At 43.1% G+C, this 72,089-nt stretch overlaps 1 protein-coding gene across 1 annotated transcript; it reads left to right on the forward strand.

Moving 5' to 3' along the window:
* Positions 1 to 37,463: 37,463 nt before the first annotated feature.
* LOC140078055 (heat shock factor protein 3-like) lies at positions 37,464 to 57,133 on the forward strand. Its single transcript, XM_072125852.1, has 13 exons — positions 37,464 to 37,677; positions 40,857 to 40,965; positions 41,370 to 41,497; positions 42,760 to 42,884; positions 46,165 to 46,240; positions 48,565 to 48,626; positions 48,958 to 49,042; positions 49,625 to 49,782; positions 49,872 to 50,078; positions 53,176 to 53,281; positions 53,659 to 53,724; positions 53,830 to 53,899; positions 54,464 to 57,133. Exons 1-13 carry the CDS (start codon positions 37,567 to 37,569, stop codon positions 54,754 to 54,756), a joined length of 1,596 nt encoding a protein of 531 aa, XP_071981953.1. The 5' UTR covers positions 37,464 to 37,566; the 3' UTR covers positions 54,757 to 57,133.
* The last annotated feature ends 14,956 nt before the right edge of the window (positions 57,134 to 72,089 follow it).

Here is a 72,089-nt window from a genome sequence, read left to right on the forward strand (position 1 = left end):
GGAATAATAAAAGATCGTCTGCAAAAGCTGCATTAAGATGAGTCTCTTTACCTATTTTCAGACCCTCTATGTTTGGGTTTAGTCTAATGGCTTGAAGCAAAGTCTCCATGACCAAAATAAATAAGGTTGGGGATAGGGGGCAGCCTTGTCGCGTTCCATTTGCTATTGCAAAAGGCTTGGATAAAAATCCATTAGTTCTAATGCGCGCACTAGGTCGGTGATATAATGTCATAATCGCGGATATAAATTGGGACGGAATTCCAAAGCCAGACAGGGTGGCTGTCAAAAAGGTCCAGTCCACCCTGTCAAATGCCTTTTCCGCATCCGTACCTAAGAGGACCAGGGGAATTTGTTTAGACTTAGCATAATATATAGCTTGGATTGCTCTAGCCGAATTGTGATTTCCCTCTCTACCTTGTACAAACCCTGTCTGCTCTGGGTTGATCAGTCCCGGAATATGTGGGCTTAATCTCCTCGCCAGTAATTTCGCCCAGATCTTAACATCTACGTTAAGTAGAGATATAGGCCTATAGCTTCCACACCTCTCTAAGTCTTTCCCCGGTTTGGGTAATATGGTAATATTGGCTATTAAAGCTTGTTGGGGTAGTACGCCTCCAGTTAGTAATGCATTGCACCATTCAACCATATGTGGGAGTAAGACTTTCGAGAATGTCTTGTAGTAACCTGATGGCAAGCCATCTGGGCCTGGGCTTTTACCCGCGGGAGGGATTTGATAATGTCTAACAATTCTTTATTGGTTATTGGATTTAGTAATGCCTTCTGTGCTGTGACATCTAAGGTAGGAAGAGACAATTTGTCTAAGAATTGTTGTTCGGTATTAAGTAAAACACCCCGATTGAGTTTTTTAATGTTATAAAGGTCTGAGTAAAATGCTCTGAAAGCTTCTGCTATGTCTGGTGTTTTGGTGACTTTGTTATTCTTGGAGTTAATAATACTTGAAATATGTGCGGATTCCCTCTCTTTTTTCAATAAGTGTGACATAAGCTTATTGCCCTTGTCTCCATGGGCATAGTATTTAAATTTTGAATATTGGTATTGTTTGGCTGACTTAATATTAAGATGATCTAGTACTTCATTCCTCATCCTCTCCAGTTGTTCCTGATGAGCTAACCTTTTTGATTGTTTATTTAGGGTTTCTATATCTGAAATTTTTAATAGTAAGTCATTTAATTTGGCGGTGCTTATCTTTTTAAGTCTGGCTCCGAGCTCTCTTAATTCCCCTCCTATAACACCCTTGTGTGTTTCCCAATTAATGGTATGTGAAGTGTCAGATATATTATTTTCAGTGAAGAAGGTGGTGATTCTCTTGCTGAATCTATCTACTGTTTCTGGCGAGTCTAGGAGTGTTTCATTGAGACGCCATGTATATGAGTTGTAAGATGTTTCTCTTAAAAAGAAAGATGTTGATACTGGGGCATGATCTGATAATGTCTGTGGGCCTATGCTAGCTGATTTGATCGCTTCGATATATGAAGCCGAGCAGAATATATAGTCAAGTCTTTGGTAAGCTCGATGCACTGCTGAAAAGTGAGAGTAATCTCTCGTGTTCGGGTTTAGCGTTCTCCAAGTATCCACTAAATCTTCATTGCTCAGAGCTTTGTGTGCTATACTTAGGGACTTTTGCGAGTGTGAAGATGTGCCTGTAGAACTGTCTAAGGCTGGTTGTAGAGCTAAATTTAAATTGCCTCCTATAATTCTAATGCCTTCAGCTAAATCATGAATTTTGCTTCACAGACCTCTCAGCCAAACAGACTGTCCCTTATTGGGAGCGTACAATGATACCAGCGTTATAGGGGTGGAGCCAATTTTACCTTTGACTAATACGCACCTGCCTTCAGGATCTGCCCATGTAAGAGAATGCGTGAAGGGTATTTTTTTGGAGATAAGAATACTGACTCCTCTTGCTGCCTTAACATACGTGCTATGGTAGCAGTGATTAAAGCTAAATTTAGGAAACTTTGGTGATAATCCATGTTTAAAATGGGTCTCTTGTAGGAAACATATGTCTGACCGTGACTGTTTTAGCAAGGTCAGAATCTGGGCTCTTTTTCTCGGTATATTTATACCCCTAACATTAAACGTGGTCACTTTTATAGTACTCATTAGTCTGACTCAGTTTGTAATGTTAAGCAAAATTCACCTAGTTGTTCTGTGAGTGAGATTACAATTAAAACAAAAAACCAAAACATGGTAACAGTTAGAATATTAACTCTTTGTACTTCCACTGATGTAATTTTGTAAGAGAGTACATAATGAACTAATGTTTGGAGTTTGTTCCATCTGTGTTCATATGATGACTCTTTAACCATATAACACCTCATGTTGCTTCAAGACGTGTGTATATAATGGTAAAGGTGTTTAGCTCAGCCCTTAAGGACTATGAATGTTCGTGTATTAGTGAGGTGTATGTTAGGTCTGGGGGGGGAGGTGTGTGTCCTGATCGGAATTACAGACACATATCCACCTATATGAATGGGGAGTCTACCCAAGAAGTGGGTATTTTGGAGGCTCAAATCAATTTTACTTACTTCTATTGATATGATTTAATGGGGGGGTTGGGTAGTCTATCGGTATTAACCCCTAGGCGCACCAGGACGTTATAGTACGTCCCCGGGGCTAGATGCTTAGCGCACGGGGACGTTCTATAACGTCCTGCTTCTGGCACCGGCTCACGAACGGAGCCGGTACCAGAAGCAGCGGCTGTCAGCTGTCTAGTACAGCTGACAGCCTGCGCTAACACCCGCGATCGGAGCCGGCTCCGATCGCGGGTGTTAACCCCTTACACGCCGCGGTCAAACATGACCGCGGCGTGTAAGGGTGTTTGCGCTGTGGATCGGATCCCCCGTGCCGCTTACCGGGGGATCCGATCCACTTCTGGGCAGCTCCGAGGACTGGTATGTGCCCCGGAGCTGCCCGGTCTCCATGGCAGCCAGACCCCTTCCGGGTCTGGCTGTAAACTGTCTGAGCATGCGCAAGCTTGCTCAGACAGTTTACACTGCTCTACAATAAAATAGTATTGTAGAGCAGTGTATTGAACTTAAACCAGTGATCAGAGCATCACTGGTTTAAGTTCAAGTATGTATAAGTAAAAATATGCAAAAACACTTAACACTACACATTATAATAAATAAAAAATAAATACATAAAAATATAAGCCCCTAAAATGTCACTTTCCCATAAAAACACTTAATAAAGTATAAAAAACACAAAAACACAAAAAACCCCGCATATTTGGTATTGCCGCGTCCGTAACAATCTGTATAATAAAACAGAATCGTTACTGGACCCGCACGGTACACGCTGTAGAAAAAAAAACGCAAAAACGTTCCGAAAAAATTATACCCTATCAAAAAATGCTCTAAAAAGTAATTTAAAAAATGTTATGCACTCCAAAATAAGCCCACTAAAAAGAACAACTCTTCTCGCAAAAAATAAGCCCCTAACCAGATTTGTCAGCCGAAAAATAAAAAAGTTATGCATATGAAAAGATGGTGATGCTAAAATGAACAAGATTTTCTCCAAATTGGTTTTTATTCAGTACAATTGAATAAAATACACAAAACCCCCACATATTTGGTATCCCTGCGTCCGTAACAATCTGCATAATAAAAAATAATCGTTATTAGATCCGCAAAGTGAACCCCGTAAAAAACAAAACAAAAAAAAGCTCCAGAAAAAAGATCATTTTCAATTAATACCCTATAAAAATGCTCTAAAAAGGGATTTAAAAAATGTTATGCACTCTAAAATAAGACCACTAAAAAGAACAATCCTTCTCGCAAAAAATAAGCCCTTAAACAGATTTGTGAGGCAAAAAATAAAAAAGTTATGCATATGAAAGACGGTGATGCTAAAATTAACAACATTTTTGCCAAATTACTTTTTATGCAGTAGAAATGGGAAAAAAATAAAAAATCTATATAAATGAGGTCTTTTTGTAATCGTGGCGACCCATAGAATAAAAATAATATACTATTTTTATGGTATGGTAAACGGGCAAAAAAAAAAACCCCATAAAAATCTTCCTGAAAAGTGATGATTTTCATTTCCTCCACCAACAAAGAGTTAATAAAATCTCACCAATTAGCCTATAGATTCCCCCAAATTACGTACCAGAAAAGTGCATCTCATGTGGCAAAAGAAATAAGCCCCTATAGGTCCACATTAAAAAAAAAGAAAAAAATTATAGCCTGTACAATGTGACATAGAAAATCTGATCTGGATGGCGCCTCCTTCCCTTCTATGCCCGGCCGTGCGCCCATACAGCAGGTTACCACCACATATAGAGTATCGGTGTACTCGGGAGGAATTGGGTATCAAACTATGTGGAGCCTTTTTTCATTTAATCCATTGTAAATGTTTAATTTTCCACCCAAAATGGGTGTATTGTGAAAAAATATTACAATTTGCAGACTGCACCTCCATTTTGTTTTAACCCCTATAAAACACGTAAAGCGTTAACAAACTTCTTAAAAGTGGTTTTTCATACGTTGAGGTGTGTAGTTTCCACAATGGGGTAATTTATGAGTCTCACTATTATTTAGGCCTCTCAGTGTCAATTAGAAGTTGAGCAGGTCCATCTAAATGCGGGTTTTGGTGATTTTACAAAAAATGTGAAAAATGATACCTAAATTCTGAGCCTCATAACATTCTAGTAAAATATGTGGAATCTTAAAAAACCATGCCAACATAAAGCAGACATTTGGGAAATGTAAGTTATGAATTTATTTGGGAGCTATGACTATCTGCATCAAAAGTAGAGAATTTAGAACGTTGAAAATAAAGAATTTTTCCAAATTTTTTCCAAATTTTGTTTTTTTTCATAACTAAACACAAAAGATATCATCCAAATTTTTAAACTAATTTGAAGTACAATGTGTCACGAGAAAACAATCTAAAAATCCCCTGGATATCTCATAGCGTTCCAAAGCTATAACCACTTATAGTGACACAGGTCAGATTTGAAGAATGGGGCCGCGTCCTTAAGGCCAAAATAGGCTGTGTCCCCTAGGGGTTAATTTGTGTAGGAGTTAAAAGCTTCCTTGATGTGAAGTGGCATGCTTTCTGTTAAAATATGAATATGTGATGTTTCTGAAATACTCATAGGATATTGTTACACATCAAAAATCAGTAACATTGCTTTTCTTATTAATGAAAGAGAAAGTCTCGCATGGTTGCAAGGGGATCAGCTCACTTGCCCTTCCTGGACCTGGGAGACTTGTTCTTCGTGACCGTTGACCATGCTTCAATCACTGGCAAGTTAGGGAAGTCCAGATGCAGTTCAGTTACTGGCATCCAGGATGAAATTTCCAATGGTTGTATATCCAGAATGTCCCAGACATTCTGCAGATCCGCTGGAACTTTCACTGTGCATCTTCTTCCTTGCTTGATGAAGCTCAGACCAAATGGAAATAACCATCTAAACATTATTCTTTGGTTCTTCAGATAATCTGTTAAATGTTTCAGCAGCCTCCTCTTGTATAGTGTGGATGGGGCTAAATCCTGGAAGAGAGCTATGCTGGTATCATTGTATTCAATCTCCTTAGCTTCTCTCGCTGCTTTTAGTATTTCTGCCGTGTCTCTATAACTAAGAAGACCGCAAATGACGTCCCTGGGAGGCTCATCTGACTTCGGTGGAGGCTGTAGGGATCTATGGATCCTCTCAATAGTAATGCGTTGGGCCTTTTCTTCAGTTAGCAGTTTTGTGAAGATCATTAACGCTGTTTCTGACAGCTTTTCATGGGGTATAGTCTCTGGCAAGCCTTTAAATCTAATATTCTTGCGCCTGCTTCTGTTCTCCTGATCCTCGATTTGCATCAGGGCCATATTTAAGCCATCTGCTTGTGTCGATATGCCATGCGCTAGCGCCGTACTATGTTCCACAATGGCGGCTTGGTTGTTCTCCAAGGCCTCCACTCTTCTCCCCACTGCTTTTATTTCCTCTCGTATTCCCGCCAGTTCTTTTATTACCGGAGCTAAGGCTTTCTCTAGTACCTTTTGTAGTATCGGCTTGGATAGAGGAGCTGTGTCCTGCGAGGCCGCGACAGATTCTGCATCAGCTCGACTGTCTGCGTCTGAATCTTCCTGGCAGTCAGATTACGGAGGTGGTTCGGGCGCCATTTTGCGTAGCCGCGCTGGCGGTGTTAACATCTTCTTTCTCAGGTATTTGTCCAGGTCTCCCTGGTTTTTCTTGTTTCTAGGGGTTCCCATGTGGTCTCGCCCCTTTTCTTTTTCATTTTCCCCCATTTTGCGAGGACGCGAGCCGCGAAATATCCGTGGATCTCTGTCTGTAAGCGGGAGCTCAGCGCTCAGACGTCCGCCATGCATCACGGTCAGGCTCCGCCCCCTCCTTCCAATTTCCATGGTGTCCCTAACATACGAAGGAAGGGACAGTACAAAGGGTCTTAGTAGGTTGTCCAAATAGCAGCTTGCTACTCCTTTAAGTCAAGCCAATGAGCAAGCTCACCTACGCCACCCACGTTATTATAGTGGCCATTTATGCTGCCCCAATAAACAGGGACATTGCATTATGGATATATTTCCTGTGACCTTTTCTAGCAGGGTATATATATACATATATAAACAATGGGTAATAGCCTAGCGGTCATTACGACCGCCCCAAACTCCTCTGTGGCCAAACAAGAACTAGGAGCCCCGATAAACCTTGGAGCCTGCACTCTGCTACAATACTGGGAGGATATCTGATAACCAAGTGAACGCACTCTGCGATGGGCATCTGGACATAAAAATACCACATACCCTACATGATGTCAGAGACTTAAATACCTGAGCATCACTCACTCCCAAGTACCACCTCTGTTTATAATGTATGCCAGTACTTAGAACGGCACTACGTACCCTGTTCCTCGTCCAGGAAGCTTTCCCTCATAAGCATGAGTAGGAGGCAGGACGAGGTGGCAGTAAGGAACCTCCCTGATACGTTCTGATTGGTCAATAACCTGACAGAGAGGGACCACGCCCCTTGCAAATATGAGCCGGCTGATTGGTTAGAAAAGGAGGCTCGCCAGCGGTGACGAGCGACGGAGCAGCATATAAGCAGGACCGCAACAGCACGCCGCGGCCATAACAATGCCGGTGTGCACCAGCACAGACTTATGTGACACATACCCCTAATAGTAATGCCGCAATGAATGACCCCTGATGAGTTTAGGCGGACGAAACGCGTTGGGTCTTGGGGTGTATACGTTTTAGCAGTAGTAGCTGCATTGTTTCAGCCTGAATTCTGTATCAAGCGAGTAGAGTTCATAGGAGACATAAAAGTGAACTCCCGCTAGCAGTTCAGTTAAGCTGGAGCTGGTAGATATGTTCTGCAACTAGCGTTAGAGGCGGTACTGCTGCTGGCAGACACATATACAGCTCTTTATCTACTAACCTCATAGTGTCAGTAACAGAGTGCCAACAACACTGGCGATCTGACTGTCACTGACTTGGCAGCTTTACAGCATATAAGCTGCTAGTCATCTGCTACAACCTTAGGCAGCATTTAGGCAGAAATCAGGCTGGTTATTGGGATAGGTGTAGGCACAGGCACTACTATATGTTCCATTGACACAGGCACAGTGACAGGTTCCTTTGGAGAACAGGAACGACAGTGCAACAGTGTTCATCTAGTATGCCATCCCATTAGTTAGTACCACGCACACTACATACTGCTCCACAGTATTGAGGTGGCGTAATAAACTCAAATAGCCACACCAATACAGTGTTTTATTGTAATCTCAGGACACACTAGTTACTGGGAAGTTTCCCAAGTATAACTACAGAGGGGGGTTTATACCGCATTGTTTGCGTGCATGAAACTATGAAAGCACCCACCCTATATGTCCAAATAGAGATTCATACTCGTTTCATGTTTGTTTGTCTGTATTTTGGAGTCCTATTTTATTAGTCCTTAATAAAAGTTATATTTTAATCCTTTATCATTAATATCTCCACTTTCAGTGATCTAGATACCCCAGTGGAGTTATTCCATATAATTACACCGCACGTAACCTCAGTGATATAATCCACACTATATCATTGTGCCACTCTGTGGCCTACCATGTTGCCGCCACTTCCACACCTCTGACCTCATGTTGCTGCTGCTGGTGCCACCTTTGGAGTTTTTTTTTTGTCAAATGCCTGATTTTTTCAGGAAAACTGTAATGTATAATGAATGTGGCATCTCCAATCTGCTGCTACTGATGCCACCTCTACACTATATCATTGTGCCATTCTGTGGCATACCATGTTGCCACCACCTCCACACCTCTGACCTCATGCTGCTGCTGCTACCTTTGGAGCTCTTTTTTGTCAAAGGCCTGATTTTTTCAGGAAAACTGTAATGTATAATGGATATGGCGTCTCCAATCTGCTGCTACTGATGCCTCCTCCACATTATAGCATTGTGCCACCCTGTGGCTTTCCCTGTTGCTGCCACCATGTTGCTGACACCTGTGGGCTCCTGCTGCTGCCGCCACCTCCACACTCTTATCATTGTGCCACTTTGTGGCCTCCTTTTGCTGCTGCTGATGCTGCTGCTGCCGCCACCTCCACACTCTGTCATTGGACCACTCTGTGGCTTTCCATGTCGCTGCCACCTGTGGCCTCCTGTTGCCGCTGCTGATGCTGCTGCCGCCACCTCCACACTCTGTCACTGGACCACTCTGTGGCTTTCCATGTTGCTGCCACCATGTTGCTGCCACCTGTGGTCTCCTGTTGCTGCTGCTGATGCTGCTCCCGCCACCTCCACGCTGTTATCATTGTGCCACTACGTGGTCTACCATGTTTCTACCACCTCCATAGTTTGTCATTGTGCCACTCTGCAGCCTACTCATGCTGCTGCCAACTGACCGATGTCTCCCTGGAACACCTTGTGATTTCCATAATGCTGTTTTCACCCTCCACCACTCTATGACGTTGCCAGTGTTTGGTTCCCCTTCATTTCATCTTCCAAAAGGATGAAAAGCTTCAGGATTGATAGCCAAATGCAGGAGTGGATACAGAACACACAGGACATGCATGTATCCCATTTGCTGCTCATCTCTGGATCATATTCTGGATCAACTCCTGTTTGTTTTTGGCTTTAGCAATAATGATGGATTATTGACCAATTGAAAGAGGACACTGACGAGTGAAAAGAAGAACACCCTCTCCACTCTTCAGGAGGGTTTCTACACGTATACGTGTTTAACAGAACAGGTTCTGTTGTAATCTATGGAATCATCTGATGTCCGTGTAAAAAGAGTGCACTCTTTGATGTTATAGTGGGATTTTGGCTCGGTCTGTTCGAGCTGGCACAGACGTAACTTTGTCAGGCTGTGTTCCTGCTTTGCTTACTTGGTGAAGATGGCCTCTGTAAGTGCACATGGATGTGAAGAGTAAATCGATTCTAAGAGTGGCGGCTGTCTTATGGAAGTCATACTAAAACACAGCATTGTTTGAAGACCAAACCATGCTCCCTATGCATATTTAAGCATGGCACAATGTTCTACAATAACCTACAGGCTCTCTGCAGCCAGGAAATACCTGTGTTTTAACGCAATTCGTCATAATTCGATTTTTTTTTACGAAAAATTTGGCAAATCGGGACGAACCGAATTTTAACAAATTCGCCCATTTCTACTGAGGATGGAATGCGGAGGAGAATTCCAACTTGACCTGCAGGTGGTTGCAGAGGGAACGCCAGAATCTGTAAACAAACTGGGCACCACAGTCTGAGACAATGTGCAGAGGGAGGCCATGTAGCCGGAAGATGTGGAGGATGAACATACTGCCCATACGAGGAGCGTACGGCAGACCTGGCCGCGGAACAAAATGAGACATTTTTGAGAACCAGTCAGTTACCACCCAGATGACAGAATTCCCAGAGGAAGATGGCAAATCCGTAATAAAATCCATGGCTATATGAGTCCATGGACACCTGGTTATCGGAAACGGCAGCAGCAGACCTGCTGGCTTGAGACGTGGTGACTTGTTACGGGCACAGGAAGTGCAGGAGCTCACAAAATCTCGAACGTCCTTGACCAGATCTGGCCGCCAGTAGTATTGAGATACGAGAGCGGTAGACCTCTGCTCCCCAGGGTGCCAAGCCACATGAAAGCAATGTCCCAAAGTCAGAATCCTCTTCCAAGGGGAGGTCGAACATAAGGAGGAAGCAGCCGCAGATCCACAGGAACCACCACAACCAGTTGTTCTGGAGGAACAATAAGATAAGGAGCCGATTCTTCCCCAATGACATCAGAGGCACGAGAGCGAGCATCGGCCTTAACATTCTTCTCTGCTGGACGCAAGTGTATCATAAGATTAAAATGGCAGAAGAAGAGGGACCAACGAGCCTATCGAGGATTGAGATGGGTGGTCTGGAGGTATAGGAGGTTATTGTGACCCGTGAAGATACATACCAGATGAAGAGATCCTTCCAGCAGATAATGCCACTATTTTATGGTAAGTTTTATGGCCAGAAGCTCCCAATCACCTATGGAGTAGTTTATCTCCACAGCAGAAAAAGTCTTTGAGAAGAAAGCAAAGGTGAGCATTTGGTCATTGGGCCCTTTCTGGTTGAGGACGGCACCAGCTCCTACAGAGGAAGCATCAACCTCATGCTGGAACGGTCTCTCCGTATCAGGCCGCATGAGAACAGGAGCAGAGGCAAAGGCAGACTTCAATTTAGGAAATGCTTCTTCAGCCACCGGTGGCCAGAGCTAGGGTCAGCATTTTTCTTTGTTAACACCACAATAGGTGACACGAGGGAGGAGAAGTGTGGAATGAACTGTCGGTAGTAGTTCGGTAGTAGTTCGCAAACACTCGGAACTGGCAAGGCCAGTTGTCAGACATGATATACCCAAGGAACAGAAGACTCTTCTGGTGGAACTGGCACGTCTCGAGTTTTGCTTATAAGCGATTGGCCCTTAGATGCCTTAGAACTTGTTGTACGTGGGTCTTATGGGATTCCAGTTCTGTAGAGAACACCAGGATATCATCCAAATAGACAACGACTCAGGTATATAACAAGTCTATGAAAATGTCTCTGACAAATTCTTGAAAGACAGCAGGCGCATTACAGAGTCCAATAGCATGAATAGACACTCAAGTGTTGAAGACAGTCTTCCATTCATCCCCTTCACGGGTGCGGATGAGAATATATGCCCTCCAAAGGTCCAACTTTGTGAAAACCTTAGTTCCACAGAGGCGGTCAAAGAGTGATCAAGGGTAGTCAGTAGCGGTTCTTCATGGTAACTTTATTAAGCCCACGATAGTCTATGCAGGGGGGAAGAGAACAATCTCTCTTGGCCACAAAAAAGAATCCAGCACCGGCAGGAGACGAAGACCTGTGGATGATCCCTGTCTGCAGATTCTCTTTAATATAGGCTGGCACAGCCGCGGTCTCGGGTATGGACAGTGGGTATACCAAACCTCGTGGCAGAGACTTGTAGGAACTCTATAGGGCAGTCATAAGGATGGTGTGGAGTCTCTGCTTGCTTCTCAGAGAAGAAGTCAGCAAAATCTGTATAAACAGCAGGAAGACCCACCAGAGGCTTGATTCGATTGGGACCGAATCAAATTTTACGAAAAATTTGGCAAATCGGGACGAACCGGATTTTAACAAATTCGCCCATTTCTACTGAGGATGGAATGCGGAGGAGAATTCCAACTTGACCTGCAGTTGGTTGCAGAGGGAACGCCAGAATCTGTAAACAAACTGGGCACCACGGTCCGAGACAATGTGCAGAGGGAGGCCATGTAGCCGGAAGATGTGGAGGATGAACATACTGCCCATACGAGGAGCGTACGGCAGACCTGGCCGCGGAACAAAATGAGACATTTTTGAGAACCAGTCAGTTACCACCCAGATGACAGAATTCCCAGAGGAAGATGGCAAATCCGTAATAAAATCCATGGCTATATGAGTCCATGGACACCTGGGTATCGGAAACGGCAGCAGCAGACCTGCTGGCTTGAGACGTGGTGACTTGTTACTGGCACAGGAAGTGCAGGAGCTCACAAAATCTCGAACGTCCTTGACCAGATCTGGCCGCCAGTAGTATTGAGATACGAGAGCGGTAGACCTCTGCTCCCCAGGGTGCCAAGCCACATGAAAGCAATGTCCCAAAGTCAGAATCCTCTTCCAAGGGGAGGTCGAACATAAGGAGGAAGCAGCCGCAGATCCACAGGAACCACCACAACCAGTTGTTCTGGAGGAACAATAAGATAAGGAGCCGATTCTTCCCCAATGACATCAGAGGCACGAGAGCGAGCATCGGCCTTAACATTCTTCTCTGCTGGACGCAAGTGTATCATAAGATTAAAATGGAAGAAGAAGAGGGACCAATGAGCCTATCGAGGATTGAGATGGGTGGTCTGGAGGTATAGGAGGTTATTGTGATCCGTGAAGATACATACCAGATGAAGAGGTCCTTCCAGCAGATAATGCCACTATTTTATGGTAAGTTTTATGGCCAGAAGCTCCCAATCACCTATGGAGTAGTTTATCTCCACAGCAGAAAAAGTCTTTGAGAAGAAAGCAAAGGTGAGCATTTGGTCATTGGGCCCTTTCTGGTTGAGGACGGCACCAGCTCCTACAGAGGAAGCATCAACCTCATGCTGGAACGGTCTCTCCGTATCAGGCCGCGTGAGAACAGGAGCAGAGGCAAAGGCAGACTTCAATTTAGGAAATGCTTCTTCAGCCACCGGTGGCCAGAGCTAGGGTCAGCATTTTTCTTTGTTAACACCACAATAGGTGACACGAGGGAGGAGAAGTGTGGAATGAACTGTCGGTAGTAGTTCGGTAGTAGTTCGCAAACACTCGGAACTGGCAAGGCCAGTTGTCAGACATGATATACCCAAGGAACAGAAGACTCTTTTGGTGGAACTGGCACGTCTCGAGTTTTGCTTATAAGCGATTGGCCCTTAGATGCCTGAGAACTTGTTGTATGTGGGTCTTATGGGCTTCCAGTTCAGTAGAGAACACCAGGATATCATCCAAATAGACAACGACTCAGGTATATAACAAGAGGCGGTCAAAGAGTGATCAAGGGTAGTCAGTAGCGGTTCTTCATGGTAACTTTATTAAGCCCACGATAGTCTATGCAGGGGGGAAGAGAACAATTTCTCTTGGCCACAAAAAAGAATCCAGCACCGGCAGGAGACGAAGACCTGTGGATGATCCCTGTCTGCAGATTCTCTTTAATATAGGCTGACACAGCCGCGGTCTCGGGTATGGACAGTGGGTACACCAAACCTCGTGGCAGAGACTTGTAGGAACTCTATAGGGCAGTCATAAGGATGGTGTGGAGTCTCTGCTTGCTTCTCAGAGAAGATGTCAGCAAAATCTGTATAAACAGCAGGAAGACCCACCAGCGGCTTGGAGGATACCGAAGCAGACATGGTGGACACGGGGCAAAAATCCCGAGAGACAGCAAGAATGGCATACTATACCCCAGCAAAGAATCTCCCCAGTTTGCCAGTGAAGCACTGGAGCATGTTGCTGTTACCACGGGAGACCCAGCAGAATGGCAGACGTACATTGGCGGAGCACATAAAACGTCAGTCTTTCCGTGTGCACAGCCCCAATTTGCAGAGACAGAAGCTTTGTGTGGTACTTTACTAGATCAATAGCACCTGCCCACTGATGGAGGAGTGGAGCAGTGGTTTCTCTAGGTGGACCACAGGGACTGGGAGACCAATGCAGCATCCACGAAATTTCCCGATGAACGAGAATCAAAGAAGGCTGTGGCCTGAAACTGAGTACCTGTTCAGGATCTGAGTAAACAGGCAAGTTCAGTCAAAGTGAAGCCTTGCTCTCAGCTCCTAGGGACGCTCCTCTCAAGAACACTTGAGGACGGATTAGACAAGACTCTAGAAAGTGTTCCTGATTGGCATAATAGAGGAAAATACTCTTTTGTCTTCGGCGAGAGCACTCTTGTGGTGTGAGATGAGCTAAATCCACCTGCATGGGTTCCTCAGAATCAGGCCCCTAGAGAGGCAGAGGCGGACTTTGAAAGACCGGAGCCAAGCGAGGCAGACGGCGGACCTTGGGTTGCACTTGTTCAAGACGCTGCTCCTCAAAGCGCTCAGTAAACCGTGTGTCGATCTGAGTGGCCAGAGAGATGAGATTACTCTCATGCAGACAGTGAGTCTAATTTGTCCTAAAAGCCCCTTTTTAAGGGCTGCGACCAAGGCGACTTCATTCCAGGCTAGCTCAGAAGCCAGGGTACAGAACTGAACTGTTAAGGTAAACCTAGCTGATAGATCAAATCCTGTCATTTCTACTTGTCTTATTTCCCTAAAATATATTGTAATAGAAACAATGAACTCAAGATGGCGCCGGCATCGTGGACCATAACCAAAACAATCAAGGCTAAAGAATTCCAGAAATGCATTATCCTGATGTGAATGTGCAACAGCAGGAAAGCTCTCCAATAAAAACGATGTCTAATAATGTTATGCTTTCTATGCTCCTCCCTGTCTAGCTCTTCTTCCTATTTTTCTATATAGACTGGGAGAACAAATAAAGTTTACACAGTGCTGATTTGTCCTGGGCAATGTTAGCATGAGTGAGACGTGAATCAGCAGTCATCTGCATGTTTCTAATCAATTTTATTAGAAACACGCAGCCAACGCACACTAAAAGAGGAAATCTTTCCCGTATACCTGGTGCAGATTCCCACAAGGGGGGAAAGGGGTAAAACTCCCCAGTACAGCCAGTACTCCACAGCCCTACAGGGAGTAGACTGGCAGACTAGCCCCTTACTTGATGTTCTCCTTTTACAGTATGTGGATGACCTACTGTTTCTGTGCCCCCATCTATTGACCTTATGTGCTTTCTGTTCCAGAAACTTCAGTATTGCCAGGAGAAGGTGGTCTTCCTAGGTCACTGCTTCGCAGCTACAGGCAGACACCTGACATAAGAAAGCAAGCTGGCAGTCCAGAATATGCCCCTGCCCTGAGGCCCTAAGCCTCTTCACATGTTTCTAGGACTGGCCAGCTACTGTATTTGCTCTTATTCAGGAGGCAATTGATGCATTCCACAGCCTTAAAGGAAACCTACCATTTCAAATGGTAGCTTTAAGCTGTAAACACCGAGCACCAACTCAGGGTGAGCTGGTGCCGGTGCTTAGTTTCGTTAGTGTTAAAACCGCGGTATCGCGGTTTTAACACTTTTTAAACTTTATAGCATAAACTGCTTCGGCGCTGCGTGCGCACGATCGTGCGCGCGCCTACATAGGAAATGCCGCAGGCGTTGCGCGCGCACGGTCGCGCGCAGCGCCGAAGCGGCTTCTGCTATAAAGTTTAAAAAGTGTTAAAACCGCGATACCACGGTTTTAACACTAACGAAACTAAGCACCGGCACCAGCTCACCCTGAGCTGGTGCTCGGTGTTTACAGCTTAAACCTACCATTTGAAATGGTAGGTTTCCTTTAAGCTGGCAAATCCTGTCTGCCCATCCCTAGGCACACCCCACTGAACCAGACCTTTTATTTTAGTATCTGGTCCACACCACAAGTGTCCTAGCCCAGGAATGTGATGGCCTCCCCAGTGGCCCACTATTAGTCCCGGTTAGACTCAGTCATGAGGGGAGCCCCTCATGTGTCAGTAGCTGCAGTTAGCAATCTGCTCAGCAAGGCCAGTGAGTTGATCCTAGATTCTAGATCACTCAGTTACTGTGTAAACCCCACATGACTTGCACAGTGTCCTCACCCAAGTACAGCCCAAGCATCTGAGCAAAGGCCAGACAGCTCAGACTGTAGTGTGCACTCCTGATGCCCTAGGACACACTGAAAAAATGCACAGCTCTGAATCCTGCCATTCTGTCACCAGTCTTACATTATTCAGAGGGGGGCGGAGGGTGTTTAACAAAGAGAAGAGTGTTTAACCCAGATGTTGAGTTTTTTCTCATAGATGGCTCCATTTCTGCAGGAGAAGACAGATGGTTCTGCACTAGATATACAGTGGTCAGTGGAGCACATGAGGTAGAACAAGCAGAACCGCTCCCTCCACACAGTTCAGCGCAGGAGGTGCAGTGATGGCACTCACGGAAGTGCTACAGCTGGTGAAAGGTAAAAGGGCAGTCCTGTGGTCTAAACATGACTATGAACACATTTGGAAGGATAGAGATTTCCTCACCTCTGCAGGGAACCCCTTTAAGTATGGCACACTGATTAAAGAGCTCATGGATTCTCTCTTACTTCCACAAGAGGACTTCAAGTCGGCTGACATCTTTGCCTTGATCCATCCCTATGGTACATCTGAGTTTGATATCAGCTTTGTTCGGCCGGAGGGGCTTGAGCTCTTCTGGTCCAACTTTGAGCTCAGATACAACGAGCCCGAGTGGCGGGACTTTGCTGTGCAAGCAGTGTCCAGCCAGAGCGAACTCAAGAAAGTGACCGTTCCTACCCGTAACGAATCACTATCTTGCTTTGACATCATGACCTGGATGAATCGTTATGGAGAGGTACTGGGAGTACCTGAAAAAAATTGAGATGAGTATGATATCTGGTCAGGGGCCTGGACCTTCATGGTGAAGTTGAGGCGTTCAGGTAACTCAGTCACCCACATCCCTTCATCAGCCTTCCTGGGGAGGGATCGGATCCTGATCTTCTACCGGGGCAGCCTATGCTGTGTTACAGGTGCGGTGACCCCACACATTTCAGCGCACACTGAAGGGGGTGTCGGCCATCTCGCTGCATCCTGTACAGGGTAGATTAGGGAGTCTCGGGAGTCTCTAAGAGAGAGTGGGGGGGGAGTCTCGGGCTGCTGGGACAACCTCTGGCGCTATCTTTGAGACCACACCTGTCGCTGAGACCCCGGGGGATGATGTATTGGATGAGGAGGTCAGCAGCATCGAGAGAGAGGAACGTGCCTAGTCCTCAGACCCCTCCCATTATGAGAGTATGGATGAGGATAATAGGGCGTGGCTAGAGGAAAAGCGTAAACGTGGCGCCAAAAAGATGAAAAAAGGTAAAAAGAAGGGAGTTGTGAGATCTTCTCCCACCCTGACTAAGGTACCCAAGGAAGCTGCAACCAACTCCCCACTGGTTGAACCTTCAAATTGATTCCTGGCCCTGGATGGAGCCTCTCCTGCCAATGGAGGGGCTGAGGGTGAAGGGCCAGAGGTGGCGGAGCCTACAGGGGGTGCCAAGTCTCCCCCTGGGGAGTCAGGGTCCTCAAAAGGGGAGGCTGGCCCAGAGTCTGGAGACGAGGATGATGGGGCATGTCCTGGATCTGTCCCTGAAGCATCAGAGATGAGGGAGATGGACACCACAATAGGTCTAAAAAGGGGGTGTTCATTTCCCGAGGGTGGTGGTAAGATGGGTAAAAAGAAAGCCGTCTAACTCAATCACTCATGATGGTGGCACCCACTCCGTTGACGCTGGCGTCGGTGTTTAAAGCTAAGAGGGAATGGAGACACGGGCCTTCCTATTAGTCTCTTGCGGCTGAGCCGTATAGCGGAGTGGCGGTCCTTTTTACCACACCGGAAGAATGCTGACGAGTTATTGAGTTAGAAATGGAAAGATGCCTGATCCTGAATGTCCGCATGAAGGGACAAGAACTTCGCCTAATTAACATCTATGGTCTCCAGTCCAAGTTGGACAGGAAGTATCTCTTTATGAGGATCAAGCCCTACCTTTTTACAAGTCGGCAGGTGGTCTTTGGAGGGGACTTCAATGCTGTCACGAGGTCCCAAAATAGGGGAGGTTCCAGAGACAAGCTGACTTATGATAGCGTCACTCTTAATAGCATAGCTAGTGAGGCTCGTCTGGTGGATGTCCACATCCGGCACACCCCAGGCCACGCGGGGTTCACCTATTATAGGGTAGCTGCAGGTCTAGAATAGACAGGTTTTATTTAAAGGAGGAAGCCATTTCTTCACCAGTTTCTGTTGTTGAGGTGTAGTTCTCCGACCACTTTCTAATTTTGTTTTCTCTGAATGTTACAGAGACCCCAGAAGGGAAGAGGCTACTGGAAGCTCAATTTGTCTCTCCTGGAAGAAGCGGAGATCAGAAAATCCTTTGAGGACTTTCTTCAGAGCCAGGTACCATTGCTGGGCCATTGTAGCAGTAAGTCAGAGTGGTGGGAGATGTTCAAGAAAAGGGTGGCGAGATTCTTCCGCCAGCTCTCGAGCCTCAGGAGCCTGGACAGGTACCGTCTGTATCAGGGCCTGAGGAGGAAACTCGAGAATCTCGTCTCAACTGGAGGTAGTCGTGAGGACATCTCCAGAGTGAAATCCTTGCTGAAGAGTTGTCAGTACGATAGACACGCATCTTTGGTTTTTGAGAGGGATTATGGTAAAGTTGTCACAGGACTGGTTGACAGTACGGGATCCCTGAAAAGGTCCAGATCAGGGATTACGGAGGTTGTCAGATCCTTTTACTCACACCTCTTAGGCAGGAGGGATCTAGATCAGGATGTGATGTCGGCTTTCCTGGCTGAAACTGTTCCTGAGCCAGGAGTAGACCCCTCTCTTGATGTTTTGACAGAGATGATCAGGGAAGAGGAAGTCAGCCTGGCGATTAAAGGGCTCGCCCTCAAGAAATCGCTAGGTCCGGATGGCTTAACATCTGAGTTCTATAAGACCTTTAAGGGTACTTGTCTCAGTTCGGCGCACATAGATAGGTGACATACACAAGATGAATCCAAAAAAAGGGGGTATTTTATTTCGTATCTCTGGAACACAACGCGTTTCGGAGTCTACAATGACTCCTTTATCAAGTGGATAGATACTGCAGCGCGGGTGAAGGACCAATTCCCCGAAGGGTCTAAATATCGATTTTGAGTTGAAGAGCTTCTTAAATTAGGTTGCATCTTTATGAATCAGTGCCTTTCCTTAATAAAAAAAATTTAAAAAAAGTTTTTTTCCCCTTTTAGGCTGTTATATAATTTAGCCTCCCGCTACCCAGAGAAGGACTTACCTTTTCTCCAGTACTCTGATACACACTGAAGACTGACAGTTCCATCTGTGTGTGGGGGGATCGTGGCGATCTGTGTGTATGGGTGCTAATGAGAGATCAGATTTCTGTCTGTGGGAGACTTCCCTCTACGGGTTGGGAAGTGTAGGTACAAGTGGGTGTGTACCTGATCTGAGAACTGATTGATTCCTGTTCATCTTAGTCAGAAGTTGTATGGAAATGGAAGGTGAGTTGGTTTGTGTTTATCTTGTTAGAAGATTTGAGACTGTAAGGATCACATAGGATTACCACACGTTTTTATTGTTTTAGGTCTTATTGTTTTTTAGAAGATAGCGAAGTGTGTTTTTGTATAGATATAGGTTGTGCAGGTGCTTCGTGTACCCAGCCACACAGGATATACTTATAAAAGTTATTTGTAAATTGAATTTTGATGTAAAATGACATTTTTATTTACATAGGCTGTTGAGAGAACTATTTGAAAAGATTTTTTTTTGTGTTTCCAACTATTCATGGGAATATGGTATATAGGGTTAACTTTTCTCTCAGACACACCTGGGAATATAAATTGCCGGAGACTACGGTCAGAGATCAGGCCCCAGATGAAGCTGAAAGGGCAACACCAAGGTCAGGCATGAGGGCCTCTGGCGGTTTGTAACCATTGTGATATAAACATTGCGCTTTTAATATTGTTTGTGAGTATGCTGGAATAAAATTGTTTTTATGCTTATCCTTGGTGCTCTGCACCATCTGTCCACATTTTTCCTGATACAGGACCGGTGCTGTGATCGTGTGCACAAGAGTGTCTTGTGGTCTCCCACAAGATCCAGTGTAGAGAAGTGAACATCGTGACAGGAGGAATTACTGAGGAAATTTCTTCAATCTCCGATCTATAAGGAACTGGGTGAGACCGTTCTGTGGAACTCTCAATTTTAACATTTTATTGTGGAGTTAGAGCACTAACATTGTTTTTTTATATTTATTTGTATTATGTTTTCTTTGTTATGTTTTAAATACTGTATATATTGTATATAGTTGGGTTTGGGATCTAGTGTTAGTTTGGGAGGGGGGTGATGGTGGTGGGATTTACCAACTGACCTTGGGCACTGGTCTGGACTATATAACGCAAATTTTGGACGTTAGACCAGTGTCTGGGGGGGAAGGGGAGGGTGCGGTCGAGGGATTTAGCTTAGTGTATTGTTATGTGTATTATGTATTTATATAATAAAAAAAAAAAACGGGTGTGGGATGTGATCTGTGTGGGGTGGGTTTCTGTATATTCATGGTCATTTATTTGTTGGTGTGGATTGTCGTTGTTTATTGGTTTGGTTTAGGATGTGATAATCGGTTGGGTGGGGGTTGTGATATTTAGTGTTTATTCATTTTGGTGTATTGTAAGTTATTGTTTTTGCTAGGTGTAAATGTGGCTGGTCCAGCAGGTAAGTTACTGTATATATTTTGTATACATTGTATATTATGTTTGGTTTGTGTTATGTTTTTTACGTATATATAAAAAGCAGATAAAGGCCGCAAAAATAGAGACTGAGAGAAATATTGCCAGGGAGAGCAAAAATAATCCCAAATTATTTTTCAAGTATATAAATGATAAGAAACTAAAAACAGAGAGTGTGGGTCCCCTTAGAAATAACATGGGGGTCATGGTGGAAGGAGATGAGGAAAGGGCCAATCTACTGAATGTCGCCTTCTCAACTGTCTTTACCCAGAAAAATCCCCTGGTGGAAGACACAATGAGGAATAATGTTAATTCTTTTTATAATGTCAACAGTTTAACCCAGGAAGAGGTACAGCGCCGCCTCGCAACCACTAAGATAGATAAATCACCTGGGCCAGATGGCATACACCCCCGGGTTCTGCATGAATTATGCGCGGTGATAGACAAACCGTTATTTTTAATATTTGAAGATTCACTGAGGACTGGTTATGTTCCACAGGAATGGCGCATAGCAAATGTGGTACCAATATACAAAAGAGGATCAAATAGCGATCCTGGAAACTACAGACCCGTGAGTCTAACTTCTGTGGTGGGGAAAATATTTGAGGAGTTTGTTAGAGACGCTATCCTGGAGTATCTCACTGTGCACAACCTTATAACCCAGCGTCAGCATGGGTTTATGAGAGATCGGTCCTGTCAGACTAATCTGATTGGTTTCTACGAGGAGGTAAGTTCAAGACTGGATCTGGGGGACGCTGTGGATCTTGTATATCTGGACTTTTCAAAGGCATTTGACATCGTGCCACATAAAAGGTTGGTATATAAAATGAGACTGCTGGGAATAGGAGAAAATCTGTGTATTTGGGTAAGTAATTGGCTTAGTGATAGAAAACAGAGGGTCGTCATTAATGGCACATTCTCAGATTGGGTTGAGGTTACTAGTAGAGTGCCACAGGGGTCAGTATTGGGGCCACTTCTTTTTAATATTTTTATTAATGACCTTGTAGTGGGTTTACACAGTCAAGTTTCAATATTTGCAGATGATACTAAGCTGTGTAAAGTACTAAATACTGAGGTCGATAGTTTAGCATTACAGAGGGATTTGTGGAAGCTTGAGGGATGGGCAGAGAAATGGTTACTGAGGTTTAATGTAGATAAATGTAAAGTTATGCAGTTGGGCCATGGAAACAAAAAGTATAATTATGTTCTAAACGGTCAATTACTTAGTAAAACTGAAGCTGAAAAGGACTTGGGGGTATTGGTGGATGGTAAACTTAATTTTAGTGACCAGAGCCAGGCGGCTGCTGCTAAAGCAAATAAAATAATGGGATGTATAAAGAGAGGAATAGATTCTCATGATAAAGACATAGTTTTGCCCTTATACAAATCGCTGGTCAGACCACACATGGAATATTGTGTACAGTTTTGGGCACCAGTGTACAAAAAGGATATAGTAGAGCTGGAACGGGTGCAGAGGAGACAGCCAGGATTATTAGGGGAATGGGGGAACTAGAATACACTGACAGATTGTATACCAGGTCCAAAAATGTCTTCGACCCCATATTATTGTAATTCTGACCAGGCATATCACTATGCTTAGTATTACTCACCTACCCCCCCTTCTTTCTTTCTTTACTCCATATATTCATCCCCTTGTTTAATTATAACTTTGTTTTTTCATGGTATTAATACTAACCTTTTAGGGGGAGGACTGCCCCTTCTTTCTTTGCCCGGCGCTGTTTCTACGCACTTTGCAGTTAGATATTGTAACCGCATTTATCCTTGGAATCATGTTTTTAATTCATAAGACACTTCTCTGCCTTACCTCGAGGATACCAGCACTAGTCACTTTAAGTCATGGCTGCACCTTTACATCTTGAATTGCATCGTACCATTATGACAACTGTCACTTAGCACAATATAACTATACCAACGCTTTCAGCATGAACTGTGCAGCATGACCTCTGGTGAAAGGCATAGCACTTTAAGATATTTGAATTTTTCAGCACGTATCACTTTATTATATGAGCACTTGTCTTAAAATCTTGTTTTATTTAACATGCACAGTTCTAATAGGTATGTCACAAGCTTCATGAAATTTTGACTTTGTATTTTATTGATCATTTGTATGGCACTTGAGATATGCTAAATTTTATAAACCTTTATTGTGATACCTTAAACGATAACCTCCTCCCATTTCCTTATGCGGTCACAATTTTATAGTTTTTTTTGCGATTCATTTCATCATTATATGACCTTTTGATGGCACCATTTACACTTCAATTCACAGCACGGTCCTTTGTCTACTATTGGCACTATGGGATTTCCACCCACCATGCCACCCATCTATATCATCATGTCTTTGCGCTGGGTATAATATCCAATTATATGAGTGTTTCAGCCGATGTCTTTCTTACGTGCACGACTTTAGCATTGCTAACTATATTAAATATGCATGTTTTACGCGCAACATGCATTGAGTTTATATCCAAGCAATCATAAATTCTTTCCCTTTTCTTTTTTCATCTATATGGTACCCTTGGCAAATTCAATCATGTAAATCGCCTGTGAAATACTCTATTTAATATTTCTTGCTTGCTACTTATAGCATGATAATATCGTACTTTGATATTGCGCCGAACCAATCCCCTTTAATATTGCGCCGAACCAATTCAATTCTTTTTTCTACATCTCTTGTTATGAGCAGCATATTCTTTATTATCTTGTCTATTTATTTATTTATTTATTTCGGCACAATGGAATGACTACTCCGTGATATGATATCTAACGCCGCCGTTTAGGTGGAGTATTGATTATGCAATGCCTGCCCACTTTTGGCACCATATGAATATTGTAGTCACCTACTACAGGGTTGTACCATATCATTGTAGGGACGTGTACTATTCATAGGACCCACACTGTACTCATTTTGCACTATACTGAAATATTGCGCCGATATAACTTACCATCTTCTTGTCTTGTGCTCTACTTACCGTACTTCCCAGGTGCCACGAAGCGCCATTGGCCAGTGGCGCGCATGCGCTGTTCCATCTCTGGTCCGGTGAGACGCAAGTTGCGTTCCACAGACCAGGTGAATCATGCTGGATGACGTATTTCCGGCAGACGAAAAATAATGCATTGCGCATGCGCCATAATTTGGACCGGAACCAAACACTGAGCAGCAACGGGTATAAAGGGCAGTCCTCCCCTAGCAGTCATTCACTCCTGATGAAGCCTACCTGATAGGCGATACGCGTCGGGTCTCTTTTCTCCAGACACAGGTTGGGACTAAAAATTTGTTGGATATTTATTCATTATGTACTCAGATTGTGCCTTATGTAACTGGTGGCAAGTTTGATTCTGGCCACATAGACCTCCTGGAGACCAAGCGGCTAGCACCACTTGATTCTAGACCGTAATTCACATGGTCATTTGCATTCTACTTTATATATTCTGCTGTGGTCTCCATAATAACGCACAGATCTGCTGTTCTACTATTGCTACCTCCGCTTACATGCCCCACACCTCTGCCTGTTCTTGTCATTTATGTATGTCCAAGTTGGGACTGTTTTAATGGTGTTTTAAATTATATGTTTGTCTATACATTGAAAAATAAAAACGAAATTTGTTTGATTTTGTATATATGCATCCGTCTTTCTTTCTCTTTTGTTACAGATGTCTACTATATGGTACCTTTTTTAACCTTTTTTACTACATGATGAAATAAATAGAAGTTTTACTGCAAGATTCACACGCCTGGTTGCTGGATTAACGTTCCTTTTGTAATGAATGAAAGTTACTGAAGTTCATTTACTAAGGCATTTTCGCTGGGTTTCCCGTCAATTTTCGAGTTGCATCACATTTAACAGGGGATTTTGGCGCACCTGATTGGATTTTGGCGCACCTGCTTTCACGCGACACAAATCGGGGGGCGATCCGACGGATTCGGACAACGTGTGGGATTTAACATTGGAAATTGTGTTGCAAGACACGCATTTACAAGCACCAGGAAGAAGAAGGTGAACTCTGGCGGACCTCGTGGGGAAGCAACAAATGCAGGAAATCAGGCACACGGGCTACGTAAATCACGCTGGACTTCATCTTCGTCGGACCGTCCGGATTGGGGATCGTGACAGGACCGGGTAAGTAAATTTATCCCACTATGTTTTAATGGATTGGACATTTTGGGATGCCAAGAAAAAAAATGCCAGGCTCAATAAATGTCTTCTATTGACAGGCTTATCCAAATTTTAACAGAAAATATATTCCAGAATTGGAATGTATAAGACTTCAGTAGGTAATATTCATTGAGAAGAAAAGCAGCAACATTGCCCCCACCGTGCCCAAGGTACGTCTGCAAGTGACCAATGTCTCGGAATAATCCTGTGTGCTCTTCAATATCTATTCTCCAGTCAGAATAATGAAAGCTGGAATCATATGCACTACATTCAGCAGTCATAGTATGGCGATGAGGCTGCCCATTGTGTTGAAATCAAAGAAATGTGTGTAGGAGAACCATTCTATGTAAAACATGATGCTTTCATGTCCGGCACTTATGACTGTAAGAATTCTTCCATTATAATGTAATAGCTTTGTAAGCGCTATCCAACATCTGACACGGTTAGACAAACACTTCCTCCACAGATCACTTCCAAATGCCTAAAATTTCACACGGAGAAAATAATAATAAAATTGAAATTCATATAATATGCCGTTCATATTTCTACAAGAGATCATCACAGAAAATGAAAGACTTTGGACTCTAGTTGTCTCTTTCATACTTTGCCTTGAACACAAGCAATGACACCCAACATTTTGTAATTTTCTGCTCTGTATAATGGCATCTGTGGTTTCACAATAATAGGTTTAGGCAAAAAAAAAATTCCAAATGTTAAAAAATTGGAAAAAAAAACGCATGTGCACTCCAAATAACTGCTCCACTTTATTGTTTGATTGGGTACGATCGCGATGATACCAAATATATACAGGTTTTATTGCGTTTTAATACATTTTCAAAAATTAAACGAATGTATAATAACTTAGCTAAACATAACTCACTCATAAACTGTAAGACAATTAAGAATGCATTACCATTGATTGTAAAGTACAGTACAAAAATATGAAACACTGTTATATGATGCTAATATAACTGCATTTATTTGCCATTTGTAAAATACAAAACCTTCAATAAAAATTGAGTTTAAAAAAAAAAAAAAAATTAAACGAATGTGTACGAAAAAGGGAAAAAAATGTTGCCATTTTCTGACGCAAATAACTTTTTCATACTTTGGTGTACAGAGCTGTGTGAGGGGTCATTTTTTGCAAATGAGTCGACGTTTTCATTGCTACCATTTTGAGGACTGTGCGACATTTTGATCAATGTTAACGCTATATAGGACACCTGAACAGGTGACTATGAAGCTCCTGAGGCTGTAATGGGCTATAAATGAGATGAATGCGGCTGTTGCAAACTGTAAAAGGAGCCGAAGGATCAATGTTAGCATCTTGTAAAAAAGTAAAGTTGCAAAAGCGTAATTCCAATAAATAACAGCAGAGGGAAACCCTATATATGTCCATCCTTCATGGCTGGAGTATTATCTTCTATACTAATTCATTCTAATGAAGTCATTTTAATCTTCACTTCCGTTGTCCTGCTTTATAAATGCTTTTACCTGCCCCAATGGGTCCGACTATATCCACTCTGGTCTGGGAATTTACTCATAAATCTTCAGGTGAAGGCTTCACATTTATAATGTACTTCCCTAGCAGTCTATCTGGATAAGTACTAAATATACATGTAGTAAAACATTCTAAAGGTCAGTGGCGTACCGATCGTGGTCGCAGAGGGTGTGACTGCGACTGGGCCCTGTCATTCATAGGTTAGCGGGGATGATGTGCGTTGCGCAGGTTCTTTAAGTTTAACTTTAAACTGTACTGGAGCTGCGCTACGATACTGCTGAAAGCCGTGACAAGCAGGGAGTGACGCGCACTGACACTTCCTGCTCTGCCACAGTGATCATTGAAGCAGCGCACAGGACGGAAAGTAAGCGTCCCAGCTCTGGCAGCGTGATGACATCATTACGTTGCCAGCGCTGGGCGCATTACTCCGTGTGCAGAAGAGAAGAAGCCAGGAGGAACGCAGAGCTGAGGTAAGTTTATTTCTTTCTTTTTTTTTTTTTTATTCAGTCCACGTCCCCACTGGCAAGGCACCAGCTAGTTGAAAATAAAAAGGGGCATAATAGATCAGCAGGAGGGTTGGTTTCCCGCCCCCGCCTGAACTATGGCCACTCCCAACCCGGCTTGAACTCTGGCCGCTTCTGCTCTCAACCCCCAGGCTTGAACTCCGTTGGCGACCCCTGCACTCCCCGAACTCCAGGTGACGCATCCCACCCCTTCCTTCAGGGGAGGGGGGCCCCATGTTTGCCATGGGGCCTAGCTTCTCCTAGTTACACCACTGCTAAATGTTTTATTTTTACACCAGGAAAAACCTTATTGCTGCTATTTCATTACTATCTAAAAATCTAGCGTGGCTGACATTTTGTTAAGTCAGTAAAGCAATTGCTGTATATTATTTCAATGATCAGAGAATGTTCACATCAATATTGAAATTTACAAAGCTATGACGCATTAAACCCTTAGTAACATAGCAAGTTTTCACTTAAAGGAAATCTGCCATTTGATTTCATGCATTATGAAGCAAACATACCTTGAGAATACTGTACACTGATGCAGAAACATATCCTGTTTAATCCCTGTGCTGAGTGGTTTGGATGAAAAAAACAATTATAAAATTATGATAATGAGGCTCTGTCGCTTCTGTGCTGGGGCTCGGCACTTCTCCTCTTACTCTAATTATGCCCTTCTCCAGAGTCTTGGGTAATCACTGTGTTGTGACTGACAGGCAGAAGTAATCAATCATTGCACCCCCAGCCCCCCCCCCCCCCGCTGCTGTGTATGAGTGATCCAGCTCAGGATGATTAGTCCTGTCTGGACAGTTCAGGGAGCTCCCTGTAATGTATTGGCCAGTATGCAATCCAGATTTTCCAAGGTCCTGAATGTTATAATTGTTTTTTTTTTTTTGCAAAACCACTCAGCTCAGGGATTAAACTAGATATGATCCTGCATCAGTGCAGCTACAGCATTCTTAAGGTATGTTTGCTTCATAATGAATGAAATAAAATGGTAGATTTCCTTTAAAGCATTATTTTTTCAACTAACATAACAGTAGTACAGTGTGTGTACATAAAAATAACACTCTTTCCGACTATTCTATAGGGGGAATTTGGCAAAGCTTGTACATCAGTTTCCTGGTTCTGGCATACTGAATATTTTCCCTTTACTCCACCTCCACCTCCGAAGCCAGAGCTGCACAGGCACGGGCCTGCTGTTCTGCGCATGCGCAGACGGCAGGGTCGTCAAACAAGGGCGCGCAGCCGAAGATTGTGGGTATGAGGAGTAAAGAGGCTACTGGGGTGTGGAGTAGCCGCAGCTGTGGCTACTCCACGCCCCAGTAGCCGCATAACAAAATTTGCATATAAAGCTTATAAAAGTTATCAAAAAGTGCAAAAAGTAAATAGCCCCTTAAAAGGGCTATCCTCACGTCCTATTGATCCACCTACCAACCGATCTTCACCAAACTCCTTCCCAATAGTCTGGCGGCATGGATCACATATATAGACCAAGTTGGCTTTGTATACAAAATGAAGATAGAAGTGGCATTGGCAATAACACTGAGTAAAGTTGTCAAGTAAGGGGTTAAAATGATCTTTATTGTGTTAACATCACTAGGGGATTAAAATGTGAACATTTTCTTTTGTGGGAAAATCCCACGAGTAGAGTATGATCCTGTGAAAAGAGTTTGCCTTGTCATGGCATCTGATTTAAAATATTTTGGTAAAAAAGAAAGTGTATACAATGTTACTGTACGTAGTAATGTGGGAGGCGATGTAGGATGGAGGGATAGCCTTTTTTTTTTGTCTTACTTGTCCTTGGCTTATGCCCAGTAAGGCCACAATAGACAATAGGGTCAGGAAGTAACAGCTCACCTTAAGGAGATTTTCCAAATTAAGGCCTTCTTGCAGACACGTGGAGACTTATAGACATTAATTCTCTACTAGGGGATTTTTGGAAATATGCAAAAATGTATCCTAGATGGGATAAGGAAAACATGCCTTTGTAGCTAACATGTAAGGAACACCCCTTTCAAGCACAACTTTCAGAAAGGCTCATGTAGTTATGCAAATTAAAGCAAAACTAATAAATCTAAACTGTTGGATACACTACCATACCTGCAAACATGTCCTCTCAATAATTTACAAAAAAAAGTGAAAAAGGAAGCACTGCAACACAATGAAATGCAGTGGAAGTACTGGTCATAAAAACAGAGCTATTGAAGGGGTGCTGTGCAGTTTGGGATGCGTTAGCAATCACGTATAGGGGGGGGGGGGATGCCGAAATTGTAAACACAGCAGTACACTGGCTGATCAGTTTTAGCCGGAGCTACAGGAGCAGGAAGAATTTTGCTCTCACCTGTTGATGGCTGTAGGACCTGAACAGCAGATGCAGGCAGCAATACGGGCCGCCCCTCCAGCTCTAGCTGTCCTACCGAGGCTGAGTCCTGACATCACCTACCATCCCCAGCAGGGACCCTCCATCTGCTTCCAAGAAACATCCCTCCGGGCTGGGACCAAGAATCTGAGTCCCTGGCGGAGAACTTGGGACCAGGAGGATAAGACCATCCTGACTGATGAGGAGTCTAGCACTAGGGAAGCTTGGTGCGGCTGGTCGGAGGGACATCGCAGGTCCTGGAGTGCAAGGAGAAAGAAGTGAGGAATCGCTCCCGGCATCCTGCGGTGGGCAGGATCAGTGGCATGTGAGCAGAACACAGGAGGTGAATGCCTGGGAATCACCAGAAGTGGGTCTCCAGTGGCCATCCGGCAGGAGGCAGAGCGTGGGTTCTTCAAAAGTGACAAAAGTCCCACACGGGAACAATGAGTTCAGAAGTGGTCTCCAGTGCGGCTAGATCAGGTGGATTTAATTTTATGGGCTCTGTTGCAGGTTAGGTTGTGACAATGTATGTTTAACTTGCGGCTCTTATTTGGATTCTATCATGGAGGCTCACTGGGTCTATTGGGGTAACACATGGTTGCATTATGACTAAAAGTTGTGCCACTGTAAGGCCATTCGTCAGGCAGTAAAGTGGGACCATAAACACATCAATCTTTGGATGAAATTGATAGTGGCTCCCCGGTCAGTCCTTTCCGGAGTCCCTGGGGCGTTATACCGAATTAATAGAGGTAATGGAGTCACATTCAACGCACTCCTTAATAAATTTGTTAAAAACATTTTATTCTAAATGATAAAAAGAATAAAGTGTAATATAACGCCTTTGGGGTCACGCAGGCCCCTTTTTCAGATAATGGAGATGAATAATAAATACCCTAAAAAAGAGAAACAATGAGGGGAAATTGCAATAAGTAACGTGGATACATGATTTGCAAAGAAACTAGTTTGGTATAATTCATATAGTTAAAAAATAATAATTACATACATATATGCATAGCAAATATTAAATATTGAGTATAATCAAAATGAATTTAAATACATGTTTAACAGAGTGGAAGACCAAGATGGACAGACCAAAAAAATCAAAGTCTAGGTACAAAAGACTTGTACAAAAAAAAACAAATTAAAAAAGGAAAGGATAAAACCTTAATAAAAATAGCGATTGTCATAGTGAAATCACCACAATTAAATACATAGAAGGTGAGAACATTTAGTTAAAATAGAGCAACTATCCAAGACCGCAATTACAGTATAAATTACGGAGCAATGAAATGAAAAGGGAATGGATCATACTTAATTACATTCATATTAAATGGTTAAATGCAGTAACGCAGGGTAAAAAATTTATATGGAAGAATGTACAGGTTTATAAACAATGATTATGAACTAGATATTACTTGATGTGGGATGGTAATGGCAGATAGTTGAAAAACATTCTCCAAACTTTCATTTAAACCAGATGGTACCAGACAATGTAACTTAAAAATCCAGAACCTTTCACGTTGCTGGAGGGTTTTGAAACGTTGTAGCATGGATGGGCCGATACATTCAATGGAGGTGATTGAAAAATCCCTATAATTACAATTGTGGTTTGTTGCGGCATGTCTAGACTATGTGTGTCACAGTGTAACAGTTAACAATTCTTAATTACAAAAAATCCTCTAATTAATAACCACTAAGCCTGTAGCGTAGTGGATCGAGGCTCTGTGTCTCTATGGCACATGGACTGTGCAGGTTCTGGGTTCAAATCTATTACATTTATTTAATATTATTATTATTATTGAGACAATGATTATTATAATATTATGGAAAAAATTTGGGGCGTGGCCAGGGTGTGATTGGGGGTGTGGCTTAAGGGGATCTTGTCCCTAATGCTGGGAGGAATGCAGGAGGTAACTGCATGGGGGACAATACTGGGGGGTAACTGTGTGGGGCACATTAAAGGACATCACATTTAGCACATTAAGAGGTGGTAGACTGTCATGCTCTGGGCCATCTTCTATAATGAAATATGGACTTATAAAATTGATGCAAATGAGGCAGAGGCGCTCACCGCTCAGCTATCTGAGCGCCTCCTGGCAAGGTCAGAATCTAATGTATTCACACCCTTTCTTTACACCCCCCCCCCATGTAGGCCCCCGTACTGCAGACTGCCGGTGATGTCAGCTAGCTGCTCAAGGAAGATAGCTACTGCGCATGCGCAAGATTAGCAGCCGGCCAGGTGACGTCGTCGGCTGTCTGCGGCCGGCCTACATTGGGGGAGGAAAACAAAGGGGGTGTGAATAAATAAGATTCCAACATAGCCAGGAGGTGCTCAGGTAGCTAAACAGTGAGCGCCTCTGGCTCATTTGCATACATTTCATTATTACATTTCATATTTCATTATAGAAGATGGCCCGGAGCATGCCAGCAGGAGTCCCTCATCACCCATAAGGTAGTCTACCACCCCTAAATGTGGTGGTAGATGTCCTTTAACCCCTTCACCCTTCCGCCCCAGAGCTATGAAGGGTGTATGAAGAAAGCTCACGAGCTGAGCCCTCTTCATACAGATATGGGCTTTGCTGCATATTGATAACAAACACCCATCGCTATCACCCACAGTCGGTGCTTGCACCGGTCGCGGGTGTCAACCTCTTCTATGCAGCCGGCAAAGTCGCGGCATGGCATCGCCATGTTTCTTGAGATCGTCGCTCCCCTGAAAGTCATGGGGGGGCGGAGATCGGTTGCCATGACAGCCTCGGGTCTTCGGCAGACCCGAGGCTGCATGGTTTCAGGAGATTCGATACAATGAGCCAGTGCGAAAACGCCATATACTGCAATACGGTAGCATTGCAGTATATGGTAGAAACAATCGGACCATCTAGGGTTAATGTAGAAATAGTGAAAAAAAAAAGAAAAAAAGTTCAAAAAATTTACAAAATTAATAAAATATTAAAAATTCAAATCACTCCCCTTTCCCTAGAACTGATATAAAACATAATAAACAGTAAAAATCACAAACACATTAGGTATTGCTGCATCCCAAAATGCCCGATCTATCAAAATATAAAAACGGTTATTGCTGGCAGTCGCCTCCATAACGGAAAATGGCGCCCAAATGTCCAAAATGCGACTTTTACATCATTTTACATTACATAAAAAGTGTGGTTGCACAGTCCTCAATATGGTAGCAATAAAAACGTTGGCTCATTTAGCAAAATATGACACCTCACACCGGGCACCAAAGTATGAAAAAGTTATTAGCGTCAGAAGATGGCAAATTTTTTTTACATTCTTCGTACACATTTGTTTAATTTTGGAAAATGTATTAAAACGCAATAAAACCTGTACAAATTTGGTATCACCGCGATCATACCGAACTAAAGAATAAAGTAGATATTAGTAGATGTTATTTGGAGCAAAGAGTGAAAGTTGTAAAAACTGAGCCACAAGAACTCCGCAACACCCTCGCCGATGCAAGGCGAAGGAGTGCTTGCGAATAAGCCCCACAGCATGTCACTACATCACACTACATAGTCCTACTAGGACACAGGGGACATTGCAGTAGTAGATCCTGCCTGGTAGGGCAGGAGTTAAGTGTTTTGTATGATGCAAAATCTGTCGTCCAATGTAAGCTGAGATGTAATTGGAGGAGCAGCCACCACCTGACCAGGGAAGTTACAAAACCCCTGGCCAGGAATGTTCTAGAGAGCAGTCTCTCTCAGGAGAGAGAAGAGAACAGCTTAGTCTGAGCTCAGCTCAGATCAGAACAGCTAGAGACTAGTTTTAGCCTAGCTCAGATGAGAAGAAGCAGACTGGGTTACCCCAGTCCAGACTCTATTCAGCTAGCATACCATACCAGAGCAGGAAGAGCCTAACCCCTGCCTCTGAAGAGTGGAGCTAATAGATAAGAGTTAGTGAGGAAAGGGGTATCATCCTACCTTCAAGGGTGATACCTGAAGCACTCCAGGACAAGCTGAAGCTTCCTATTAGGACACAGCTACCTCCCAGCCTGCCCTCTGCATCCAGGCTGGCGATCTACCTCCTGTGGCTTCCTCCAACTACATCTCAGTACTCCACCATTCTGTTAAAGGCACGTTACTGCGGTTCCTGTCGGTTCCAATAAAGAACTGTAAGTTGTTTTTGTTCAACCTCTGCCTCCGTCTGGTCCCTGCTACTACCACTACCATCATCACGGGCACCCTGTCCACCACACAGAGACTCATACTCTATACTCCAAAGGGTTGCCCCAGGGAGATCCGCTATAGCAGCCTCTCCCTCATCATTTCTTGCCAACACCACCCTGCTGGAGACCTGCCAGGCTGTAGGACAGCCCTCCGGTTCCCTATACCAAGCACTGTGACACTAGCGTGCCCTAGGCCGCAACCGCCAGCCACTCAGGTACTGCGGGCCCCGGCTGACTCCAGGCCCCGAGAAAAGGCTAGGCCACGGTGGGGGATGTTGCAAGTGGCGTCACGAACAGGATCATTACTTCTGTGCCTTATTCTGGCACTAGAGACTATACTTTATTGAAAAAGACTGTGCTGCCTAACCCTGCTGCCATTCGGGTTTAGGCCCAAGTGATTGTGGGTTTCTGCATTGAACTGTATTACTGCTGCCACGTGCTGTCGAGCACCGCTCCAGCACTCAAGAGGTTAAATCCCTGCAAAGAACTTTGTCAGCTCTGCTACATCCGGCGCTGCCGGGCCTGAAGCATTTACCTCACGAAACTGTGGCGCAGCAAGTAATTCCAGCCCGCCAAAACGTTCACTGGCGGGAAAACCCAGAGGCATCGCTAAGCTCCGCCCCCTGTGCGTATGGCGCGAATCCTGCCTCAGCGCACTGTGGCGCAGCCACTCAAGCTCCGCCCTCTGGCGCGAAACTCTCCCGCGCTGCAACGCCAGTGAGAGCCCACGAGGTACCTCAGAGTCAGCGCAGCCGCCATCCAGCATCAAAGAGGTTAATCGGCCATCTTGGATTTCTCCACGTGCTGTCTCCTGTCCTGCTGACATGCCGCACAGCCTCCGAGATGAAGAACCAAGTGTCGCATGGCTTGCCCACGAGCCTCGGGCCCCTTCCTCTGCTGCACCGCTTACGGCTGTCTCCCGTACGCAGTGTTCAATGGCGGATTCTCCACAGAGGCTGCCTCCTCCGATGACGGACCTCCTGAGGACCACCGCGGATGTGAGTGGGCCTATATCACAGTGACTGTGACTATATCTCCCTTAGCCCTGGCTGGGGTACAGTCCGGCCTCCCTGCAAAGGGTCAACATCTCCCCATAGGAGGCCCGGCTACAAAAGGGACTCTCTTAAAGGGGCCTGACCCCTTATCTAATGCTGCTGATCGTCCTGCGGAGTATCCAGGACCACCTGCTAAGAGGCCCAGGCTGTCCGGTGAGAACGCCCTGCCAGCTACAGAGGTTACCACCGCCAGCGCAACAGCGCCCCCAAGAGCTGCAGGTCAGTCCAGGAACAACAATCCTTCAGCTGTCAGCAGTGAAGAAGTTACAGCTCCTGCGGTCATCATCATGCGCTCCACAGCGCCCCCAGCTACAGAAGGTCAGCCAGAGAAGTGCCTGTCTCCTTCCTTTGCTGAGATGCCTGCCGTCGCAGGTGCCCTCCCTGCTGTTCCAGCTCCAGCTTCTGGGTGTTCCATGTCAGCAGTTCCAGTGTCTACCACCAGATGTCTTCAGGTGACAGATCCCAACACTGCTTTCTTCACCCAGGCTGATGATGTCCCTGCTGCAGTTCCTGCTCCCATGCCTGCAGCCATTGCTCTTGAGCAGCAAGATTAACCCCTGATGGGCTGAAAGCCTTCTTCAGGTACTGTGTACATATTGTATATTTATTTCCATTATCCCTACAGAGCCAGAAACTGTCCTGAGACTCTCACACTTATTTATCTCAGTCAAGAGATTTTCTACTGTCATGTGCTATGATAGCACCCCTTCCTCTGCCACAGCAGAGATTCCTACCAAAGGACTCTGTCCCTCTACACATAGAGGAGACCCTTTGCTTCTTGTATGGCACTTTTCCCCACATCAAGGGCTGTACCCAGAAGATGGACTTTGTCATTAGAGACCTTCTGTGAGACTTTTGCCAGATACTACCAGGGAAAAGTTGTTATGTCATTGCTATTGTCTTGCACTTAATGCCTTCCTTTTAGGTATGGACATTCTGCTTGCACTCTTTATGCCTTTTTCTTTTCAGGTAAAGAGACATTATATCCTGCTACCCTGAGTAGCCTTCCTATGTAACGTTTGTAACGTTTAAGATGTGTACCCATTGGGCTCCTAAGCCAATGTGAGTTTACAACATGTTTGCACACTGTCAATAGATGTCAGTAGTTTGCACTAACCTTTGATAGGCTTTTCAGATTGTAGTGTGGCTGTGTCGGACCGTCTCTATGTAAAACCCTGACCGCTACCTTATCCCTCAAACCGAGGTTTGCACGTGGGGGTAGTCCGTAAACTGCGGGTCTTTAGGGGACCGGGGGTGTTACAGAGATAGCACCTGGATGCCACTCATACAAGGGTAAGAATGTTAGTCGGCAGGTACTTGTACATTGTATAATGCTTAATTGTGTCACATATGCCAATGTAATGCATATATACACAGACTTTATATTTGTCGCCAGGGAAGAAGTGTTTACATAACAAATATACAGGCCTTGGTGCAAGGAGTGGATTACAGGACATGACACCACACCTTTCCTACTGTACAGTTCGGTTTAATGGCGTTAGCGACCAACTGTCATACTTAGCATTTACATGTCTTTGTCATAGTCCGACACCAACCCAGGTGCCTGTCTCCAGGACCATGGGCGGTTTGTCCCTATATATCATAAAGCCGCACTTCCCAGAAGTGCCCTTATCTACCTCTGCGCCCCAAACCATCTGTAGTCGAGCCGAGGGCGGCTCTTTCAATTGCCCCGTGGGTATGCAACACCCTCGCCGATGCAAGGCGAAGGAGTGCTTGCGACTAAGCCCCACAGCATGTCACTACATCACACTACATAGTCCTACTAGGACACAGGGGACATTGCAGTAGTAGATCCTGCCTGGTAGGGCAGGAGTTAAGTGTTTTGTATGATGCAAGATCTGTCGTCCAATCACTTGTATTGCATTCTATCCAATGTAAGCTGAGATGTAATTGGAGGAGCAGCCACCACCTGACCAGGGAAGTTACAAAACCCTTGGCCAGGAATGTTCTAGAGAGCAGTCTCTCTCAGGAGAGAGAAGAGAACAGCTTAGTCTGAGCTCAGCTCAGATCAGAACAGCTAGAGACTAGTTTTAGCCTAGCTCAGATGAGAAGAAGCAGACTGGGTTACCCCAGTCCAGACTCTATTCAGCTAGCATACCATACCAGAGTTCCAATAAAGAACTGTAAGTTGTTTTCGTTCAACCTCTGCCTCCGTCTGGTCCCTGCTACTACCACTACCATCATCACGGGCACCCTGTCCACCACACAGAGACTCATACTCTATACTCCAAAGGGTTGCCCCAGGGAGATCCGCTATAGCAGCCTCTCCCTCATCATTTCTTGCCAACACCACCCTGCTGGAGACCTGCCAGGCTGTAGGACAGCCCTCCGGTTCCCTATACCAAGCACTGTGACACTAGCGTGCCCTAAGCCGCAACCGCCAGCCACTCAGGTACTGCGGGCCCCGGCTGACTCCAGGCCCCGAGAAAAGGCTAGGCCCCGGTGGGGGATGTTGCACATGGTCAGAGGCAGTGATGTCACCCCTGTTCCCCCTCCCCTCTCCTTCCCCTGCTCATGTCTGTGTAATGTATAGTAAAGCATGGCTAGTGTGTGTGCTGCATCTGCTGACATGCTGCATCCTCCTAATACACAGAGACACAGACATCAGCTGCACATGAATCTGACATGTTCTGCTGTAACATGGCTGCCTGGAGCTGCTGTATCTCTCCTATACACACACATGCACACACAGGCTGCAGGGACCACCAGCACCAGAAAGCACATCATTATACAGCCTCATACCATTATACAGGCTGTCAGTCAAGCACTAGGGGTGTGGCTGTTCCTCCCACTGATGAATAAGCTGGACAGCTTGAATATGCTAATGACTCATTGGACATTTCACAGGTCATCTGCATACAGCTTTAGGTCCTCATTGCTTAGGATTACAGGCATGTAGAGGGACAATGAAGGAATAGAGGCAATGCTCTCTAATGGCAGTTTATGAAAATATATTTAGTTTAGGGGGTTATTTTGCCTGACGGGTTCTCTTTAAGGGGTTAATCAAGGCCCAGGACCCCGCACTACAGGTCGTATATTTAGTAACAGTGTGGGCAGAGTGACTCTCCATGTACAGATGGGACGCTCTTGTCACACTACACTCTCCAACAGTGATGGGACTACAGCGCCACCATCCATGCCAGGAGCCGCATGAGGAGAGTAGTCATTTCTGAATAACTTTCCTACAGTGCGGGCGGTCAGCCTATGGCTCCCACAATGCTCCACGAGAGGAGCCTGAGGGGGGCGGTGCCTGATTTTGTTAGCCAGTCAGCGCCTCAGTCTCGGTGTGGGGGCGGGGCCCGCATTCCGGAAGTGCGCTGGCCTGTGTGTTGGCGTCGTTTCTGTGGCGGCTGTCGACGGGGAGTGTGTCCCGGGGTCAGGATGAAGGAGCCCAACACCTCCGCCGCGTCTCCCCCGGTCCCTGCCTTCCTCATGAAGCTCTGGGCGCTGGTGGAGGACCCGAGTAACAGTGACGTCATCGCGTGGAACTGGGTAATGCCGCGTGTGGTGCCCGTATAGTGGCCGTCATGTCGTATCTGTGCTCTGAGGACACGCCCACCCCGCAGCATAACACTATACAGGGGGGTGTGCCCGGCGTGGTGCACGATGTCCAGCAGACGGGGTAATAGTTATGCATCTGCCCCCTGTGACCACTGACAAGAGCAGGTGGCCGCGGTCCTGCAGGCCTGGGAGGTCTCTTCTTCCATCAGCTATTCATATAATAATCCATATTTAACCCCTTATCTCTGCACCTGGTTTCCACACCAGCTTTATTTTGTCATCAATTCCTTCTACAAGCTTCTACTTTTCTGTCACTATAGTTGTATGGGATCTAGTTTTCATATGCTCTACTGGTGAACTTTTTTTTTTTAACCATTAAGCCTTTCTGTGCAGTATATTAAAAAAAAAATCTACTAAAAATATTTTATTTGTACAGATTTGTGGTTTATAAAGTGTTTTTGCCATTTAATATTTTTTTTTTTGTGCGTGATGGATGATTATTTTTTTTACGTTTTGTAGCCTGGATTATGCACATGGTTTTTTTTTTTTTGTTGTTTTTTTTAATTAAAACTTTTTATTAAAATATTTTTATTACGTTGTCCCACAAGGGGATACTTTCATGAGATTGTTTGATCTCTTATATAATACACTGCACATCTTTACAGGCCTCTGGCCTAATACTTATCACAGGCGGCCCTGGGATCCTTCACTCGACCCCAGGCTGCCGTGCAACACCATCAGCACCCTGCGATTACAGCCACAAGGTGAAAATGGGGTGGCAAAAGGAGTGCTGTGCCTCTGCAGCCACATAGACACCGTGTTGACTGAAGGGTTAAACGCTTGGGATCTGAACTTTTTTGATTCTGGGCTGTGATAACGCAGCTCAGTAACTGCAGGACTCAATGTCCTGCAATTTTCTTCTGATGCGGTGCCATAGAAAGCAGTTTCCTCAGAATAAGTTCTCTTAATGACACATTGGTCAGTAAGGGGTTACAACTTTGATCTGTTAAATAGACTTTTGCAATGTCCCTATAGGATGGATGGGCTTCTGCTGTCTGCAGCCTTCTCTGCCCCAGGGCTGCAGGTATTCACATGGAATGGCTGTGCTGTGGCAGGTTCTAACATGATAGAAACACCTATATCAGGGTCAGAGAGGAATTGCTGTTGTTTTCTCCACTACTTGTATGGTTGGTTACCAAACACGCATTCCGATACAAACATCAAAATAATATGACCCAGTTCATAACAAATATTAATTACAGGCAGTCCCCGGGTTACGTACAAGATAGGGTCTGGAGGTTTGTTCTTAAGTTGAATTTGTATGTAAGTCGGAACTGTATATTTTATAATGGTAGATCCAGACCAAATAAAATTTGGCCCCAGTAACAATTGGATTTTCAAAATTTTTTGCTGTCCTGGGACCAAGGATGATCAATAAAGCTTCATTACAGACACCTTACAGCTGATCATTGCAATCTGGGACTATAGTAACATCCAGAGAGCTTCACCAGAGGTCAGAGGGGTCCGTCTGTAACTATGGGTTGTCTGTAAGTCGGGTGTCCTTAAGTAGGGGACCGCCTGTAATCTTTATTAAGGTTACAGTAGTAAAAACTATTTATAAATCAACTAAATGCATTTGGGTATTGGTAAGTTGGGGCCCATTACTGCTGGGGCCCCCGTGTATCTTAAGACCTGTTCCCATCAGCGTTTTGCAGTTTCCATTACCGTATTTTTCAGACTATAAGGTGCACAAAAAATCCTTTTGATTTTCTCAGAAATCAAAGCTGCGCCTTATAGTCCAGTGCCCCTTATATATGAACCGTACTTACAGACAACAGCTGCCTTGAACTGTGCACAGGTCTGCCACCTGCTGGTCATTCATCCTAATAATCAGGTGCGCCTTATAGTCCGAAAAATACGGTAAATGGATTGTAATTTAAACAGATGTCGGGATACATTAGTAGCAAAGTATTTAGTTAAAGTAGCTGGACATTGCTTGCCATGAGTGCCGCACTGTTGCAGGTGTATTGAAATCAGTGAGGGGAAAAAAACAGATCTGTTATTCATCCGTTTTTTTAAAAGGAAACTGCAGAACAGAATCCTGAGCGCAGATGGGAATCGGTTTTTTAGTATAGCAATTGTAAATAATTCTTTTGTATTATTACAAGTTAGATACATACAAGCCACTACATGACTCTACCAACCTGTAGTGGATTATTAATATAGGCGGTTTCGACAGTAGACAGGGCCCAAGCCTTCTAGGGGGCCCATGGCCACCCAAACAACCCACCAAATTTTATACTGAGAAGAACCTTCACTCATGAAATCCTTGTACATCCATTCCTGCTTTCATTACACGTGTACACAAGTTATTTCAGGACCTTTTGAAGGTCCTCCAAAGGTCCTGAGACTGCAGATTGAAAGCAGACAGAAGGGACACATCCTCTATCCTCCATTCTCCAAGAAGCTGATTCTAGTACCATATGTAGGAAGTGATTCCAGACTTGTAGGGGGAGTTTATCATTAGTCCTATGTAGCTTCTTGGCGTATAATTGTCGCAGATTTTTGCGCAAATATCATTTTTACGGGGTATTTTTAGTGAGAAAAAAACGCACCTCTGAAGTCACGCAATGGCGGAAAAAATACACCACAGAATGTGCAACACATTTACCAACTGAGACTTTTCAAAAGAAAGCAAATTTAATCACAGAACTACTCCACATAGGAGGTGGTGTATGTGGGTCCATTGCAACTGCAGGGGGGAGGAGATTATTCTCAAACTTTAACAATTTTGAAGTTTTTGCTCAATTTTATGTTTGAGGTATCTGAGAATTTGCTGTGCAAAATCATTGCAAAAAGGCAGAAGTTGAGCAAATGTTAAAAGTACATGCGACTGGTGCAGTCTATTCACATAGAGAACACACAGCTGTCCAAGTCCAAGGAGGGGTTCACCTGTGTTGGACTCCAATCGGTGTACGGCAACCCTAAGGCAGGGGTCCTCTTAATATTGGTGTAATGATAATCAGACTTCTTTATTATAGTATCAAAAGACTGTTAAAAACATGAACTTTCTATGTATTTTTTCAGTTCCTGCACCCCTTGTCTTGATCTGGCCTATTATTGGCATACTCCCTTCTTACCCTTAACATCTGCGTCTGGTTCTTTTACAGAATGGCCAGAACTTTTGTATCCTGGATGAGCAGAGGTTCTCCAAAGAGATCCTACCCAAGTACTTCAAGCACAACAACCTGTCCAGCTTCATCCGACAGCTGAATATGTGTATGTATCATGTCGCCAATGATTTTGAAAAATATGAATCTGAATCGGGTCCTGTATTATTGACTATTCACTTCAGTAATGGACAAATTTACTTGCAATTTAACATTTAGCCTGAAGGACACACAACAGAAGTAGGAACACTACTGCTGCAGCAATGATTTAGGTTTAGTTTCTGGCCTATTGCTCTACTGAAAATATGATTGTAATGCAAGGATGTTAATTGACCTGTGACCATGACCCTACAGTGACCTGAAGTTGATCCCTACTAGTTATACATTAAGGAGTTCTGCTGTTACTTGCAACTTCTAAGTTTCTCTTATACCTGAATTGGATGTTTCTCATCCAGGTATTGGCACCCAAAACTTTTACGGTATTTATAACCCACTTTGGATTCTGTCCTGCAGATGGCTTCAGGAAAGTGATGAGTCTGGAGAGTGGACTTGTGAAATCTGAGCGGGGCTCCTGCATTGAGTTCCAGCACCCATTTTTCAAAAAGGGAAAATCGGAACTATTGGAAAATATCAAACGCAAAGTAAGTATGATTGCCTTCTGGTCAGTCTGCGCTCTGCCTTGGCCACACCACAGTCTATTCTGCCATGCTGTGGATTGTGTTTCTGGACTATTTCTGTGACTTCTGTGTATCACACATACTGTTTGTATCTACAGTGTATCACTTATAAACAAAACAGATGACAAAGAGAGAATATAGGACCTGCTCTGAGTTTTGCAGCTCAGGTATTTGGCTCGCACATGGGGCTGTGAAAACCATGGCCCTGTGCATGAGCCCATTGAAATGTAATTGTCTGTCTGCTATCCATTGAATAATGCGTAGCCACCATGTTCGTGTGAATGGGGCACTAAAGGGAACCCGTTACCATGAATGTGATTTTTAGCTGTCGACAGGTTCCAATAGCCTTTGCTATGCTGAGTTTAAAAATGCCTTTGTCAGCATTCTAAATTATGTCAATAGTTTAATTTACATTGCCTGGATCTCTGCCAACTGGGTGTGGGGAGTCCCAGGGGGAAGGATAGCTGTGCAGCCTGTGTGTGCCTATCTATCTTCATGCATGCTTCCTCTCCTCCACACCATCCATCTCCCTCCCCTGGCTGCTCAATGCACATGACAAAGAGGAGGGAGGGATCTGGATGTGTGTGGAGGAGAGAAGACTAAGGGCTCATTCACATGGCCGCTATGATCTGCAACCAGATCAAGGCCCCCACAGACAGCTAAGGGTGACGGTGGGGTGAGCACACTCTGCCACCAAGTCAGAGGCCACACTGCAAAATATAGGGCTTACAGTCCTATATTACAGAAGTTTTGCAGTGTGGCCGCTCGATTGTCTATGGAGGGAGATGTGAAGAGCACTCACCCCTCCTCCTCTTGGCCCTAGATATAGATGCAACCCCCGGACCTACGCCAATAAGATACATATGGTACATCATATATAAATGGTGTAAATAAATTAAAAATCGGTTAAAAAAAATGAAATCCCATAACCAACCAGACTGGCTAAATTGTGGTTGCCCAGTTGTATTTATTTCCATACAATAAGCTAACGCTCTATGGATTATCTGACAAGAAACTCTCTAATCATCGCAAGTAATTGTGGTGGGAGTTTGTTCTCCCATACGGCGAGCCTGTGTCATATAGAAGATTTGTTGCCCATGATGGGTGATACATAGATCCCCATAGACTTGGGTATATAAAGTGTCCCTGAAGGCTGAATCGCATTGCGCGGTCCCTTTTACACCTATGTGATGAGTTACCAGCTCATGACTGATTTTATACTATAGATGTCTTCAGTGAAGTCTGAAGATCCTCATCTCACACAGGAAGATTTACAGAAGGTAGTTACAGAATTGCAAGATCTTAAAGATGTGCAGAATAACATGGACGCAAAGTTGGAAAATATGAGAAGGTAAGTAGAAGGATGTATAAGATGATTTATATCAGGCACTACTGGGTAGACTACTTGGTCTAATGTACTTTCTGTACTCTGGGGGTAGCTGCCGCCTGCTGGATAATTCCATATGCTGCGACAATGGCAGCTCACAATACTTTGTGGAGTGATGGTCTTCTTATAAATATTTAACCTGTTCCTTACTGTTGTATGACTATAAATGTGCTACACCAGTAAGGGGTGTATGAAGAAAACTCCCAGACTGAGCCCTCTCCCTCAGTTTTTAGCTTCTGTTAACTGGTCGATCAATGTCCAAACCAGAGGAAGACTGTAATATAGAAGCAGTATATTCACAATTATAGTATATTGTGTGACTGATCAGACCACCTAGGGTTAAAGTACCTTAGGGGTACTGAAATTCTAGTAAAAATTCTAATCATCCCTAGAACACATATGAAAATAAACAAGTAAAAACATATTAGGTATCCCTGCATCCCAAAATGTCTGATTTATCAAAATATAAATATATCCCTGTAACAGAATAGTGCCCAAATTTCTCAACACACATAAATTCAAAATGTCTCATAGTGACGCCTTACACGGCTCCGTACACCGAAGTATCATAATATTATTGCCATCAGAATATCACAACAAATTTGTACAAAAGATTTTATTTGGTATTGAAACTATAAAACCTATATAAATTTTGGTATCTCTGTGATCGTAATGACCCAATGAATAAAAGGGAGGTGTCATTCTGTGACTGCACAGGAAAATATGTGAAAACAAAGCCCGTAGGAATATAGCGCAAAAGTCTTTTTTTTTTTTTTTTTTTTTCTACAAAGCTTAGAAAGGTTTTTATATACCTTCCCTGTACCACTGAACAATATATAAAATAGAGCCCACTAGGAAGTACAATTTATTCCCCAGATAAGCCCTCATTTGTCACTGTAAACGAAAAAATAAAGGCTTGTGGGGTGTTTTTAAATCAATAATAGCAATGGGCCATTAACAAAGTGATTAAGTAATTGAAAGTACCTGTCCTACAGATAGACAAACAATGACAGAATTGTCCCATACAGACAATTCTCATACAATGGGGCGACCAAGAGAAATAGATCAGCAATCACTGGGAAATGTGGGAGCCTTTATTCGGGTATCGGCATTACAGGAGGGATACGTGTCACGTCTAGGCACGCAGCTCTCCTGTTATGCTGCTTCCTTAGTGAAGACCTCAACATTTCCAGGTGAGTGCTGCTCTTTTTTTCTTTTGGTCTTCTTTTATTGCTGAGCACCACCGGTTGCTGCTAAACCTTCTAACTGCATGCACCCTCCCAAGTCCTGCCCACTCCCCATTACAAGACAGTGCCAGTCTGCCCTCTTTCTGTTTATTTATCTCATACAATGGGACCTCTTAATGCCGCAGTTAGCAGGGCGGGTGGCTGCTCATAAACAAGTGGAAAATTAGGGGAGTTTTTTTTCCTAAAGTGAATTTTGATACCGTAAATTCAATAAAAATCTGTAGGAAAGAAGTGTATATATTTACCACCACCAAGGTCTTCATAAAGGAGTTTGTCGACGTAAAAAGCAAAAACGAATACCGCCTCGGTCTTGTGGAAGTTATGTATGACCAATTGTGCCTCTGCATTTCCAGACAACACAACTACCCAGTGTTTCTCAGCTCTTGCTGTACAGAATGATCTGCCAATGCTATTTTCGGTGTTTCCTAGTTTAGGCTTCATTCACATGCTGTATGCCCGCTGTGTTGCCGTGTGAGGGAGAAAAGGAGAAACTGCCCCTCCTCCCTCCATAGGAAGCAAGCTCGATCTTTTCCCGGTGTACAGCCATGCGACCATTGTCGTCTTTGGGGATGTATATGCGGCCGCGTGTATGTCCCCGTCAACCACCCCCCCTCCCCCGACGGCCGTCTAAATTAACCCTTAATCAGGTACTTTTGACTAAGTAATTTTCATTTTGAGCACTCGCTCTTATGGGCCTTAGATGGCAGCAGGTTGTCGCTGTAATAATTTTTTTTTCAAAAACTACAATATTTTCTCATCCCGTCTCATGAAAAAAGGTACAAAAAGTGATCAAAAAGTAACATTTACCCCAACATGATACCAATAAAAAGTACAGTTTCTCCCACAAAAACAAGCCCTAAAACAGCTCTGTATACAAAAAATAAGTGATATGCCTCTTAGAACATGGCGATGCAAAAACAAGCAATTTTCTCAACAGATGAGTTCTATACAGGCGGTCCCCTACTTAAGAACACTCGACTTACATACGACCCCTAGTTACAAACGGACCTCTGGATATTGGTAATTTAATGTACTTTAGTCCTAGACTACAATAATCAGCTGTAACAGTTATCACAGTTGTCTGTAATGAAGATTTAGTGTTAATATTGATTCTTATGACAACCCAACATTTTCAAAATCCAATTGTCACAGAGACCAAAAAAGTTCTGGCTGGGATTACAATGAAAAAATATACAGTTCCGACTTACATACAAATTCAACTTAAGAACAAACCTACAGACCCTATCTTGTATGTAACCAGGGGACTGCATGTATTCTGCAAAAGAAGTCAACCATAAGAAAGCTATATAAATGGGGTATTCCTGTAATCGTGGTGACCCATAGAATAAAGATAATATATTATTTTTATAGTATGGTGTTCTGCCAACAACAAAAACCTAAACCAGAATTAATGATTTTTCTTATCCCCACCAAGTATGAGTTAATAAAATCTCAGCAATTTGCTATTTAAATGATTCACCTGAAAAGTGGATCTCTTACCAGAAAAAATAAGTCTCCCCCCCCCCATAGGTCCTATTTACAAAAAATATAAACATTTTATAGCCTGTAAAATATGACAATGCAAATGTGCTCTTTCCATTCTACGCCTTGTCGTGTGCCCATACAGCAGTTTATCAATTCATATGGGGGTATCGGCATAATTGGGAGAAATTCCTGTCCATAAAATGGCTGTTAATGGGGATCACGTTATCTCTATCTGTCCATGAGCATTCGCCCCGCCAGGACCTTGTGAATGGCTTCTGAAAATGGGTCTCCTGAGCGTGACCTTCTTTCCAGCAGTGGCTCTCCACGCATTCCCGTTGGAATTGAAGGAATGACGTCCGACACATCCATGGCCGTAACACGACTTCCACCAACGTCTTTGGTCATCATTCAGAGCATGTGCTGAAGTCCTTGTTTTATTTCCATACTGGCGCCTCCAGTATCTACCACTTCAATTTCTAAATAACCTTTTTATTTTGCTGATTTGATTGTAGAGAAAATAAAGCTCTCTGGAAAGAAGTTTCTTCACTCAGAAGAAGACACTGTCAGCAGCAAAAGCTTCTCTCTAAGGTGAGTGCTGTAAAGTCTCCAGAAAAAAAAATTTTCTGCTGAAAATATGACATTCAACTTATTTTGAGGGAAAAGAGTACTTTATCATTCAACTTTCTCTCTGGCCACTTGGCTTATAGGTTTCTATTCACTATTGTCTTTAATGCCCTGTACACGGGATAAGGGATAAATGTCCAATTGCTGGGGAAGTCTGCAGACTCCTCCTTTACATTGCAAACAAGACGGAAAGGATTACAGTGCAAAATAATAGAATCTGTACGGCACCTGCCTAAAATTCTCTCCGGAGACCTCAGGCTCCAGACCTTTGTTTCCTTGACCATGAACCTGCTGTAAAGCAAATCACTAAATGGTGTTACTTGTGCTCAGGCAAGATGGCAACCCTAAAATGGACTGAAAATAGAAGAAAAAAAAATGCTGCAGTTGTAAAGTAAAACTTAATGGAGAACAATTATTTAAATTCGGTGTTTAAAGGACATCTACCATCAGGATCAAAGATTGTAAACCACAAAAACTGTTTTAATACAAAGGTTGTAAACCAATCACACTGCTTTTAAGGAAAAAAAAGACTTTAGAAATAATGCAAATGAGTCTGAGGGGCTCCAGACATGAATGCACAATTAGCAGCGCGAAGCACCAGACATCTTGTCCCGGTGCTCCGAGCTGCTTATTATATAGGTGATCCTGGCGTGTCAAGATTAGTGCCGGGATCAAGGTGAAGAGGAGCGGAGTTTAGTATTAACCGGTTCACGACCTCCCGCCGTGTATTCATGGCGGCAGTCGGGTCCCGCTGCATGGAAAGGGCTCAGGCTGGTAAGTCTTGCATATTGCAGCAAAGGCTTACTGGTAACATCCGCGATTGGTGCTAGCACCGATCGCAGGTGTTATTACAGCGATCGATCACCGCAAAGCTGCAGGCAGCCTCAAAAGGATAGCGGCGCATGGGCGCCGCCATCTTGCCTAGGATCGTCACTCCCCGTGACGTCATCGGGGAGCAGCCATCCGTCTACATGGTAGCCTCAGGTCTTCCGAAGACCTGAGGCTATTTCGTTTTAACCCCCTTTATTACTTTGTAATGAATGGGGAGGAAAATCCCCTTATACTGCCATACTGTACTATGGCAGTATATGATAGGATCGATCAGACAACCTAGGGTTAAAGTACCTTGGGAATCTGAAAAATAGTAAAAATAAAAAAAAGTTAAAAAAAAAATATATATAATAAATAAACCTAAAAATTCAAATCACCCCCCTTTCCCTAGAACTGATATAAATAAACAGTAAAAATCATAAACACATTAGGTATCGACGCAACAGAAAATGCCCGATCTATCAAAATATACTAACGTTTTTTCAATGCGTTTAACCCCGTAATGGAAAATAGCACCCAAAGTCGAAAATGGCACTTTTTTGCCATTTTGAAAAATATTTAAAATCTATAAAAAGTGATCAAAAGGTCGTTCAGTCATAAAAATGATATCATTGAAAATAATATCACATAATATGACACCACCCACAAGCTCTGTACAACAAAGTATAAAAAAGTTATTTGCGCCAGAAGATGGCAAAATCCCAAAAAAAAATTTAGTACAGGGGGTTTTAATTTTTGTAAATGTATGAAAACATTATAAAACCTATACAAATTTGGTATCCCCGAAATCGTACCAACCCAAAGAATAGAGTAGACGTGTCATTTGGGGCGCTCAGTGAAAGTCGTAATAAGCCCACAAGAAAAAGGCGCAAATGCGTTTTTTTTTTTTTTTTTACCATTTTCACTGTATTTGAATTTTTTTTTTTTTTTTTCCCCGCTTCCCAGTACATGGCATGGAATATTTAATACCATCACTATGACTTGCAATTTGTTACACAGAAAACAAGACATCACACAGCTCTTTACATGTAAAAATAAAAAAGTTATAGATTTTTGAACGTGGGGAGTGAAAAATGAAAAAACAGGGAAGGGCCCGGTCCTTAACCGGTTAATAGGTTTTTTGTTTCCTTTAACTCTTATGGAGCCCAGAGCTCCTCAGGCGCAATTGGATAATTTTAATAGCCTGTTTTTGTAATATAGGAAGTGAAAGCGGATCCTGGAAGAGGGGGCACACACACCAGTCAGTGTGCTTGGTTTACAATCCTTCATCCTGGTTGTAGATATACTTTAATGTGTCTTATAAAGTAGTGATACCGTCCCCTTCGATGTATAGTAATGATGATATCGCTGCTCATACTGTTTGTGTGACTGATGTATAAATGTGCTAAAATACTTTGAAGCAGATTGCCTCATTATTATAGTGCTGGGTATAGTTCTAAATCTGTATATTTTTCTAGGTGCTTCAGTTCATCATAAGTTTAATGAGGGGAAATATTGTAATGGCACCAAAACGGAAAAGGTATTTGTATTAAAACTTTTTTTTTTCTGCTCCTGGATGTGTTATTTTTTTTCTATATTTTGAACCTATATTTTTCATGCAAGTTTTCAAACGCCCCCATGACTTGGGGGTGCAGGGGAGTCGGGTATACTTGTATATACCTTATTAAAAGTGAGTGGAACCACTAATGTCAATTATAAAAGCATTTTGGGAATTTGTATTAAACAGGCAATGAGAACCTTCCATTAGGTTAAACTGTGTGATCCTAATAACCAGCCCCCTTTATTGTATCATTCTTTGTAAGTTTAAGTATATTGTGTACCTTTCATGTTTTCTTCTATTTGTCTTATAGACAGTTAACTTTAGAATCAACTCAGTCCCCTCCACCAAAATACAGTCGACAAATCTTACAGGTTCCTGAGGTGGTGGAAGAAGAGGTGAGATATGTGCTTTTTATAACTAGTTCACATTACTGTGCTGTCTATGGACTCCAAATGGGTCTTGCGTTTTAAAGCTTGTGGGTACTTGCTCATAGTTCCAGGCACAGTCACTGTGGTAATTTTCTTTTTTAGATATCCATGGTCTCCTTCTAAAAATAAAATTTTAAAATGATTCTAATAATCCCCTGTGCTGTACCTTCACAGGTTGTTAGAAGAAGCATAGCAAGACTCCCTTACCCTCCACAGGTCCCAGCACAGCTCGTCAGGTAGTGTTAGGGGATAATGCAGACATTTGTGTCTGTGTTTCCTCTCTGCTTTTAACTGTACTGAATAAAGGAAGTCTGTATCATCACCTGCTACTTTCACCTTACTAGTCGTGTTGGGACCAGAGGCTCTTATAACACCCCCAGAGCACTTCTGGCTCATTAGCATAATTGTAAAAGTTGACCTTAAAAGCAAGAAGGCCATGAATAACACATATACGGTAAGAAGATTAGCACAGTCACGTTGTCCCTGGTTTATCATGATGGATTTTGATGGTAGATTTCCTTCAACACTTTTTATCTTTCTTTCTTAAAGGTGTGTTACTCCTCTCAAAACCCTGGAAGCTCAATGGAAAACATGCTCGAGATATATGAGACCTCTAGTCCTGCAGAGGGGACCTCAGAAGTTTCTACTTATACTGTAGAACCTGCCCAGAGTGCCATAGTCCTTCCTACAACTTCCCTAGGCTCAGAGTAAGGACCTGTGTGGTTTCATGATGTAGTCACTATACATGACGTACAGTCAGGGCTTTGCCATGTCTATCTCTTCTCTTCCTCTACAGCGATTGTATACAACAAGTTGTCATCAATGATTCAGTTCTGCAGTTGCATTCTATGGATGATCAAAACGTAAATCCATCAAGTAGCAAAGCAGGCGCCGAGATGGCGCTAGATGTTGTACAAGCAAATGTCCCCGAAGATCCAGACAGCGTCATCAACTCCATTCTTAATGAAAACTCTGAAATAAACAACATCGATCTTCTGGACCGGTAAGATTATATTGTTACTGGAGTAGGTGGACCCTGTTAAAGGGAAACCTTCAGGCAAAATAACCCCCTAAACTAAATATATTTTCATAAACTTCCATTAGAGAGCATTGCCTCTATCCTTTCTTTGTCCCTCTACATGCCTGTAAACTTAAGCAATGAGGTCCTAAAGCTGAATGCAAATGACCTGTGAGATGTCCAATGAGTCTTTATCATATTCAAGCTGTCCAGCTTATTCATGAGTGGAAGCACAGCCACACCCCCAGTGCTTGACTGACAGCCTGGATAATGATGTGAGGTATAATGGTGTAATGGCTCCTCCATGGGCTTCCTGGTGGCCACGCCCCCTGCAGCCTGTGTGTGTATGAGATACTCCTATACACATGACTGACAGCCTGTATAAAGATTTGAGGTATAATGGTGTAATGTCTCCTTCATGTGCTTCCTGGTGCTGGCGCCCCTGCAGCCTGTGTGAATGAGATACTCCTATACACATGACTGATAGCTTGTATAATGGTGTAATGGCTCCTCCATGTGCTGGCGGCCACGCCCCCTGCAGCCTGTGTGTATGAGATACTCCTATACACATGACTGACAGTCTGTATAATGGTGTAATGTCTCCTCCATGTGCTTCCTGGTGCTGCCGGCCATGCCCCTGCAGTCTGTGTGTATAGGAGAGAGACAACAGCTCCAGGCAGCCATGTTATAGCATAAGTTGTCAGGTACATGTGTAGCTGATGTCTGTGTCACACATGTGTATTAGGAGGATGCAGCATGTCAGCAGATACAGCACACACTAGCCATGCTTTACTATACATTACACAGAGACATGAGCAGGGGGAGGAGAGGGGAGGGGTAACAGGGGTGACATCACTGCCTCTGACCATGTGACCAGCCCCATTTACATAATAAAGAAAATATGATTTTGCAATTATTAATGTATGAATTGACTAGATAAAGGCTGGGATGGATCCTTGTGAGCTGCTCCAACAGGTAGTAGTGACAGGACTAGTGACAGGGGTCTGATGACAGGTGTCCTTTAAAGAGGTTCTATACTGTGGACTGTTTGATGTTGAAACCATCTAAAAAGTTCCCGGGCTATTGTAAGGGAGTGTGTAGGTATTTAGTGCCCCTGGCTGAACAAAGTGTCACACAGTACTGCCCAGATCACTGAAATGTGTTTGATCTCTCGTCCCATCTTGTATTTCAAAGACCACAACAGTGGTCACAATCCCCCGGTGTTACAAAGTGCAGCTACAATCCTGGAATGTAAAGGCATTTTATCAGAGTCCTTCTGTTACTAACAACACATCTACATGGGTATTGTTACACCAATCTCCAGGGCTCCTAGACAAACAATCTCATGGTCTAAACTACTGATAGATTTTCTTTTGGAATTCAAAAGTTCCAGTGTTCTGCACGAGCTGACATTGTTTTGTTAGTTATTCCAGCTATAGTAAGATCGGACCAGGCCTTCGGATGTCATGGCTTGGTCATGTGGGGCACACCAGCCTTTTACTGTGATTTGCTGTATACACTAAACTACTCGGATGTCTCTTTCCTCTTTCACTCTTCTCATTCTGAGACTTGCGTTAAATTTATCTCTGCCCTAAAATCTAATTTGAGTTAATCTTAGTAGCTACAGATTTTTGTGATGATCATATCTAAATAACACTGTATTTTTTTTTTGGGGGGGGAGGGGGGGGTAATTTTTTAAGTAAATTATATAGTTTTCATTATTAGAGCTTTTTGCTTTATATTTATAAACTACTGGCTTCATAATTACTTTATATTGTTATAGGTTTTAAAAGAAACGGAATGAGGCTCCTAATTTTGTCACTTGTTTTTCTTTTTGAAGATCTGTTTTTGGTCTGGGTCTACCTTCTTCCTTTGTCTGCCCTAAACTGTACTTAATGCATATTGCTCCCTCCTGAAGGAGCTCAGCAGCTAATCCAGTGTCACGTAAAGCAGTGAATACACTGAGCTCCACATAATCGTCAAATACATTGTCTGCAGTATATAGAGAAACGGCCTGGCAGCTGCCATCATCTGGAGGGCAACAGAAATGGTTAGAGCAAGTGTATAGTCTACGAACAGGTACCATAGGTGGCACTTGGAGCCATCTCTATGGGCACCCAGGGCTTCACCGCAGCACAGAGTTTGCCAGAGAGGTTGAGTGACTCAAGGCCTCCTCCTGCTGTCCTTGTTGGCCCAGGCTCAGCGCTATTTTAAAGGAAAACTTCCCGAGACTACAGGAGGAGTGCGGTGTTCGGACAAAACTGGATTATAATTGGAGGTCCTGCCCCATGTTTCTTCCTGTTCAAGGGGACCCTGATGGGAAGCTACACTGATCATCCAAATTTCCTTTCCTTCTTTCAACCAGATTGATGTCCTCAAGGGGCCAATACAATTGAAAGCTGTGGCAGGGCAGGGAACAATACGTTGATAATTAAATTGCTGTGTTGTTATAAGTGAGTTTTTGGCTCAGGTTTGGGCACTCTTCCTCAAAGGGTTCCCATCCCTGCTATAGGGGATGAAGGAGATTGGAGGCACAGAAATTGTGCAGAATGACAGACTGTGATGGGGGGCACAGGGATCCCCCTCTGACAACCTAATAATAATTCCTTTATTTATATAGCGCACACACATTACACAGCGCTGCACACAGTTTGCCAAATCAGTCCCTGTCCCCACTGGGGCTCACCATCTAATCAACCTACCAGTATGTTTTGTGTGGGAGGAAACTGGACCTAATTCATTCAAGAGGCTGCTGCATCCTTTATTCGGGATGAGCAGGACATGGTCCCCTGGTCCAACAGCAGGTTAATAATAGTATGAGGAGATGAGCAAAGACTGCCGGTGGCTGCTGTCACAGGCTACACCGAGGAGGAGCGAGGAGAAGTAGCTCCATTACTGGTAAAGAAAGAATTGGCAAAGTTGTCCAGCATGACGTGAGGAAAGGATTTGTGGAATAAATATCTGTATGAATGGTTTACCTCTATAGTAAACCTCAAAAAAACCCCAAGGGCTATGATGTGCACCACAAGTCAGGACTTTTTCTGTCCCTTATCAAATGACAATATGTTGGTTCTGTTTATAGAGATGAAATCCAGGATTTCCTCAGTTGCATTGATGCCAGCATGGAGGAGCTACAGAGCATGTTGTCCCGAAAGAAGTTCAACGTTGACACAGATGTTATCGATGAGGTATGACTGGTGTCAGCAATCTGAAATGATCCGGCGCGTATGTTTTATACAATGGTCTGTGTGTTTTTCTGTATAAGGAATCTGAAATTCTGGAAGTTGTATATTCTTCTATAAACCCCCTGCTATATCCACACAGTCTCCCCTGTATGGTATCATATGTTATAAATTGTGAAGATCCAAAAGAGTTTGAGACTAGAGCTTCTCCAAAGATTTCCCATTTGTATTCTATGTAGGAAAGATGAGGTCTCAGACTTATTTGGGAAATGTCACACCCCTGATGTCATCTAGCTGTCATGCACACCCGTAAAATTCAGGCACAACTACATACAGAAACTATAGCCAAGTCTCCTTTTATCTCTTCAACTTACTTTTTGCAGCTATTTAAACCTGACTTGTCATCCTCAGATACTCCACTCGCTGTTACCAGCGCCAGCATAGCCCAAGTGAGTATGCTTCCCAGTTGGTTAGTGGCTTTCATAAGAAATGATTTTATCTGTTCTGGGAGTATGTAAAAAAAAAAACCTAACCATTTGCCTTTTGATTTGTAGAATATAGAGCAGAACCCTGGCCCGGGGCTAGTGCTACAGAACCCAGTGTCAGACAGCGATGAGCATAAAGGTTTGCAGCTATTTCTGAACTTTTCTGTGTTTTGCTGTTTATAGGAAAAAAAAGTTTTACTTGCCCAGGGGGCACTACCATTTTTTTCTTTTTTTGGCATCCTGCTTGTTGGTTGGTTGGTCTGTTTTTAAGCTTGCCACACCTGAAAAAATTAGTAGGCTAGTAGGCTGAAAGATAAATGTACTGAAGATTACAAGTCACATATTGACTTGCTTAACAACATCCTGCTAATGGTTTATTAGGCCGATTTCTGATGACAGGTTCCCTATAATAGGTACCTTACTGATGGTAGGTTTCCCTAAAAAAAATTGAGGTATTCTTTATCTGCCCCCCATTGCACTTTTTAAATTCTCTGTTCTATTCACTATTCATCAGCATCCTAGTTTTCCATGATGATATGAGGCTTGCATAATAATTTAGTCCCTCACCTAGTTTTGTGCGCTTTTCTCGTGTAGAATAATTCAGCATGCTAAGAAACATTGGGTATAAAAACAAAGTACATACATGTCTGTACATGCCTTCTGCACCAGGTTTTCTTGCTAATGGCTTGTCCATTGCTTGCAGGTAAGCAGCTGATGCAGTACACGGGGAACCCCCTGCTGTCCCTCTTTGATGTTCCCTCAAACAGTTCTGCAGCGACGTCTGTAGATCCCGGAGCGTTACTGAGCACATTGGAGGATGGCGTGTATCCCTGCAGTGCGGAAGTACCGAATAACGTAACTCTCCAGAATAACTCCAGCCAGGCAGCGGACCTACTGCTAGAAGATCTCACCGGCTCCAGCGATTTCCAGCCCATCTTTGTCCTTAGCCCGGTGAACAAACTGATAGAAGAAGTCACAGACTCGGAAACCCTTTAATAGCAGAGAGTTTTTATTGAACCTGCTGTATATTAGGTGATGTACTCTGACACAATGCGAGTGTCCACTATAGACTCTTTCATGATTCTCCTGCAATAAGTTCTGGTCATGGGGAAAATAAGCAGATTTTACTGTTGATTCCTTTTCTTTTCATTATAATCCTAGAAGTGTAAACTGGTGAAATCTTTTGCACCAATTTGATAGATGTTTAGATGCAAATCTATTTGAGTGGCAAATGTGTGGATGATGATCACTGCTATAGCACCAGAGATCTGTTCATAACACCACATCCAAAATCCTTTTAGAGGACATCTACCACCAGGATGAACGTGTATGCAAATGCAGCTGAAGGGCTCAAAGCTTCATTAACACCTATGGAGCCTGCGTTCCCTCAGTCCCTTTGCATACATGTTCATCCTGGTGGTAGATGCCCTTTAAATTTAAAGGAGCTTTTATTGAGGTTGTTTGGTTATCATTAATATGCTATTTCTCTGCATAATGTACTGAATACAGTGAAACCAGAAGGACGTCCTACAAGAGATATAAGGGATCAGAATAAAAAACATAGTATGGTCACTAGAACATGTGATAGGTAGAGGTCCTGTACAAGCCGAAGTCCTAAGCCAGAAGTCTGTAATGGTAAAGCTCTTCCACCTGCCTAATGATCCTGTAATACATGCACCAGGGGCATCTGTGACCCTCTCTACACCTTTATATCTATGAAGGATGTTCTTCATTGTGCAGAGGAAGAGGGAGGGATGGGGGCGAGGGCTCCCCTCCCCGGCAAAATATAGTATGTATTCTATACTTTTCTCAGGTCAACTTGGTCATGGGTGCCATAGACCCCTATGGGGGCTGTGAAGTGACCATAAATTGTGCGGCAGATCATGGCCCCCTTTATGGTTGTGTGCATGAGGCCTAAGTAGATGGTGTTGGGCAGTGTAGAAAGAAGAGAGCAGGTACAGCCATACATCTACTGCAGTGTGAAGCTTTACAATTACAGATTACTGGAAGACAGGATGAATATCTCATAAGTGACCTATACATTGCTGGTGTTACTTGAGGGAGGTTAATAAGAGAGAGCCCCTCTTTAACTTAGTGCAGTTCGTTCCTCCAGGAGTCTGTAAGGTTTGTGCTTCCGTTTGGTATTATGCAATCTTTTCTATTATCTGGTAGCATTCAGGTCTGTATAGCTATCTATATGCACACTTATTAGTGGGGCACTTGTTTTTTTCTTTGACTTATGATATGATGTTTTTCTTTCTTTTATTGATGAGTGGCGGTAAGTATTACAGGTGGGTCGTCATATCTGGGGGTGGTGATGGTGATCCTAGTTACATGATGGTATGTAAATTCAGAATAGCGATCCCTTACACATTATGGCATTTTTTCCCCTTCATTATGCACTTTTTACAGTCTTTTTATAGCTTCATGATGCTGCATAATGTAGAAATAGGACGATCCTAGAGTAGAACCTGCACTCTGGTAAAGCAGCACTGTCCCCGATCTAATCGAATGTAATACCTTTTTATGACGATATTTGTATTTCGTTGGCAGTTCTCTTCCATATTTTGCTTCCTGGAATCTGCGTGTTCGTATACACAGAATTGCTTTACCACTTAACGGGGTATTGCATGAGTTAAACATTTTTAATGCCTATTATTATAAATGGGTGCGCTTCACCTGGCACCGCCAAGTGCAGTGGTGCCCCAGTGAGTGCCACTTGTGCTTCGCAGTCCTCTGACGTCACATCCTTCAGTTTCTAGACCAGGTTTAGTGTAATGTCATACAGGGCCACTGTACGTCGTACGGTGCAGTACTTTGAGCGATTAATGGCTCTACTGAATGCAGCGGTTTCTTTAAGCGTGTGATCCGTTTGGGCACAGGGTGAGTAACCTAATATTGATCACCTATGGTAAGGGTAGATGACTGATAGCTTTGTCCTAAACCTGTACTGGGAGGATGTGGACTTGGGCACCTTTTAGACGAGCTGCATGGCACCACAGGGGCACCTCTGAGTACTGCACCATCAGTCCCAGGTACTAGAGCTTGCAGCACCATACCTTACCCTGTGGATACAGTGTTTGGACTTGTGCATTTCCACTTTTTTTTTTTAGATTAATGTAATCAATATTAATCCTGGAATATTCCTTTAAGTTTGTAACTCTGTATTTTCCACCTCTTTCTATTAATGTGTAGAGCATCTTCTTAAGTCCAGTATTTGTACTGAATCCTTTTTGCATTAAATCAGATGAGCCGGGGGTGCTGTGAGCGTCTGAGGTTTCACTGTACTATTTCCTCTGGAACAGTGTTTTGTTCTGACAGAATCTGGTCATATGCTGATATTTCCATATCGATTTTTTCCCCTTTCACCACGACAGCACCACCTGAGAGAGAGGGATCCGCCCCCATGGACAGGAAACCTGAGCATAAAAAGGACACGCCTCTCTCCAAGCCTCAGTGTGGTTTCCTGTCCCTGACGGGAACCTGAGTGTGAAGCTACCTGGTGCCTGTCTGATGGCAGGTACTAGGGTTTGATCCCGGCCGGTGAGCTGGTGATCATCCAGATCAGGAGTCCTGATTCTGGTCCAAAGCAGTACAGGCGAGGTGCTGCGTGTCAAGGCTGAATGTCTGCAGTGAGGACAGTTGCCATAGTATGTGACCTAGCCCCAGAAACAACATGTGGTGGGGACTAGAGTGCGCCTGTTCTTGGTTTCCTGCTGCACGCTGCAGACCCCAGTGTGGGAGCAGGTGTGCAAGGAGACGGGTCCGGCGTCTCCAGAAGCAGGATTCGGAGTTGCATGGTGTGACTCCTCCTCTCCAGACACACCTCACTGGTTGTGAAAGGTTGTGCGCTGGCAGGACAGGACTTCTGGCGCGGCGGGACTGGTGATCCGTACAGGAATCCCGCACATAACACACCTCCAGAGGGATTGGGTTGTGTCTGTAGAACTGAGCTGATGAGCTCAGGAGGCTGAAGAGGTGCTACTTAAATTCTGTCGGTAAGCATGCTCTGAATTATGGCCTATGAATGCCCCTTCCAGCTAAGGGCAGCAAGGAGGACCTCTGAACCCGTATGAGAGCTCCGGGTGGTAAGTCTACTTTTCTTCTATTACACTCATGATGTGTAGAGTGTATTTGGATTCTGGTAACATGTGGACACATTGGAATGGGAAAATGGTCTGTAATCCCAGTCAGTAGATCAGGTTACAGTTTGATTAATTACCACGGCAGGTTCAGTTAATTGGATAACGACTTGCAGGTTAGTCTCTCTTCCCAGTGTGTAGAGAAGCTCAATGCTAAGGGTGAAGACACACATGGCGTTTTTGGGCCGTTTTTACTAAGTGCGTTTTCAGATCGTTAAAAACGCATGCGTTAAAAAACGCATCCGTTTTTTAAAAACGCATCCGTTATTTGAAAACGCATGCGTTTTTGTCCGTTTTTCATTGCGCAATTTCGGAAAAACGGACAAAAACGCATGCGTTTTCAGAAAACGCATGCGTTTTTATAAACCGGATGCGTTTTTTAACGCATGCGTTTTTAACGATCTGAAAACGCACTTAGTAAAAACGGCCCAAAAACGCCATGTGTGTCTTCACCCTAAGGTAAAACACACTTTACTGTTAGTTTGAGTTGTGAATGTCGGACTGAGCAGAGAAGCTCAGAAGGCTGAAGAGGTGTTACATGAATTGTCAGCAAGCATGCTCTAAATTATGGCCTTTGAGTGTCCACTACAGCTGAGAGCAGCAAAAAGGGACCTCTGCACCCGTATGAGAAGTCTGGGTGATTCAGTTAATTTTCTAATGGCTTGAAGGTTAGCCTCTCTTCCTGGTGTGGGGAGAGGTGAAGTGCTGAGGCACCACACAGAGCACATGGTGGCTTCTCAGCTATCCTGAGGTTTAAGACTAGAGCCACATGATGCTTTCATAAAGCATTGATTGAACCAAGCCAGTCCAGTAATTGTATGTGGTGACTTGAGCGCCAGTGCACTGAAAGATGGGATTCCTTACTAAAGGTGAGCAATTGTCCCATAGGTATAGAAGATATTGTAAATTATGCCTGAATCCTTGCTGGGAGCAGTGGTTCCAGAAACCAGGCAAGTAATAGTGAATAAATACCATAATCTTTGCTGGGAATAGTGATTCCTCAGATACATAAGCAACTGCGTTTATGCTGAATTCTAGAAGCAGTGGTTCCACATGTACGCAAGGTAATGAGAATGATTACATAATCCTTGCTGTGAGCGCTGGTTCCACAACTACCCAAGGTAATGTGAATAGTTACATAATCCTTGCTGTGATTGGTAGTTCCACAAATACCCAAGGTAATGTGAATGGTTACATAATCCTTGCTGTGAGTGGTAGTTCCACAAATACCCAAGGTAATGTGAATGGTTACATAATCCTTGCTGTGAGTGGTAGTTCCACAAATACCCAAGGTAATGTGAATGGTTACATAATCCTTGCTGTGAGTGGTAGTTCCACAAATACCCAAGGTAATGTGAATGGTTACATAATCCTTGCTGTGAGTGGTAGTTCCACAAATACCCAAGGTAATGTGAATGGTTACATAATCCTTGCTGTGAATAATTGTTTCCACAGATACACAAGGCAAGGTGGATAATGACATAATCCTGACGGGTGTGGTAGTTCCACAAATACCCAAGGTAATGTGAATGGTTACATAATCCTTGCTGTGAGGGGTAGTTCCACAAATACCCAAGATACACAAGGAAAGGTGGATAATGACATAATCCTGACGGTGAGTGGTAGTTCCACAAATACCCAAGGTAATGTGAATGGTTACATAATCCCGGGTGAGAGTAGTGATTCCACAAATACCCAAGGTAATGTGAATGGTTACATAATCCCGGGTGTGAGTGGTGATTCCACAACTACCCGAGTTGTTTCCACAGATACAGAAGGCAAGGTGGATAATGACCTAATCCTGGCTGTGAGCACTGGTTCCACGAGTTAAGGTGAAGGGTATCTGAGTCCTTGCTCCGTGCGGTTGTTCTACTAGGGAGCAAGATGGGGTGAATAGTGTCAGAATCCTTTCTGATAGGATATGCTCCCTGCATTGGATGTTTTGCTGGTACAGCAGGCTCCAAATATCAATGTGTACTCGAACTTGGGGTGGTTTTTCCCAATGGGAAATGATTCCTTGATGGTTGTCAGCTCATTGGTTTAAACCCAACATTCTGCCTCCCTTCAAAGTCTTGCAGTCTTAAGGGTAGAGCAAGTCAGAATGATGGTCTTTGATGGTACAGTGTCCACATATTCAGGTTGTGCAGATATAAGCAATATATATTGCAGATTCTAAGCAGATTCTGTCCATTCATTCATCAGTACTACATTGTATCTAGGGAAGCATTCTCCCAATTTGTGGAAAAACTGCCCCTTCTTGTAGGAAGGTTTTAAAATAGATATAAAAAAAAAAAAAAAGTTTTACAATCTGGGTCTTCAGGCCAGCCGTGTCCCTCCTAGTTCTGATGGCCTCTATACTAGCCTTACCAGTTCTTAGTTAAATCTTAAGACCACTAAAACTTGTGTTCTGCAAGAATGGTACAGGCTGTAATCCTCACTGGACTGTCTAGTGGTTAGACCTCTGGAATCAGAACAAAGTGCTGTCAGGATTCCAGAAGAGGTTTTTATATTTATTTTATATGCTGTCCATTTTTGGTGTTGGAACCTAAGTAAGAGGTTCAGTTTTCAGAGACTCTGGAATCGGTCAAAAGCAGTCAGTCCCAAAGTACTAAAGATTAAAACAATCAACTGTAATTCCTTTGACATAGATTGCTCCCTGCTTGTTCATGTAAACAAAGAATCAGACAATGAAGGGAAATGCTCTGTGACATGTTCCTTTGGAATGTCTTGTTTAGATAGATCTGGAGAACCTTTGTCATATGTAGATCTCTAATTGATTGGGGACATTTTAATATTCTCAAATATTAACTTTTCTCTGGGGGAATACATTCAGCTTTCTGGTTAAAAGATTGACATATAATCCTGGAGGATTAGGTCATAAGGGCAGTCTCTACATTAGGGCCAGTAGGATGTCTCTACTCACAAGAAATCTGCCTAATTTATGGCAAGTATCCCAAGTATTTGGGATTTGGCCTCCACCATTTTTCACTGGTCTTACAGTATAGTTCTTATGTGCCTTGGTACCAATCCAGAAAGAATGCTTTCATAACCTAGATGTCAGAAACTCCATTATGGTAGATCTTAAAAGAATGTGTGTTGCGTAAAAGCAAATAGTCAGTTTATCCGGTAGTCTAGACCTTTATAAAGAGTAGTGCCTCTTGTTTGATCAAATTCTGCGCAACCACTACTGCGTAATTGACAAAGTTTAAATAGAACAAATTGGTAAGAACAGTCTTTTCCAATTAGGATTTGAAGCCAGTACGGTATGGATTTCTCCATGGTTGCATGATCTATTGCAGTGGTGGCGAACCTATGGCACGCGTGCCAGACAGGGCACGCAGAGCCCTCTCTGCTGGCACGTGCACCATTGCCTCCACTGTGTCTGTTTTATTAATGGAGCTCCGGCCACACAACAAGCTGCTGCTGCGTGCCGGAGCTCCAGTGATTCTCTGAACATAGAGTAGCAGAGCAGAGTAACACACTCTCTGCTCTGCTACACCCACCTCAGCCCTCGGACGGACTGTCAGCTTCCTAGTGCAGGCTGCAGCTGACCTGTGTTGCTATGACTTGTGAAGCAGCAGCAGCGGGTCACTGCCTCCCTCTTTGCTCCCTCCCCCTCCTCCTCCTCACTGAACCTGAGCCCCGGAAGCCAGAAGCCGGCAGCCAGGAGTGCAGAGCAGCAAGATTACTGATAATAAAGATAAGGGAATGCAGTCCCTCACTACAGGCAGGGGAAGCCAGGTACTCTATTCTCTGCTGTCTGTGTAAGCAGGCAGCAGCTTAAGTGTTAAATAATTGATTTCAGTGTTTTGTGCCCTCCACCCCACAACACCCACTTTGCCCCAGTGAGGAGATCTTGCTAAATAGGTTTCCCCATCCCCCTCAGTGCCCTGATAGTTTGTATTTATTGTACCAGATGCGACTTGGACCTCATTTAGTCACTTTTCCTGGCACATTCAGTCCCTGCCCCTGTTTCCCTCTCCCACAGTGCTGCTTTCACCTTCTAAATTTTGATACATTAAGGCCCCTTTCACACTTGCAAGTGTGATGCGCTGAACTTGCATGCGCTGGATTGCCCGGGCCGAATGCTGCAAACCAGAACTGAACTGACCTGCTGAATTCACTTCCAGTTTGCAGCGTTCAGGCCGGCTGACCCAGGCAGCACATGCTGCGAGTTCAGCGCATCACACTTGCAAGCGTCAAAGGGGCCTTAAACCTAAATTCTTGTGATTGAGATAGATCCCCACATGTTTGGCTTGCAAACAATGGAAAACATGTGGCACGAGTTCACGGATGCGATGGTGCAGTCAGACGTACCGCTCTGATTAAGTTTAGAAACAGAATTAAAGTGCATGGGGGCTAACCATATATATGCATTTCTATGGAAACACGTGCTAGTTTACGATCTAATGCACTTGCATAGAAATGCATATATGATCGGGCCATGGCTCGCCCCCCCATTCACTTTTAATGCTCTTTCTAAACAGAATGAAAGGGGTGCATCTGATCGCATCCTCAGTCAATCACAGTGTGTGAACATGGACTAAAGAAGAGGACTAATCCTAAGAGGAAGCAAGAAAAGGGACGCTAAAACTGGTGTAGCAGTAGCATTGGTGTCCTTTTACATGATGCCATATCTTCACTGTATGGCGGTGATAATTATCGCTATATGGCACCAATGTTCATCACTGGCATTAAAAGCAATTACTGTATGACGGTAATATTAAGCATGATGCCATTTATGTTGTTGTAATAGTGATGCTCATCATGTGGCAGTATTATTTGGCCTTTAAATAGCGTTATTGTGGGTATTATTGGTCTAAATTACCATGCTGGCACTTTGCGATAGATAAGTGGGTGTCGGCTTACAGTTTGGGCACTCGAGTTCTAAAAGGTTCGCCATCACTGATCTATTGGAATGGAAGTCCTGCCGTCTTTATCCCTCCCTGAATTCTTTTCTCTGTTAATCTCTCAGGTGGTGCTGTCGTGGTGAAAGGGGAAAACTGAAATTACTTACCGGTAATTGTGTTTCCTAGAACCACGACAGCACCATGGTAATTCCCACCCTGGTGTTCTGGTTATCTGGCGATGGTTATCACAAACAGAAAGAGGGGGTTGGTGTATGTTAAAGATATTATTTGAAAAGTTAATGAAAACGTCTCTGTAAACCACTGAGGCTTGGAGAGAGGCGTGTCCTTTTTATGCTCAGGTTTCCTGTCCATGGGGGCGGATCCCTCTCTCTCAGGTGGTGCTGTCGTGGTTCTAGGAAACACAATTACCGGTAAGTAATTTCAGTTTTCTGGCCCTAATGTTTGTGCCTTGGTAAGGGAAATACCGGGCGTCATTGTCAGAGCTACACAAAGTGATTTAAGAGATGCCATTGACTTCTATAATCACCTATCCTGGGGATTGCTCACCTAACAGCTTTTAAGGTCATGTTTCCCATGAGCACTGGACTAGCAGTAGTGCAGGAACATAGTATCATAGTATATAAGGCTGGAAGGAGACACAAGTCCAAGTCCAACCTTTAAGAATTAAATAAATGTTTTATCCCCATAACCCGTGATATTTTTGCTCTCCAGAAAGGCATCCAGGCCTCTCTTGAACATGTACATAGAGTCCGCATAACAACCTCCTGCGGCAGAGAGTTCCATAGTCTCACTGCTCTTACAGTAAAGAACCTTTGTCTATGTTGATGGTAGAATCGCCTCTCCTCTAGGCGCAGAAGATGCCCCCTGTCTATGGTGATGGTAGAATCGCCTCTCCTCTAGGCGCAGAGGATGCCCCCTTGTCCTGGTCACAGGCCTAGGTATAAAAAGATCTTTGGAGAGATCCTTGCACTGTCCGTTCAGGTATTTGTACGTTGTAATGAGGTCTCCCCTCAGTCGTCTTTTTTTCTAAACTGAATAATCCCAATTTTTTTAATCTGTCAGTGTATTCTAGTTCCCCCATTCCCCTAATAATCCTGGTTGCTCTCCTCTGCACCCGTTCCAGCTCTACTATATCCTTTTTATACACTGGTGCCCAAAACTGTACACAATATTCCATGTGTGGTCTGACCAGGGATTTGTATAAGGGCAAAACTATGTCTTTATCATGAGAATCTATTCCTCTATTGATACATCCTATAATTTTATTTGCTTTAGCAGTAGCCGCCTGGCTCTGGTCACTAAAATTAAGTTTACCATCCACCAATACCCCCAAGTCCTTTTCAGCTTCAGTTTTACTAAGTAATTGACCATTTAGAACATAATTATACTTTTTGTTTCCATGGCCAAGTGCATAACTTTACATTTATCTACATTAAACCTCATCAACCATTTCTCTGCCCACTCCTCAAGCTTCCACAAATCCCTCTGTAATGCTAGACTATCGACCTCAGTATTTATTACTTTACACAGCTTAGTATCATCTGCAAATATTGAAACTTGACTGTGTAAACCCACTACAAGGTCATTAATAAAAATATTAAAAAGAAGTGGCCCCAATACTGACCCCTGTGGCACTCCACTGGTAACATCAACCCAATCTGAGAATGTGCCATTAATGACGACCCTCTGTTTTCTATCACTAAGCCAATTACTTACCCAAATACACAGATTTTCTCCTATTCCCAGCAGTCTCATTTTATATACCAACCTTTTATGTGGCACGGTGTCAAATGCCTTTGAGAGAAGTAAGCACCTTAAACGCTTTATCTTTCTCGCTTATTGCTTTCCTTACAAGACTAGTTAGCCACATAGGGTTTTTCTTGTTCCTTTTATGCTTTTTCGGGGGGGGCTTTTGTCTTTGAGAACATTATCCCAGTCTATGCCTTTAAGGTCTTCCCTTAGTTGCTGAAAATTTGCCCTCCTGTTATAAGCTGCTGTTCTAACTAAAGTTAAGTATTTATCCCTCAGAGTTTAAGAGTTTTTCTGATCTGTCATTTTGGGGCACATTTACGAAGAATGTGGGAAACTGCACCAAATGTGCTCTGCCTGTGTATAATGCTGCATTCATTAAGATTGTGAACCAGAGATCATGAATCAGTCACTTCCCTGCACTGCCCCGACAGAGTTCACCAATTTTTTTTTTTGTGGTGCACCTATAACATAGGCCGCGAGGACAGACTTTGCATGTTAAATCCGGAGTGTGATCTGACTGAGTGCTGAAACAACCCGTATTTTGTGTCGCAAGGTGGCGAGCGCAGCTGCACCACAGAAGGGTTGTGTGTGACACCTGAGTAGTGCAGACACTTCTTAAATACCTGTGCAAGTGATTTGCACCTAAAAGAACGTGCAAAGCCCTTTAAATGTGCCCCTTTGTGTCCATCTTGTAACAGAGATATTATTACACTTGAGAAGCGGATGAACTATCCATGGCCTCTCCTACTTATAGTTATTCCTGGCCTTTCTCTTTAGCCAAATAACAATTGGGGATTCCTTTTGAGTCCAGTTGATATTGTCTATTACATCAGAAAATCATGGAAAACCTGTCAGACTGAAGCCCAAATGTTCTATTTCCAAAAGGATGGTTCTACACACACAGTTTCTTGTAAGGGGAAGTTTTGCTCATGTTACCTGTATTAAGGAGTTTATGGAGTTTTATTGCTCCAGAAGTTTTACTTACAATAGTTTCACCAGGATATTCCAACACTTCCTGATGGGTAGGGATTTGTAGCTGTGTGGATTTTACTTCCAGAATCTCATCTAAAAATCTGTATGCTTGAAAGTTTAGAGCTTTGGACCTCACTCGATCATAGTGTAATCTTCCAAGTAGGTGGACAAACTTAGATCTCCGTTTTTTGGTCTGTTAAATCACATTTAGAATTTGTCTAATTTTCATTCATTGCTCTATTCTGCCTTATGTCATTAAGTTTATTTTGGAGTATTGTTGGCAAGACTTTTAATAAAGCTGATGACCTTTTATTCGCTCATTTGTTTTCTTTATTTTACTCATATAATCTCATTATTCACCTGGAATATGTAAAGGAAAATTCCAATATTCTTCTCTGCAAAAGTGGACACTTCCCTTTTTATATTCTCCATTTCTAAACTGTATAAACATGAAACATCATCTTTTAGCACTAATATGGCAACAACTCTGCACCACTTTTAATTCATCCACAAATTTCTGATAAAGGATTTTATAGGATTCCCTAATACTGGTGGTGGTAAAGTTGTATTTGACACTAGAACTCAGTGTGGGGGGGATTTATGAAAGGAAAGCACCAGGCACAGCTGATTCATTGATGTATACTTTGTGCAGGCCCTGAGGGTGCGTTCACACATTCCGTTCTTCAGATGCAGTTATCGAAGCCAAAGGCAGGGATGGATTATAATGGGTATATGGTGGACTGATTGATACAGCAAACACCTAGTCTGTATAGAGGGGGCCCAACCTGTGAGCTCTGTCCATTCACTCCTTACTATTATGTCGGTTTGCAGAAATGGGGTTAAGACTGGCGGAGACTATAGTAAAGCATATAGTGGAGCATTCACACCACTGTCCACTTTCTCTGACCTTTCAGTGCTGACCCCTCTTTTTTTTTTTTTTTTTTTCTTCTGTTCTAAAATGATTGGATTTTCCTTTGTAGATGTGACGTATATCAATGTTTTGTAATTTTTTGAAATGCTGAGACTGTAATACTGGACTTCCCATTAACAGGTCATTCTAAGTTTAATATCTATAAACCTTAAATGCTACAAAACAATTTGTTCTATTAAGTACTTTGGAATATGTCAGAAAAAAAAAACTAATACCCATTGGTCAAATGTGAACAAAAGTTCAAAATGTTCTGTTTATAAAGGGTCGTACGTTTTTTTATATTTGGATATATTTGATTGTGATGATGCCTAACATCTTTAAATGTGTTTATTTTTATGTACGTTTTAGGGAAAGTGGGTATTGTTTATCCATATACTGCAATACAACTAATTTAACCCCTTAAGGACGCAGGGTTTTTCGGCCGATTTCTCGCTCTCCAACTTCAAAAATCCATAACTTTTTCATTTTTCCGTGTACAGAGCTGTGTGAGGGCTTATTTTGTGCGTAACAAATTTTACTTTCCCGTGATGTTATTTATTTTAACATGCCGTGTACTGCGTAGCTGAAAAAAAATTCCAAATGTGGAAAAATTGAAAAAAAACGTCACGTGCGTCACGTTCTTGTGGGCTCAGTTTTTACGACTTTCACTCTTCGCTCCAAATAACATGCCTACTTTATTCTTTGGTTCGGTGCGATCGCGGTGATACCAAATTTATATAGGTTTTATTGTGTTTTAATACATTTTCAAAAATTAAACGAATGTGTACAAAAAAGAAAAAAAAATTTTTGCCATCTTCTGACGCTAATAACTTTTTCATACTTTGGCGCACGGAGATGTGTGAGGTGTCATTTTTTGCGAAATGAGGCGACGTTTTCAATGCTTCCATTTTGAGGTCTGTGCGATATTTTGATCATTTTTTATTTCATTTTTTATGTTATGTAAAAAGGTGTAAAAGTCGCATTTCGGACATTTGGGCGCCATTTCCCGCCTTGGAGGTCACCGCCGGCCGTAACCGTTTTTATATTTTGATAGATCGGGCATTTTGGGACGCGGCGATACCTAATATGTTTGTGATTTTTACTGTTTATTATGTTTTATATCCGTTCTAGGGAAAGGGGGGTGATTTGAACTTTTAATATTTTATTAATTTTTTTTATTTTTTAAACTTTTTTTTTTCACTATCTTTTAGACCATCTAGGGTACATTAACCCTAGATGGTCAGATCGCTGCTACCATATACTGCAATACTTCTGTATTGCAATATATGGCATTTTTGCAGCACATTCATTACAATGAGCCACTGGCTCATTGTAACGAATCTGCAGCTGCCAGATAGCCTCGTGTCAAAAGAAGACACGAGGCTACCATGGCAACCGATCGCCGCCCCCCGATGACGTTCGGGGGCGTGGCGATCGAAAAAAAGATGGCGGCGCCCGCGCGCCGCCGTCTTTTAAATGCCGCCGGCGACTTTGCCGGCGGCAACGGGGGGGTTAATAGCCGCGATCGGTGCTAGCACCGACCGCGGTTATTAGCGGTGGGGGTTTTATGCATTTTGCAAAAACCCCCACCTTTGTATGAAGAGGACTCAGCCCGTGAGCCCTCTTCATACATCCCTTATACCTCTGCGCCGTAGAGCTACGGCGCAGAGCGTTAAGGGGTTAAAGAAGACCTTTCACCTAAATTTTACCCCTCACATCAGTGATACCTGCATTTAAAGGGTAAAATGTCCTCCCCATAACACCTAAAATGAGCACTGTACCTTAATTATAGCCACTTTTATGATATACAAATGAGTATAGAAGCGTCAACATCTACATATCAGAGTCATGTTTTCTCCAGGCTGCCCGCCTCCTCCTTTTGATTCATAACTTTGTGTCTCTTCAAATTTCAGCCTGAGCAGAGCGGAAGTACAGCACAAAGTTGAAGGACTTTTTGGCAATGCCCTTCCTGCAGTTTTTCCAAGATCTTGCAAAACTTTAGTCTCGCTCTGTGCTATGAAGGGTGTATGAAGAGGGCTCACGGGCTGAGCCCTCTTCTTACAGAGATGGGCTTTGTTGCATATCGCAGCAAAGACCCATCACTAACACCCGCGGTCGGTACTTGTACAGTTGTATTGCAGTATATGGTAGGAGCGATAAGACCATCTAGGGTTAATGTACCCTAGAGGGTCTAAGAAAGAGTGAAAAAAAAAAATGTAAAAAATTCATAAAATATTAAAAGTTCAAATCACCCCCTTTGCCTAGAACTGATATAAAATATAATAAACAGTAAAAATCACAAACACATTAGGTATCGCCGCATCCCAAAATGCCCGATCGATCAAAATATAAAAACGGTTATAACCGGCGGTGACCTCCGAGATGGGAAATGGCGCACAAATGTCCGAAATGCGACTTTTACATCATTTGAAAATGTATTAAAATACAATAAAACCTTATAAATTTGTTATCACTGCGATCGTACCGAACCAAAGAATAAAGTAGAGGTGTTATTTGGAGCGAAGAGTGAAAGTTGTAAAAACTGAGCCCACAAGAACGTGAAGCACATGCTTTTTTTTTTTAATTTTTCCACATTTGGATTTTTTTTCCTGCTTCCCACTACACGGCAGGGAATAATAAATAACATCACGGGAAAGCTCTGTACACGGAAAAATGAAAAAGTTATGGATTTTTGAAGGTGGAGAGCGAGAAAAGAGCGAAAAAACCCTGCGTCCTTAAGGGGTTAAGGGACTGAAGCATCAAGACTAAAATTGTGTGATTGCACTGCTGTCCTTTAAATTGTCTCACTGAGCTGCTCCACGTCTGCTCCGAGTTAAAGCTTCACTCTTTTAACTCAAAACTTTCTTCAGCTTCTATTCAAAGCAGTGGAGAGGAGCTGTGGTCAGTGCAGAGACCTAAGAGCACAGCTGTGTCAGGGAAAACCCCCAATGCATTTGGAGGAGCACCAGGTTCCTCCACAGTCCTGTCAATACTGCACTTGCAAAATTTAAAAAATATAAAAACTCCATTGTACACTAATGAACAGTAGAGAGACAAGGACCTGAAAGAAAAGGCTTACAATTTAGTTATTTTATTTACATACGGTAAATATCTTTTTCTTGTCACACATGCCTTTCCTTATTCTGTTTCTTCTTCTAATGATTACCAAACCTCATTGGGTAAGTGAATAATTACCACATGACAATTTCAATCTATAATATTTATTTTAAGTAAAAGTCAACTCACACCCATGCATTTCCTTAGAAACAGTGGCCACAGATCCTGTTATGTCAGACAAATGTATCCTTCCCCTTTTAGCATAAAACACAAACATCAACATTGTTTTAAAGGGCACCTATCATCAGATTGATGGTAGACAAGTCCTACCCACATGGCCATGAACTTTTTTTTTTTTTTAATATATTCTAGAACAGTGCAATTTTAAGGCTTACATCACCTCAGAGCACCAAGGCTTCTAAGTTTTTCACCCCTCCTCACTTGTCCGTCCTCGTCTTGGCTGCTGAGATTGCAGAGATTATGACATCAGGACCAGCCGGGACTTGACGAGTAAAATGGAGCAGATAAATTATAAGCTGAGGTGCTCAGAGACACTCCAGTGACATAAACCTGAGTGCCTTAAACTACTTTGCATAATTGTTAAAACTCTGTTTCAGTGATATCACACTGTTCTAGATTATAATTAAAAAAAAAATTGTCAGTGCATGTGAGCAGGACTAATCTATCATCAATTAATCTGATGCTAGATGTCGTTTAAATTAGGAATATCTTTTTTTATCATTAAATCTTTATTGATAATAAAATATATAAACTTTCCCTTCTTCTTCCATTAAAAGAATTAACAAGTACATAAATACATTACATAAAAAAAAATACAGTATACAATATTAGGATTTCCTATACAAAGAAAAACTAGGCAATATCCTTCTTTTGGGTCTATTGATTTCCTAAACCAATTAGAGAACAATCCTACTGGGTTATCTCCTTCCTCTTTCTCAGGTAGCCCTACTAGCCTCACATTAATTATTTTGGATCCCTTTTCCAGGTCCTGCACTTTGTGGGATAACGTTTTGTTCATTTGTTGCAGGTCCTTAAGCTCTTTGTACATTTCCTCCAGAGGATCTTCATTTTTACCCCACCTTCACTTCCACTTCTTGCAATATCTCTTCCCAATGCACTTAGTTCTTTTCTCATGGAAGACTCCTCATTATTAACATCCTTCACAACTTCAAAACATTGTTTAATTATCGTTCAAATAGATTTTAAGATATCGTTGAGATATTGTTTCTCCTTCCCAGAGTGAGAGCCTCCACTCTCATGACTTATATTTATCAATCCTGCTAATCTCTACCTTATTCGTCCCCATTGAAAATATAGTTCTCTCAGGAGTATCTCCTGAGTTAATTAAAAAATGCTTACAGGACAGTTTAGGGTAAGCCCGCTTAGAATTTACTTTTAAACAATTTAAGATAAGTAATTCTATTTATTTATTGTAATTGTTCTATTTATTGATTTTATTTATGTATGTAACACCACTAATTGGTTCTAAAATTTGTACATTGTTTTTCATGACATCACTTCCTGTCATGACATCACTTCCTGTCTAGTGTGTTTAAAAACCATGAGTTTGTTGCATGTGATACAGACCTTATGAAGCGTCCAGTCTAGTGACACGAAGCGTGTTGTCTTGTATGATTTCATATATTTTTTTAATTTAATAAAGTGGCATCTTATACAAATTTTCTTTGTATGCCGCATATAACTCATTTGGGTTGTACCGGATTTGACGTCCAACTTTTTCAAAACCCGAAAGGAGCAAGGATCCCTCTTCTTTCCTACGGGTCACCAGATACTTAATGATATAATGATACGCAAACTCAAAATTTACAGGCAGTAATTCACTTCTTAAAAACCAGCCTTAGCATGAAGAAGCAGCTCTTAGATATTTAGTATTTTAAATGTTTTATATTTAATACTATATATTAATATTTAATATATTTAGTATATAAACAATTCACAGGTTAACGCCAGGCAGCAACCAGTTCCCACACTATAAAGGGTAAATACTCCTCACAGATAGTAAGTAGAGGTGAGCGGCCCCAACAATCAAGTTCTGGGATCGGGTTTGACTGTCTGAACTGGACATATCGCCAAATTGAACAGCCAATACAGTAAATTGACGCCCCTAGCAAATAGCCATTGCTTTGATTGGCCTGGGGAACACCGCTCCTGGACGTTGGTAATGTATTTTTATGAAGCTCAGACTTAATAAAAAAAAATTAGCTTCTTAAGAACAAATCCAGTTGAACACTAGATCCTGAGTGTTAATATATTAATGGAACTCACAATTCACAAGCAGCCAAGGGATACAACTTTAACGTCCTCCCCACGTCTGGATCAACACATAACTCAGACTTTCAAATACCTATGGTCAGCCAGGCAAGAAAAACAAAGGTTCCTCCTCTAGAATAAGTAAGTCTCCAAGACCTACTAAGTTCACAGGCACCCAGCCTAAGGATGGCCCCCCTGACTCGGCAGCCAGTGTGGGGCCCCTTATCTCAAGAATATATGTAAAAGAGTGTTAGCCCAAGTGCTAGAGATTTTAGAAACAATATCCAAATTTTAGATCTATTCATAACTTTATACTGTTACTAAATCCATTCC

The sequence above is a fragment of the Engystomops pustulosus genome, chromosome 9, assembly GCF_040894005.1.
Source record: "Engystomops pustulosus chromosome 9, aEngPut4.maternal, whole genome shotgun sequence".
NCBI classification, from domain to species: Eukaryota; Metazoa; Chordata; class Amphibia; order Anura; family Leptodactylidae; genus Engystomops; species Engystomops pustulosus.

Excerpts from the sequence above, each read along its gene's own strand:
- LOC140078055 (XM_072125852.1), top strand. The coding sequence starts at position 37,567 with ATGAAGGAGCCCAACACCTCCGCCGCGTCTCCCCCGGTCCCTGCCTTC. Across the intron at positions 40,966-41,369 it reads CATCCGACAGCTGAATATGT|ATGGCTTCAGGAAAGTGATG; the intron begins GTATGTATCATG and ends TCTGTCCTGCAG. Across the intron at positions 53,725-53,829 it reads CCAGCGCCAGCATAGCCCAA|AATATAGAGCAGAACCCTGG; the intron begins GTGAGTATGCTT and ends TTTGATTTGTAG.